The 72,089-nt window shown below is 35.0% G+C and overlaps 1 protein-coding gene across 4 annotated transcripts; it reads left to right on the top strand.

The window, feature by feature from the left end:
* The first annotated feature begins 21,977 nt into the window (after positions 1 to 21,977).
* drm (odd-skipped family member drumstick) lies at positions 21,978 to 61,361 on the top strand. Of its 4 annotated transcripts, XM_089088803.1 has the most exons (4): positions 21,978 to 22,444; positions 45,745 to 45,981; positions 53,085 to 53,140; positions 60,896 to 61,361. In XM_089088803.1, the coding sequence occupies exons 1-3, from the start codon at positions 22,431 to 22,433 to the stop codon at positions 53,092 to 53,094; spliced, it is 261 nt and encodes an 86-aa protein (XP_088944929.1). In that variant the 5' UTR covers positions 21,978 to 22,430; the 3' UTR covers positions 53,095 to 53,140; positions 60,896 to 61,361. The 4 variants fall into 4 exon arrangements, with proteins under 4 accessions (XP_088944929.1, XP_088944925.1, XP_088944926.1 ...); XM_089088799.1 differs by lacking the exon at positions 53,085 to 53,140; XM_089088800.1 differs by lacking the exon at positions 53,085 to 53,140 and having other exon boundaries at positions 21,979 to 22,348.
* The last annotated feature ends 10,728 nt before the right edge of the window (positions 61,362 to 72,089 follow it).

Here is a 72,089-nt window from a genome sequence, read left to right as displayed (position 1 = left end):
GTTGAAGTGCAAGAGTTGGAATATTTCAGTGGTGTTTGGTTATGGTTTAGCTTGTCAAAGTTACATTTTCCTGATTTTTCAAAGTTCATTTTGAATTTCATTCGTTGAAATGCAAGATTTGGAATATTTCAGAAGTGTTTGGTTGTGGTTTACCATGTCACAGTTACATTTTCTTGATTTTTCAAAGTTCATTTTGAATTTCATTGATTGAAATGCAAGAGTTGGAATATTTCAGTAGTGTTTGGTTGAGATATAGCTTGTCACACTTAAATTTTCTTGATATTTCAAAGTTCATAGTTAATTTCTGTCGTCTAAAGTCAAGATTTTTTATAATACATTATTGTATTTTAGAGTATTCAGTTTAAACTGTTTATTTTTCGTTATAATAATTTGTTCTTATATTATTTAAAACGTTGTAATGAAAGATTTGGACTATTTCAGAAGTGTTTGGTTGTGGTTTACCTTGTCACACTTCAATTTTCTTTATTTTTCAAAGTTCATTTTGAATTTCCTTTGTTGAAATGCAAGAGTTGGACTATTTCAGTAGTGTTTGGTTGTGGTTTACCTTGTCAAAGTTACATTTTCATTATTTTTAAAAGTTCATTTTAATTTCTTTCGTTGAAAAGCAAGAGTTGGAATATTTCAGATGTGTTTGGTCGTTGTTTGCAGTGTCAAAGTTACATTTTCAAGATTTTTCAAATTTCATTTTGAATTTCTTTTGTTGAAATGCACTAGTTGGACTATTTAAGTAGTGTTTGGATATGTTTTACATTGTCACAGTTACATTTTCCTGATTTTTCACAGATCTTTTCGAATTTCTTTCGTTGAAATGCAAGAGTTGGACTATTTCAGTAGTGTTTGCTTATGGTTTACCTTGTCACAGTTACATTTTCATGATTTTTCAAAGCTCATTTTGAATTTCTTTCGTTGAAATGCAAGAGTTGGAATATTTCAGGAGTGTTTGGTTGTGGTTTACCTTGTCACAGTTATATTTTGATGATTATTCAAAGTTCATTTTGAATTTCTTTCGTTGAAATGCAAGAGTTGGAATATTTCAGTAGTGTTTGGTTGTGGTTTACCTTGTCACAGTTACATTTTCATGATTATTCAAAGCTCAATTTGAATTTCTTTCGTTGAAATGCATGAGTTGGAATATTTCAGTAGTGTTTGCTTATGGTTCACCTTGTCACAGTTACTTTTTCATGATTTTTCAAAGCCCATTTCGAATTTCTTTCATTGAAAAGCATGAGTTAGACTATTTAACTAGCGTTTGCCTCTGATGCAAATTGTCACATTTACAGTTTCTTGATTTTTCAAAGTTCATTTCGAATTTCTTTCGTTGAAATGCAAGAGTTGGACTATTTCAGTTGTGGTTGGTTATGGTTTAGCTTGTCAAAGTTACATTTTCCTGATTTTTCAAAGTTCATTTTGAATTTCTATCATTGAAGTTCAATATTTAGACTATTTCATTAGTGTATGTCCAAGGATTAAAGTTTCATTTTTACATTCTCTTGATTTATTAAAGTTCATTTTGAACTTTTTTTGTTTAAATGCAAGAGTTATAATATTTCAGTAGTGTTTGGTTGTGGTTTACCTTGTCACACTTACATTTTCATGATTTTTCAAAGTTCATTTGAATGTCATTCGATGAAATGCATGAGTTGGACTATTTAAATAGTGTTTGGTTATGGATTACCTTTTCACAGTTAAATTTTCCTGATTTTTCAAAGCTCATTTTGAATTTCTTTCGTTGAAATGCAAGAGTTGGAATATTTCAGTAGTGTTTGTTTGTGGTTTACCTTGTCACAGGTACATTTTCTTGATTTTTCAAAGTTCATTTTGGATTTCTTTCATTGAAATGCATTAGTTGGAATATTACAGCAGTGTTTGGTTGTGGTTTACCGTGTCACAATTACTTTCTCTTGCTTTTTCAATGTTCATTTTGAATTTCCTTTGTTGAAATGCAAGAGTTGGAATATTTCAGTAGCGTTCGGTTGTGGTTTAACTTGTCACAGTTACATTTTCTTGATTTTTCAAAGTTCATTTTGAATTTCTTTGTTGAAATGCAAGAGTTGGAATATTTCAGTAGTGTTTGGTTGTGGTTTACCTTGTCACAGTTACATTTTCTTGATTTTTCAAAGTTCATTTGAATTTCTTTCGTTGAAAAGAAAGAGTTGGAATATTTCAGTAGTGTTTGGATGTGGTTTACCTTGTCACAGTTACATTTTCTTGATTTTTCAAAGTTCATTTGAATTTCTTTCATTGAAATGCAAGAGTTGGAATATTTCAGAAGTGTTTGGTTGTGGTTTACCTTGTCACAGCTAAATTTTCTTGATTTTTCAAAGTTCATTTTGAATTTCTTTCGTTGAAATGCAATAGTTGGAATATTTCAGTAGTGTTTGGTCTTGGTTTACCTTGTCACAGTTACATTTTCATGATTTCTCAAAGTTCATTTTGAATTTCTTTCCTTTAAAAGCAAGAGTTGGACTAATTCAGTAGGGTTTGGCTTTGGTTTAAATTGTCACAGTTACATTTTCTTGATTTTTCAAAGCTCATTTTGAATTTCTTTCGTTGAAAAGCAAGAGTTAGAATATTTCAGCGGCGTTTGCTTGTGGTTTACCTTGTCAAAGTTACATTTTCTTGATTTTTAAAAGTTCAATTGAATTTCTTTCAATGTAAATAAAGATTTGGAATATTTCAGTAGCGTTTTGTTATGGTTTACGTTGTAAAAGTTACATTTTAATGATTTTTAAAACTTAATTTCTAATTTCTTTCGTTGAAATGAAATAGTTGGAATATTTCAGTAGTGTTTGGTTATGGTTTAACTTGTCACAGTTACATTTTCCTGATTTTTCAAAGTTCATTTTGAATTTCTTTCTTTGAAAAGCAAGAGTTGGACTATTTCAGAAGTGTTTGGTTTTGGTTTACCTTGTCACAGTTACATTTCTTGATTTTACAAAGTTCATTTTGAATTTCTTTCTTTGAAAAGCAAGAGATGGAATATTTCAGTAGTGTTTGGTTATGTTTTACCTTGTCACAGTTACATTTTCTTGATTTTTCAAAGTTCATTTTGAATTTCTTTCGTTGAAATGCAAGAGTTGGAATATTTCAGTAGTGTTTGGTCGTGGTTTACCTTGTCACAGTTACATTTTCTTCATATTTCAAAGTTCATTTTTAATTTCTTTCATTGAAATGCAAGAGCTGGAATATTTCAGTAGCGTTTGGTTGTGGTTTACCTTGTCACAGTTACATTTTCTTGATTTTTCAAAGTTCATTTTGAATTTCTTTCGTTGAAATGCAAGAGTTGGAATATGTCAGTAGTGTTTGGATGTGGTTTACCTTGTCACAGTTACATTTTCTTGATTTTTCAAAGTTCATTTTGAATTTCTTTCGGTGAATTGCGCGAGTTGGAATATTTCACTAGTGTTTGGTTGTGGTTTACCTTGACACATTTACATTTTCTTGATTTTTCAAAGTTCATTTTTGAATTTCTTTCGTTGAAAAGCAAGAGTTGGAATATTTCAGTAATGTTTGCTTTTGGATTACCTTGTCACAGTTACATTTTCTTGATTTTTCAAAGTTCATTTGAATTTCTTTAGTTGAAATGCAAGAGTTGGAATATTTCAGTAGTGTTTGGTTGTTGTTTACCTTGTCAAAGTTAAATTTTATTTATTTTTCAAATTTAATTTTTAATTTATTTCGTTGAAATGCAAGAGTTGGAATATTTCAGTAGTGTTTGCTTGTGGTTTACCTTGTCACAGTTACATTTTCTTGATTTTTCAAAGTTCATTTGAATTTATTTCGTTTAAATGAAAGAGTTGGAATATTTCAGTAGAGTTATGTTGTGGTTTACCTTGTCACAGTTACATTTTCTGGATTTTTCAAAGTTCATTTTGAATTTATATCGTTGAAATGCAAGAGTTGGAATATTTCAGTAGTGTTTGGTTGTGGTTTACCTTGTCACAGTTACATTTTCTTGATTTTTCAAAGTTCATTTTGAATTTCTTTCGTTGAAATGCAAGAGTTGTAATATTTCAGTAGTGTTTGGTCGTGTTTTACCTTGCCACAGTTACATTTTCATGATTTTTCAAAGTTCATTTGAATTTCTTTCATTGAAATGCAAGAGTTGGACTATTTCAGAAGTGTTTGGTTGTGGTTTACCTTGCCACAGTTAAATTTTCTTGATTTTTCAAAGTTCATTTTGAATTTCTTTCATTGAAATGCAATAGTTTGTATATTTCAGTAATGTTTTGTAGTGGTTTACCTTGTCAAAGTTACATTTTCGTGTTTTTTCAAAGTTCATTTTGAATTTATTTCATTGAAATGAAAGAGTTGGAATATTTCAGTCGTGTTTAGTTGTTGTGTACCTCGTCACAGTTACATTTTCTTGATTATTCAAATCTCATTTTGTTTTTCTATCGTTGTATAGCAAGAGTTGGAATATTTCAGTAGTGTTTGCTTATGGTTTACCTTGTCACAGTTACATTTTCTTGATTTTTCAAAGTTCATTTTGAATTTCTTTCGTTGAAATGCAAGAGTTGGAATATTTCAGTAGTGTTTGGTTATGGTTTACCTTGTCACAGTTACATTTTCTTGATTTTTCAAAGTTCATTTCGAATGTCTTTCGTTGAAATGCAAGAGTTGGACTATTTCAGTGGTGTTTGGTTATGGATTACATTATCACAGTTACATTTTCTTGATTTTTCAAAGCTCATTTTGAATTTCTTTCGTTGAAAAGCAAGAGTTGGAATATTTCAGTAGTGTTTGGTTATGGTTTACCTTGTCACAGTTGCATTATTTTGATTTTTAAATGCTAATTTGAATTTCTTTAGTTGAAATGCAAGAGTTGGAATATTTCAGTAGTGTTTGCTTATGGTTTACCTTGTCACAGTTGCATTTTCTTGATTTTTCAAAGTTCATTTGAATTTCTTTAGTTGAAATGCAAGAGTTGGAATATTTCAGTAGTGTTTGGTTATGGTTTACCTTGTCACAGTTACATTTTTCTTGATTTTTCAAAGTTCATTTCGAATTTCTTTCGTTGAAATGCAAGAGTTGGAATATTTCAGTGGTGTTTGGTTATGGTTTACCTTATCACAGTTACATTCTCTTGATTTTCAAATTCATTTTGAATTTCTTTCATTGAAATGCAAGAGTTGGAATATTTCACTAGTGTTTGGTTCTGGTTTACCTTGCCACATTTACACACATGTATACACATGTACTCACATGTGCTTATCATGAGTGCTCATGATAAGTTAACCTAACCTTTTCCGGTGAGTATGGTTAGGTTAGACTAGATTAAGTTAGGTTAGATTAGGTTAGGTTAGCCTACGTACGCTTCACTTAGGTTAGCTTAGGTTAGGTGAGAGACATGCCCTAAGTTAGGTGTATGATTAGGTTAGGTTAGATTAAGTTAGGTTAGGTTAAGTTAGGTTAGGCTAGGTTAGCCTACGTACGCGTGCGTACGTAGGCTAACCTAGCCTAACCTAACTTAACCTAACCTAACTTAATCTAACCTAACCTAACCTAATCATACACCTAATTTAGGGCATGTCTCTCACCTAACCTAAGCTAACCTAAGTGAAGCGTACGTAGGCTAACCTAACCTAACCTAATGTAACCTAACTTAATCTAGTCTAACCTAACCATACTCACCGGAAAAGGTTAGGTTAACTTATCATGAGCACTCATGATAAGCACATGTGTGTACATGTTTATACATGTGTGTAAATGTGGCAAGGTAAACCAGAACCAAACACTAGTGAAATATTCAAACTCATGCATTTCAATGAAAGAAATTCAAAATGAATTTGAAAATCAAGAAAATGTAACTGTGATAAGGTGAACCATAACCAAACACTACTGAAATAGTCCAACTCTTGAATTTCAACAAAGAAATTAAAAATTAACATTACAAAATAAAGAAAATGTAACAGTGACAATGTAAATAATAACTAAACACTACTGAAATAGTCAACATGTAGTAGTTAAAAACTGGACAGTAACAATAAACTGTGAATAATCAAGAAAATGTAACGATGACAGTGTAAACCACAACCAAACACTACTGAAATATTCCAACTCTTGCATTTCAACGAAAGAAATTCAAATGAACTTTGAAAAATCAAGAAAATGTACCTGTGACAAGGTAAACCACTAACAAACACTGCTGAAATATTCCAACTCTTGAATTTCAACGAAAGAAATTCAAAATCAACTTTGAAAAATCAAGAAAATGTAAATGTGAAAAGGTAAACCACAACCAAACACTACTGAAATATTCTAACTCTTTCAATTCAACGAAAGAAATTCAAAATGAACTTTGAAAAATCAGGAAAATGTAACTGTGACAAGGTAAACCATAACCAAACACTACTGAAATAGTCCAACTCTTGCACTTCAACGAAAGAAATTCTAAATGAACTTTGAAAAATCAGGAAAATGTAACTGTGACAAGGTAAACCATAACCAAACACTACTGAAATATTCCAACTCTTGCATTTCAACGAAAGAAATTCGAAATGAACTTTGAAAAATCAAGAAAAAGTAACTGAGACAAGGTAAACCATACCCAAACACTACTCAAATATTCCAACTCTTTCATTTCAAAGAAAGAAATTCTAAATCAAATTTGAATAATCATCAAAATGTAACTGTGACAATTTATACCACAAACAAACAATTATGAACTATTCAAAATATTTATTTTCAAATAAATAAATTATAAATTGTCTTTGAAAAATAAGGAAAATGTAACTGTGACAAGGTAAACCATAAGCATACACTAGTGAAATAGTCCAACTCTTGCATTTCAACGAAAGAAATTCAAAATGAGCTTTGAAAAATCATGAAAATGTAACTGTGACAAGGTAAACCATATGCAAACACTACTGAAATAGTCCAACTCTTGCATTTCAACGAAAGAAATTCAAAATGACCTTTGAAAAATCAGGAAAATGTAACTGTGACAAGGTAAACCATAAGCAAACACTACTGAAATAGTCCAACTCTTTCATTTCAACGAAAGAAATTCAAAATGAACTTTGAAAAATCATGAAAATTTAACTGTGACAAGGTAAACCAAACCCAAACACTATTGAAATATTCCAATTCTTGCATTTCAAAGAAAGAAATTCAGATGAACTTTGAAAAATCAAGAAAATGTAACTGTGACGAGGTAAACCACAACCAAACACTACTGAAATATTCCAACTCTTGCATTTCAACGAAAGAAATTCAAATGAACTTTGAAAAATCAAGAAAATTTAAATTTGACAAGGTAAACCACAACCAAACGCTACTGAAATAGTCCAACTCTTGCATTTCAAAAAAATAAATTCAAATGAACTTTGAAAAATCAAGAAAATTTAAGTGTGACAAGTTAAATCACAACCAAACACTACTGAAATATTCCAACTCTTGCATTTCAACGAAATAAATTCAAAATGAACTTTGAAAAATCAAGAAAATTTAAGTGTGACAAGGTAAACCACAACCAAACACTACTTAAATATTCCAACTATTTCATTTCAAAAAAGTAAATTCAAAATGATCTTTGAAAAATCAAGAAAATGTAACTGTGACAAGGTAAACCACAACCAAACACTACTGAAATATTCCAACTCTTGCATTTCAACAAAGGAAATTCAAAATGAGCTTTGAAAAATCAAGAAAATGTAACTTTGACAAGGTAAACCACAACCGAACGCTACTGAAATATTCCAACTCTTGCATTTCAACAAAAGAAATTCAAAATGAACTTTGAAAAATCAAGAAAATGTAACTGTGACAAGGTAAACCACGACCAAACACTACTGAAATATTCCAACTCTTGCATTTCAACGAAAGAAATTCAAAATGAACTTTGAAAAATCAAGAAAATGTAACTGTGACAAGGTAAACCACAACCAAACACTACTGAAATATTCCAACTCTTGCATTTCAATGAAAGAAATTCATAATGAACTTTGAAAAATCAAGAAAATGTAACTGTGATAAGGTAAACCACAACCGAACTCTACTGAAATATTCCAACTCTTGCATTTCAACGAAAGAAATTCAGAATGAACTTTGAAAAATCAAGAAAATGTAACTGTGACAAGGTAAACCACACCCAAACACTACTGGGATGGGCTTTGGGTTCCGGAGATGACATTTGGGGGTCGGGGTGGGCCTTGGGGGCGCCGGGAGGGCCTTTGGGGGCCGGGGGGACTTTGGGGGACGGGGGGAGGGCCTTGGGGGCACAGGGAGGACCTTGGGGGGGCTGGGGGGCACTTGAGGACCGATTGGTCCTTTGGGAGCCCGGTGGACCTTTGGGGGCCGGGGGAGGGCCTTTGGGGGTCCGGGGGCCAGTTGGGAGCCTGGGGGACATTTGGGGACGGGTGGAGGGCCTTTGGGACCCTGTTGGTCTTTTGGGAACTCGATGGGCCTTTGGGGGTCGGGGTTTGGCATTGGGGGGTCGGGGGGGGCCTTGGGGGCACCGGGTGGGCCTGTGGGGGCCGGGGGGACATTTGGGGACCGGTGGCGGGCCTGGGGGGCACTGGGAGGGCCTTGGGGGGTCTGGGGGGCACTTGAGGACCGATTGGTCCTTTGGGAGCCCGGTGGACCTTTGGGGGCCGGGGGAGGGCCTTTGGGGGTCCGGGGGCCAGTTGTGAGCCTGGGGGACATTTGGGGACCGGTGGAGGGCCTTTTGGACCCTGTTGGTCTTTTGGGAACTCGATGGGCCTTTGGGGGGCCGGGTATGGCATTTGGGGGTCTGGGTGGGCCTTTGGGGCGCCATGAGGGCCTTTGGGTGCCGGGGGGACCTTTGGGGACCGGGGGTGGGCCTTTGGGGCACATGGAGGGCATTTGGGGGTGTGGGGGGCACTTGAGGACCGATTGGTCCTTTGGGAGCCCGGTGGACCTTTGGGGGCCGGGGGCGGGCCTTTGGGGGTCCGGGGGGCCAGTGGGGAGGCGGGGGGCCATTTGGGGACCGGTGGAGGGCCTTTGGGACCCTGTTGGTCTTTTGGGAACTCGATGGGCCTTTGGGGGGCCCGGGGATGGCCGTTGAGGGTCTGGGGTGGGCCTTTGGGGGCGCCGGTGGCCCTGAGGGAGCTTGGGGGACCTTTGAGTGTCCGGGGGGGCCGGTGGGGGCCGGGGGGGAAATTTGGGGCCTGGGGATGGCCTTTGGGGGTCTGGGTGGGCCTTTGGGGGACCGGTGGAGGGCCTTTGGGAGTTTGGGGGGCTTTGAGGACCGGGGGCTTCCTTCGGGGTTGGGGTAGGAGGATTGGAACCCTTTGGGGTTGGGTTAGAGGACCTCACAACACTGTTCAAATGAAACTTGTGTATTATAACGACCACACTCAAAACCTCTTCCAAAATCTCTTCAAAATCTTCTTTTAAAATGTCTCTATCTGTTTCGCCGAAATAGTTCCATAACCTGTCTAAAACGGTTTCGCCCAAATTATCCCTAAACGTAAATTCAGCGTGTTCCATTGTTATTGGCATCTCTGTGCTAACGCATTTCAAATTAATAGGAAACCTGATTCCAGCGCTAAAACAATTCATCGCTAAGATGTTTCTTGTCTAATTGTTTCCGTGGCCTTTGGTTATTAATATCCTTTGGAGTTCGACCATAAGAGTTGTTCCCGAGGCAAAGACATTAATGACTTGGATCTATTCCTGGAGAATCGTTTCTAGGCGAAAATTTTTAAAGTCTGACAGATGATGTCATTGATTGATTGATCTGTCAAGAAAGGGAAATTAATTTGTTGTTTCTAAGGGGAATTATTGATTCACGATAGGTGAATTGAGGTCGACAGCACAGGTGTTCCAAGGTCGATGTTGTTGTTGTTGTAAGTGCACGCTCTCAGCGAATGTCAAGGTCGTTGTTGTTGTTGTGAAATTTAGGTCATTGACCCCATTACGTAATCTTTCTCCCTAGAGAGGCTATGCCCTTATTTGGGGTGCAAAAAAAGTTGTAGGTGGCAGCAGGGGTGCCACATGGGAGTCAATAAGGCCCTTCTACTAACATATAGTATTGGTTACTTGGAAGTATACAGACTTTTTCAGAGGAGATTTTTTCTGGTAGGTGGGGGAAGGAGAGGGTCGGGGGCTATATGGAAGGATCTTTCCATGAAGGAAGTTTTCATGAGGGAAGGGACATGGCTATGACGGGGGCGCCGGATTTCACAGCATTATTAAAGAAAAAGATCAGGAATTAAATTAAAAAAAAAAGTTTTTCAACTGATCAACTGATTGTGATTAAGAGGTCATTTTTAAAGAACTGGAAAAAAATTCGAACTATAGTTTAAAGAGCAGGGTATTGACTAGGGGGCGAACCCCCTAATATACGTGTTAAAAATTTATGAATATAGAAGTTCGTTACGTAAGTTAATTCTAAGTTACGTATATTTATTACTAATAAAAACGTTCGTAAATAAAATTAAACAAGTTTCAAGAAAGCCATTTAACCAAATATAATATGCAAATTTTGTTTTAATTATTCATGTACGGTGAGCCAAAATCAAAACCTGCATTAATTCAAAAACGTTCAAAAATTAAATAAAAAAAACAAGTTTTTTAACTGAAAGTAAGGAACGACGTTAAAACTTAAAACGAACAGAAATTATTCCGTATATGAAGGGGGCTGTCCCCTCCTCAACGCCTCGCTCTTTACGCTAAAGTTTGACTTTCTCACATCTCTATTTTTTTAAACAATAAAAAAACTTTAGCGTAAAGAGCGAGACGTTGAGGAGGGGACAGCCCCCTTCATATACGGAATAATTTCTGTTCGTTTTAAGTTTTAACGTCGTTCCTTACTTTCAGTTAAAAAAACTAGTTTTTTTTATTTAATTCTCTAAAAGACGTGCTGCTCATTACAAGCGTATGCTGATGATATCTGCGTATCAATATCTTCTAATGATGTGAAAATCCTAGATCGTACAGCTAAAAAGGTATTTACACTATTGGAAAAAGAGGCACATGAAAATAAATTAAATTTCGATGTTAATAAAAGTAAAGCTATCATCTTTACGAAGAAAAGAGCAATTCCCCAGATCAATATTCGGTTTTTAAGTCATTGATTACAGATAAGTGATAAAGTACGATACTTGGGCTTCATTTTGGATACAAAATTGCTTTGGAGTGACCATGTTGAAAGTAAATTAAAAGTCACCAGACGATAATCGACAAAATTGTTATGTGCCGCCAGAACCACTTGGGGTCTTAGACCATTGCCCAAAGAAAGTTATTTAAAGCTGTTATTGAATCCACCATTTTATATGCAATACCTGCATGGTTGGCATCGCTGAATAAAAATAAAATTGTAAAACAGTTAGTTTCTGTCCAAAGAATTTCTATGGTTTTAATTTCCAAAACTATTCTATCCGCTAAAAAGGAGAGAATAACGGTTTTAACAGGATGCCTTCCTATCCACTTTAGAGCCAAAGAGATAGCTCTCACCAGATATGTGAAGAGAAGAAGGCCTGATTATTTGGCCATCCCTAAATAATTAAATAGCCATAAATTAAATGAGCATACATATTATACTGACTCGCAAGTAAATTATGCATTAAGTAATTCCTTTTCTATGCCAAATACTTTAAATGATTAGGAAAATATTACACAACAACCTATATATGAAGTGATATGAGTTATTTTGCCAAGCTGTTAAGACCTGGACCCTTCAGTTTTTTACTGATCCCATTGACCCTCTTCAAGTTTTAAACACTTTTCCTAATTATAAACTGGCAATTCGTTACCGGTCACTGTAAATTGGATTAATTTTTATTTAGAATTGATAAAATTAATTAACTGTTTCACTTGTGATTGTGGTCATGAAGAGACTTTATATCATAATCTTTTTGAGTGTAAACTTTTTGAAAATGAACGAACCAAAATGCAATATAAACTACAAGAGTTATCTTCTTCTGATATTTTTAATATTAATGTTATTTGGTTTATTAAATTGGCTCGGTTTGCAGTTTTCAAACAGTTCGTTGTAACGAACTGTAAGTTCGTTACACTGCACATTCATTTGTATTTTTTCAGTAAAGTGCAAATTATGTTCTGGCCTTGGGAAGGCATAGGGGTTCTGAGCCCAACTCACGTTAGTTTCTGCCCGTTTTGAGTTTGACTCGGTTATTTACTGTAATTTCTGTTCGTTTTGGGTTTCATTTATTTATCGATACTGATTTGTGGTAGTTTGACGCTTGGTGAAACTACCAAGAAATTTCCGCCCTTTTGCAAATTTCTACAACAACATCGCTTTCTATAAAAAGCTTATATGCCCCCAAGGGCATAACTTTGCCCTGATGGCTTGGGGGAGGGGTTGTCATCCTTAAAGACCTAATTTCCAAAACTTTCAACTACGTTGAATAAAATGGCTATCTAAAAATTTTGATTGGATGTGTTTGGGGAAAAGGTGGGCATGAGAGGGGGGTTAGTTGCCCTCAAATCACTTTCGACTATTAAAAAGGGCACAAGCCCTTTGAATTTTCAATCGAATGAGCCCTTTTTCAAATTTCTACGACAACGTTTTCTATAAAAACCATATATGCCACCAGGGTATAACTTACAACCCTTGCCCTGAGAGCTGTGGGAGGAGGTGGGATTTTCACCCTCACATACCTGATTTCTAGAAAGTTCAACTAGTCTGAACAAAATGGCTATCTCAAACTTTTGATTGGAGTTGTTTGGGAAAAAGGTGGGCGTGAGAGGGGGGTTAGTTGCCCTCCAATCGCTTTCGACTATTCAAAAGGGCACTAGCCCTTTGAACTTCCAATCGAATTAGCCATTTTTGAAGTTTCTACGATACCGCTTCCTATAAAAACCTTATATGCCCCCAGGACATAACTTACAACCCTTGCCCTGAGGGTTGTGGGGGATTGTCCTCCTCAAAAACATAATTTCTATCTGGAAATCAACTACTCTGAACAAGATGGCTATCTCAAAGTTTTGATTGGACGTGTTTCGTGAAATGGCGGGCGTGGAAGGGGTGTTAGTTGCCTTCCAATCACTCTGGACCAACAAAAACGGTACAAGTCTCTCCAGTTTCTAATTGAATGAGCTCTTTTTGAAGTTTTTACGATAAATTCTTTGATAACAATTGCCCTGCTCTAAAAGAAAACAATAATAAATAATACATATTGCCAACATCGTTCTTATACGCCCCCAGGGCATAACTTAAAACCTTTGAGGGCTGTGGGGGAGTGTCCTCCTCAAAAACATAATTTCTATCTGGAAATCAACTACGCTGAACAAAATGGCTCTCTCAAAATTTTCATTGGACGTGTTTCGTGAAATGGCGGGCGTGGAAGGGGTGTTAGTTGCCTTCCTATCACTTTCGACTATTAAAAAGGGCACAAGCCACTCCAATTTCGAATTGAATGAGCCCTTTTCGAAGTCTCTATGACAACTCCTTCGATACGAAGTGCTCTGGCATAAAGAAAAAAATAATAATACATTGTGCCAACATCGTTCTTTACTTAGGCAGCTCGATTGCCCTGCCTATGATATGTTATTTGCTTATTGTTCTCTTTTTTTGGTTGTTGTTTATATTGTGTTTTTTGCATCCCCCTTGTATCCCTAGCCATGGAGCTTTTCGAGGGGAATAAGAGTATTGTATTTCCATTCTGTATTTACTGGTGAATAAAACTCAGAAACTCTGAGTGTTAAACATTAATCTGAAGAAATGATAAACTATTTCCATGTGATGTGCTCTGCATTCACGTTGCGTAACCGTCGTTTTTTGTTTTTTTTAATTGTTCTGTTATTTCTCGGGAAATTGGGCCGTTTTTTTTTTAATCGTATGATTGATATGGCTCACATTTGAGCTGTTGCGTAAATCACGAACGACAACATAGACGGCTAGTAAAAGGTCTAGTACATTCATTGTAGTCATGGTTGGCCATTTACCAAAAGCAGGTAAAATCACTGCACTTACACTCAGATTTCTTGTGGCGGAAAAGGCAACAATTGGCGCATCGTATAAGGTTAATATAACCTTCGCAATGTAGGTGTAAAAAAACAAAATTGAGGCCTCCTCTACATAAAATTTGTCCTCTGATTTTTTGGCTCATCTCCAAAATTACACTGATACTTTTTCTCGCATACTTGTGAGCGCCGTTCAAAACACAGAGAGCATTATTCAAGTCTTGTTTCGAGCTAAGTTCAACAATAATTTTAACTTCTCGGCCTTGTTTGATTTTTATAGCAGAACATTTCCTGATACATTTCTGATTATTTTGCTAATGTTTTGTACAATTTTTACCGGGGGTTTCCTTTTCTTAAGTGATTGATTGCCTCATTACGACTAGACTCAAGAATGATGCTAAAGATTTCAGGACCTTTCACAACACTAGAGTACGGTCTACGATTTTCAAAGGAGGATGGAGCCATTGTGTCTTTATTTTCTAATTTTTCCTTTAATTCAATTATATTTCAAAAATTATTGTTCTCGTTGCGCAGGAGTTTTGCACTTTCTTCTAAAAAACTGGTGAACATACTGGTGAAAACTGGTGAACTAGTTCATAAATTGAACTCACTCATAAATATAAAATACATAGTCCCTACCTCCTGGAATTGTCTTTATCTTGGTAAGAATTCCTCTTAGGGCGTTAATTAGAGTAATTGTTGTATCTGCTGCACTCAACACCAGAAGGCATCAGCAATTTGAACATCTAATAAATCTTCCCTTATTAAAAACAAATAAAAAAACTAACAAAATGTTTTCATGGACATGTATATAGTTATTTACACTATTTCTTACTTCCATTACTACTAGATAATCATTAAGCTACATCGCAATAAGAATGTACTATAGTGGTAAAAAAAAAAAAAATTGAAAAATTAAAATATATATCTAAAGGCAAGTAAAGCAGATTATTTTTTTCCAAGATCTTTGAATTATGCTCCTGATATCATTCTGCTTTTATAAATTGGTTGTGATGGTTCAGACAGCCCAGGAAGCAAAGAACCTGCGTTTGAATAGTTACATGAAAATTTAGCATAGTTTGCAATAAATTGTGCTTGGTTCTGTTTATGTTCTTAATACATTTGCACAATATATAGAGGGCAAAAAACCGGTGTTATAAACACGTACACAGGGTATTTATTTCGTGGGGAAGTTGGCATTTTAGGAAAGGAGAAGATTAAAAAAAAGTGCAGAACAGGTGCAATATAAAAAATGTGTAGAACAGGAACAAAAGTGTAAGATGTAGATAATTTGATGACGGTCACTGTATATGTGACCGAAATATCTGGTATTTTTGTGAATTTCTATCATCACTGTCTATTAAAAGGATTTTATCCCTATTTGAACTTTTATTTAAAGTGTAAGATAAAAAATGTCTAGAAAGTATTGGAAAATATAAAAACCTGACAGTTTTCAGGCGGTATGAGGTACAGGCCCGAAGGTTACTCTCTCGTTTCTGTGCCTAATTCTATTAGTCATAGTCTAGGTAAATGTGATGGGTGACAACTATCTGGCCTCTACAGGCTGTTTGTTTTTAACTTTGGGAAAATCAAAATAAGGGATGAATGCAATAAAAACTGATGGGAGAGAGGATTTAAATTATTTATTGGACATTGCCTAGGCAGCCTGGTTATCAGAGTGTGTAAAAGTTCTTGTTGTAAAGGATTTTGGAATAATCAGTCTCATTCATCGTTGCTAAAGCTTGCTTATGTAGCTATGTTTTACCTTTGTTCTTGGCATATAAGCCTTATTTCTCTATTAAATTAGTAAAGCGTAATTGAGGCCTTTAGTATTTGCATTATTAAAATGACCGCACTAGTCTAGTTCGGTGTTCAGAGGCTTTACTGTGAGATATGGACCTTAGCATATAAATTTAAAGTTGTGAAAAGAGCCAAATATTTTGTTTAGACAAGAATAGACGAAAATAGATCCTGATTTTCCCTGAAAATGGGAGGCTTTCCTTATTCAGACTGAATAGATTAAGTAGAGTTGAAGAGCAAATCCCTTAATAAAGATTAAATTTAAGATGACGTTTTCCAGGACTCCTCATCGAACTTCTTTCAATCTGTTCCATATAATATGGTCAGATAACAACGTATATAGTACATGAAAGACACATTACTCTTTACTAAGTTTATACTAGCACGCAGTCTGGCTAACGCATAAAAAAACACATGGAGCTTTGTGAGAAAGCAAACACAATTAATGAGATGTTTATTTTCTATGTATTTCTTTAAATTTCGGTACTTTCCCATTATATGGACCTCTAGGGTTAACTGCTGTAGAGAAGGCAATGATAAAACCCGTTTTTGACATGTTAACCGCTGTAGACTAGGCAATGATAGCGTGGTTTGCATTGCGTATACGATATTAAACTGTTTTGGGGGGTTTAGGGGGGGGGGGGATACCTAGGTTAGGTTAGCTTAAGCATTTAATATATGCTATGCTTTACCCCCATCCCCCCTAGTGTGCAAATATATAGCCCAAATTTGCTTCTAAACTATTATATATTCATCCTATTTTATCTTTCTTCATTAGCATTAACCAAACTTGGCTTTTAAGAGAGGCCCATATAATGGGAAAGTACCTAAATTTCTATATTATAATATTACTTCAGGTTTGTAATGTTTAATACAATCCTTCTAATAAGCAATAAGCAATAATAAGCAATCCTTCATTGCAAACTCCACAGTGCAAACAAGACAATGGAAATAGAACGGCATTTATGAAAACTGTACTTTACAGAGAATGGTGTTTTGTTCAGGATATGTATATCGCAATCGTCACTATATATTTGCAATTAGTGACTTCCAAATTCCTTAAATACCAACTTCAAAACAAAATTGAGCACCAGATGTGAAATATGTGCTTACCATATTTCGGCACTGGACTTCCTTATTGCAATAATGTGCAGCAACACTAGTGTGCTCTCTTTTAAGACGCTGAAAGTGCGAATACAGCCTCATATTTCAACGAACCGGCTTAAATAAACACTTAAATACCAACTTTAGGGAAATGAAATACCTTTTGTGAAAATATGTGCTAACCATATTTTTGAGTTTAGACTTAGATATTGCAATTTTCGCATTGTAGTCAGCAAGTTCAGAAATCAGTGGATACAAACTGTGATGGAAATGGGAAGTAATTTTGAAAAATTAAGGTTACATAGTATATTCTATTTTAGGACATTCATATTGCAGCTTTGGCGTCAAATTTGTGATTAGCTACCACAAAACCAGACCATCAATCCAAAATTTTGTAGAAATCCAACAGTTCGTTAAATATGTAGACCTACCTGTCGTGTTTCGGCTTTGGATTTCCTATATTGCAATTTTAGCATCAATTTTCTAATCTGGAAGCTGAAAAATCTTTTAAATAATTTATTATGAGAGTTGGACCATCACTGAAATTTCTAGAACCAGTGGATTAGCTACCACAAAACCAGACCATCAATCCAAAATTTTGTAGAAATCCAACAGTTCGTTAAATATGTAGACCTACCTGTCGTGTTTCGGCTTTGGATTTCCTATATTGCAATTTTAGCATCAATTTTCTAATCTGGAAGCTGAAAAATCTTTTAAATAATTTATTATGAGAGTTGGACCATCACTGAAATTTCTAGAACCCTCACTGTATTTTCTTTTAGGACACTCAAATTTTCAATTTTAGCATCTTATTTGAAATTATTGACCTTCAAAACTCATTGAAAATCAACTTCAGTGAATATAAACGCCGTTTTTGAAACGTATACTGATTATGTTTTGATTTAGCGCAGTCACACTACTATCTTAAAATTTTTTAATTAATAATATTTAATATGATTGGATTATTCCCTGAAGGATTCCTGAATGAACATTACTCGAAAAAAAAATAAAGTGCTTATACTAATGATGCTGGGGTTTAGGTATGATAGGAGCTTAGAGCCAAAGGCTTCATTTTGAGTCTCTCAATTACAAACTAAAAATCCGGGCATTTTCGGATTTCCAAGATATACGAATCCTTTGTTTTGAAATGGGCTATTTGAATAATTTTTTACCTTTGTTCCCGCATGATTTTCATGGATTATGTTGCCTCCCTAGAGACAAGCGGGACTTACCATGCGTTTTGGTTAACATTGGGATCTTGATAATCTTATCTGATGTGGGGCTTCTGGATCAACTAAGACACCAATAATATTAAAAGGGCAATATAGCTGATAAATTATTATAGATTGCCCCCTCTAAAATTTTTGCGATTTGATTTATAATATAGGGGAGGGATAAAATAAAACTTAATCCAAAAATTAAGTTTTTTATTAAATTCCCTTTAAAAAATAAACGCACGCACGCACAAAAAAAAAAAAAAAAAAAAAAAAACAAGGCACATATGAGCCAACAGGGAGATATTATTAGCATAGTTTATAGGAGATATGGATAAAGCAGGCTACAACAGCGTGGCAAAACATCTGTGTTGTAATAGACTTTGCAGGAGAAATCTTGGAGCAGCTTTTGGTTAGTTTCCCTGACTGAAGTATTGGGGAAGCGACGCTTTGGTTTTATTCACAGCATAAATATTATATTATATATATTCTATAATATTTATACTGTGGTTTTATTTTTTTGCCATTGATTAAACACTCTAGATAGTGACCCTTCATAATTTTGAATTTGCATTTTCCAAGAAGAAATTATCTTAAAGCAAAAACGATAATTCGTTCCTTACAGACAGTCTCAGAAACTGTCATTCTACTTAAAAGTAACTTTATTTCTTGTTCCCTGAAGCTGAATCAGTGTGACCACATATAAAATGCACCGTCTATATAAGCTAATTCTACATTTTTTTGCCCCAAAATATAAAAACCAATCCTAATTTTTGCTGTTATTCCTAATAATGCAGCATGTTCAAGCTAAGGTTGTGCGTCGCCTCTAAAGATAGTTGCCATTGTTTGTTTCTGATGTATTTCATGGTTGAAGAATTTAATTCTATCTATCATCAAAGATACATCAACACTTCACTAACAATGGCGAAACTATGTCGCTGCGTTGGCTTATTGTTTATGGTCTTTATGTAGCCACTTGCATGAAGATAAATTCTCCACCCTGAAACACATAAGGAATGAATAAACCTGAGACAGATTAGCATATTTATGTAACTCTTAACCCCTGAAGATGAATACGATGCTTGCCTACAAATCGCCTGCCTATAAAATTTTAGGTGAATCCAAACACTATAATACGGAGGGTAGGAAAGAACTCCCTTGGTCCCCTTAACCCTTTAAGTTTCAAATAGAACTAAGCACTTTTGTGCAAAGTCAGAGAAGGAGAGTATGTCTTTAAGAGTAATCATCATAATGTCCCATTTGCTTTTTGCAAAAATTTGTAAGGCCAAAGTTAAACTTGGATGATTAATCCAATCAAACTGAATCTTCGTCTGTACTTTAGATGAAATACACACACACATATATATATATATATATATATATATATATATATATATATATATATATATATATATATATATATATATATATATATATATATATATATATATATATATATATATATATATATATATATATATATATATATATATATATATCAAAGATAAAAAAGCCTGCGACCCTGTAGACGTACAACGCTAAAAGTATGCATGTAACAGATTTGTCCGTCCTTGTGTAAAGTATTTAACATCAATTCGAGAAGCATTTCCGGGTATCTCCTTTCTTAGTTAGTTGGGCATTTATGCGTCAACGATAGCGGTCCAGGGGGGGAGCTCTTGGGACTAAAAGCTAGTCGTGGGAAGGGGGTCGTTCCCAGGGCTGGAACTTCCGTTCCAGGAAAGTTACATTCTTCGCTCATTTCTAAAGGCAGTCCATCTCTCGCCTCCGTCTTAGCTAGTTGTTTTTGTGCTACCTTATTTTCTCTATGTGTATTCTCACGTTATTTAATAAAGACCATGTACCAACGTTTATCGTCTATCTTTGGAATTTACGTAAACCATCACATCTGCCAGGATAAAAAGGCATATAGAAAGAACTTAAAAAGAGGTTTACACTTGATTGACATCCTTAAGTTAAAAACAAGGCGATAAATAAATTATGTTTGAAAAAGGTCTTAATCAAAGTGTAAACAGAAATAATAAACAGCTGAAATGTGCATCTGATAAATGTGCATGATATTTCGAATAAGAATTATGTGTAATGAGAATAAGGATAAAAATAAATCCTTTAATGCTTAAAAAGTTCGTGGTAACGAACTGTAAGTAAAGAGCGACGCGGCTCATTAGTGACCGAAACTCTAAAATCCGGAATTTTGATATCAATAGACATATCAAAAGAATCGGCTTATTATGCTGATTCCAAATATATAAGATTCGGTAAGTTTAGTTTTTCCTATCGAAAGCTACGAGCCTGGGAAAATTTGTCTGATTATCGATAAAAGGTTGAAACACACCCTAAAAGTCAACAATCATACCATTAAATTCATCATATCAGAAAACTTTACTGTAGAGGTTTCAATCCCTCATCTTCAAAAATGTGGAATTTTGAATTTTTTGCCAAAAGAAAGATTAGGCCTACTTGTTTGTTGTTGTTATTTTTTTTTTTTTTTGTTCCCCGGGAATGATCGTATCGAACCAGTAATCCTAGAATATCGGGAAATGGCTCAATAGAACGGAAATTAAAAGTTCTATTGCCGTTTTCAGGTGACCAAAAACATTGGAAGACATCTAGCGCCTCTACCACGCCCTTTTTTTGACTAATTAGTTTGATCAAAGTTTTGAAATAGCCATTTTGTTCCGCATAGTTGAAACGTCCAAAAACTATGTCGTTGGAGATAGCATGACCCCTCCCCCCCCCCGGGGAAAGATCTTTAAGCTATGAAACTTGCAGATTGTTTACTGATAGTATTTGTTATTGGGAAGTGTGCATACACTTTTTGAGTGGAGGAAGGGTGAATTTGCTGGGGGGATTCTGCCGAAGGATTTTCCATAGGGACAATTTTCCATGGGGAGCAAAGTTTCCGGGGGGAGGGTAAACTTTACAGGTGAAATTTTGCACTCGGGAATTTTCCAGAATTTTCTTATGAAATTGTTTTTATTTGTCTTACTTTCTCTTATCCGGCTCAATTTTACACGTAGAGATGTTAATGGTTAATTGTTCGGGATAAATTTTCACCGGTATTAAATTGTCTAGAGGATCGCACCGTACAGAGGGAGCCAGATTCCCCTGCATTATTCAAAAAAGGATCAGAATATAAATAATTTTTTCAACTGAATGTAAGGAGCAAACTTAAAATGACAGAAATTATTACGTATGTGAAGGGGGTTGACCCTTCATTAATACCTTACTCTTTACGCTAAACTTTGACTTTTTGTTCCAGTTCATCAATAACGACTCCAGAAAAACAAGGGTCGTTTAATTAGAACAATAAGAAACTTTAGCGTGAAGAGCGATGTCTTGAGGAGGGGGCAACCTTCTCATTTACGTAATAATTTCTGTTCGTTTTAAGTTTTAATGTTGCTCCTTACTTTCAGTTGAAAAAACTTGTTTTTTTATTTAATATTAGCTAAAAATAATCCTAGGTATAGCCAGTGATCTTGATCTTAACTGAAGGTTACCACAAATTGCCAAATCAATTCATAATGTGAAAAGTAAGGATAGTGAACATAGGGCACGTACAATCAGGCTTATCCTTTGAAGAGAGGGGTATGCTTTTTGACGAGACAAACTAATTAGAAAAATAGGCGAAAGACATGAAAAGCATTGGAGACCATTACTAAATTTGCTAAAGTTTTGAAATCTTAGGGGTGTAAAAGCTTGCGCTTTGTAGTTATATCTTGAACTTCTGAGCAGCTACAACTTTTCTGGTGAATTATTGACATTACTTTACTTAATTACTTTTTATTTTACTGCATATAATCTGTTTAGCACTGAAGTTTTCTTCGGTTTAAAAGTTCTAATGTCTAACCATGATCTAACCCGTGCATTCTTAATCGTTCTCTCGTCGGAGCAAATCCTGTAGCATTTTCGTATTAGTGTTTCAGAGCTGGTCTCGGATCTAGTTCTATTGAAGTTTGTCGATTAGACTAAATTAGTATAAGCTTTCTAGTCCTTTCCAAAATTGTGATTCCAAACTTGCAATACTGCTTATGTTTATTGACATGGATAAAAACTGATGATCAGTTCTGGCCAAAAGTACCATAGCCCATGGCAACAATGACCTCAACCAGTGGGCGGTCCTGAAGTAACTATTATCACTGAGCTTCCTCCAGTTTGGATATACTGCCTGAGACACTGCTTAGGTACTCACCCACGCAGATTCCGTGACGTTGAAGAGGCTACTGAGGATTCTGTTAGAAATCCCCGCGGCAGAAAGCCATTGGACAAAGATTTGAGCAGTGTGATTATATCAAAAGGTCAGTTACAATTGAGTATTACAAGTTCATATCCTTATAGCATGAGTTTTGAATTCATCTAAATAGACTGACTGTGTTTTAAATGTACAAGGAAAGGTAAGTGTTTATAAACAATTTTAGCGTAGTTTTATTAGTTGTTTTTGTTCCTGAAATTCTTTCCGGTATGTCATTTAAGCCCTTTTGTTTGACGCATATTAATTACCCGAACAACTTTAATTTGCTACTGGATACTACTTATTTAATATATTACTTCCCATTATTCAAGCAAACGCGCCCGAGAGCTGAAAGCTAGAGAGGGAAATAAGAGCCTCTCGTCTCCAAAGGGATGGAACCCCTCATTTGTAACCCTTTACTATCCAAAAATTTTCTGTGTGTGATCTGTCTATCGAGATGTGTTTTATCCCTTCCTAGGAGGGCATAAACTACGCCTGGTTGTGGCAATACAATTGAGTTCTAATTGATCTTCCCATAAATACAGGGGCGTAATACCGTCGAAATCCTGGGGGGGGGGCGGGGCAAAGGTGGACCAAACTTTCCAGGTCAACTGAAAATGATCGTGAAAAATCAAAAATGAGCCATTTAATACCATAGATGCAAAGAAATACTGAAGAAACTGACCCGCTTCTCTGAATTACGCAGGCTTATTTTAAAAATTTTTGAAGAAACTAAATTTAGCTGGGGGGTGAAACTGGGGTATGGAAGGTGCAGTTACCCCCCTACCCCATAGAAAATTACGTCCCTGTAGAAATGGTGATGTATCTTTGATCCTATTACATTCTACCCATGTCTAACGTAGCCTGAGTAGACTGAGTCAGTCCTAATCTGGAGTAATAAGCTAACTTTGCTTTTTGGAATTCAAAAGTAGATCAAAATTCTTGGTTAAACTTCCTTTATTTTTACTTGTGGGTAAGGTCTTAGATGTTCAAGTTACCAGACGATTTTCTGATTTCCTGATGGTTAGTTAAAAATAATTTAAGTACAAGTAAACACTTTTAGTGAATTAAAATATTTTATTGAATTGAATAATCTTTTTTGGGGATGGAGTTGAATCTATTTCTATTTGGACTTTCCTTTGTAAACATTTCCAGGAGGGGGCTCTCGGGACAGACCTTTAAGGTATAGTCATACCCTATAGATGTGCCATTTATGTATCTACTTACTTACTTAATTACTTACTGCTGAAACTGTTGCAAATATTATCTAAACAAGAAGGCAAGAAGGGCTATTACTTCCACAACGCAGAAAGATCAGTGGCAAAACAAGGGGCATTCGCGGAGTGTACACTGTATAGAGGGGTTGGTTTTATAAACGTAATTTTATTGTATGAGCTTGGGGTATCCTAGTGTTTTCCTATTAGGGCATATTTGCACCGCAACGTTCTCGTTGCTCTGTTGTTTCCATTTTTTCTCACATATTTTTTGTTTTAATAAGCTGCAACTTCATATTGTTTTAGGTCTCTATTGGTTAAAAGCGACTTTTTTCGTAGCTCATCATTCAATATGATAATAAACAAAATATAAGTCTATCATATAGGTAATAACTTATGGGTCAGTTAAATTTTGCTACATTTAAAAAAGGGGGCAGTCAATTCCGGTACGCACACAGAAGTTTACTTTGAAAGTATATATTTCGCAACTAGATGCGTCAAAACCACAAAAATATATGCCAAGTATACGGAAACTGTGGATATCCTAGAACAACTAGATGCCCGTGATAGAATGGCTTAGACTGACACCCTCTCCCCACTCATATACGCACCCAGCTCAGTGCGGCAGGCATACAGTGCGATTACTAAAACCTTTATTACGCTATTACGGGTAGGGGAATGGGTGGGAGCATTTTTTTTCACATTTTGTACTCCTTTTTTATAACGAGATATTTCAATTATAAATATCTCGCTAAAATTTTCTGGTAGTTCATTAGCTCTTAAAAGCCTAATGTCATTTAAGCAAGAAAAGTAAAAAGGAATATATTTCATATTAAAAATTACAAGTTATATACAACAAAGTAGAAATCAATATTAAGAACAAAATTTTATTTAAAAACTCTCAGGGAAAAACCCTATTCAAAAATATCTTTCCGGCTCTCTACTCTTTACCTTATTGGATTGGAACAGGAGGTTACGTATAATGCTAAAGCTGGGTTCATAAAATTGCATTTCATGCAATAAGTAGAATTTCTTTGGTGTTTTGGTCAGATTTCATTTGTTTTCCCTTGCAATTACATATATCCTGACTATTCAAGGGTTGTTTTTAAATACTTCGACTGAGCCGTTTAAAAATATGTTCATTATAGAAATAAATGGAATCTACTGAATCCGATACACCCAGTTTTACAGTTTTTAGCTTTACTTTTTTGTGTTTTAGCTTCACGTTTTAGCAGAAAGATAAACGCAGTTGCGTGAATCGAAGGTTACACTACGGCTTTTTTTCTTAACATTTGGGTACTACTGCCCCCATGATAAATAAAAAATTAAGAATAATAATTTTATAATTATTAAATAATTTAAAATTATTATTAATTAAAATTATTAAATAATTTTAATTATTTTATAAAATAATTTAAGCATTATCATTTCTTTTGTCAATAGAGCGTGCTTACCTCTGCTGTTCATTTTTGCAATTGGATGTACAGTTTAAAATGTATGAAAACTTTAGTGAAACGCTAGTACACTAAGTAATAAGCTTCAAATATTTGAAAATCAATTAATATTCTGTCTGTCTAGGAAACTCACAGTTTCTTTAGAAACATGAGGGTGACCAATGAGGGCAAGAAGACAGCACCCTTCACCTTTAAAACATTTGTGAACTAAAAATTTCTTTGAATGAGATAAAGCTTTTATCAAAAATGAGTGGCATTTTCTTGGAACATTAAAAAGGACATGTATACAGTGACTCCTGAAAAATATTTCCGTAAGGGGAATTGAATAAAAGGTCTATATAATAAAAAGTACTTTTTTCAAACGTTACTAACTTTTGGGCTTTTGACGTAATTCCCCCCCCCCCCCTTATATCCCATCCTCCTTGGGCATCCTTGCGCTAAATTGTTGTATTATTGGGCATCTGAAGAGGTCATTTGAGATACTTCTTCCTCAATTGCTACCTCAAAGAACACAAAAAAATTAGATAAATAGAGAAATTCTGCAGTTTCCGATGGGTAAATTTATTTGATTTGAATATACATGGACAGCCATATTAATCTCTCGATAGGGGGTAATTTAGAAAAATTGTTTGGGGAGCGGTCGAAAAAAGAGTTTTCTAAAAATTATTAGGCTTTTCAGAATGTCGCAAAATTTAATACTTTTATTACATATTTTATCTTCAGCAGGGGACACTTAGCATGAATCTTACATCTAGTGCCTGTGCAGATTTCTAATTAAATTTATGAAAATATTGAGGTTTGGAAGTTCTAATTGGATAGTGACAAAAGTGAAAAAAACATGTTTTGGGGGAGTAAAGCTATTTATTGTCGTCCTAACTCCTCAAAGTACTTCAGCGGTATCATAAGCATATGTAGTGAGGACTCCAGAAAGAATTAAAATGTTGAGTCATATTTCAGACTTGAAAACATATGCAAATACCACCAATAGGCCTAGATAACTACAGCCATTAATTTAATATTCATTGTTGTTGCATAGCTAAGACTTGTGAACTATGTAGCTATGGATTATAAATAGGCTTTTGCATCTTTCTTACATTTCGTTTTTGATCATATCCTTTTTCGACAAGTCCATCAGAATAAGGACATTTTTATGTTTTTAATTTGATTTTTATGGGATTGGAACCCAATCACTTTGAATTCATTGAGGATGATCTTCATGATGGACATTACTCAGAAATTCTTGCATATTATCTTCATGATTAAAATTTGACATTTGGTACTCTATAATAGCTTTCTGATCTAAACTGACAATTCTTTTAGGAACAGCTCACCAAATGCAGGATTTGAGGGGGCTATTAAAGAACATTAGATATATTAGGGCACATATAAATCCTTTTCTAGATATCGCTGCCATTCTATTAAAAAAGAAGGGAAAAAAAGGAAAAAGTATTTGAAGTTATACAAAAATGGGTAAAATTTTTAATAAAGAAAGTTAACATTTATATAATTGCAGTTCAAATATTTGATTTTACATCGAGGAATATTTTCAACGTGAAGCCAAAAAACAAAAAGTAAAAGTAATGAAAACCAAAGAAAAAAGAAAAATAATAAAACAAAATTATCTAAGCAAAGGTTCACCCAACAAGAATTTTTATTAAAGCGTAAGTCGAATAAACTTCTTGCAATAGATCATTTGTTAAGGTATGTTTGTTTTGTCCTTTTTTCTAATTTATTCGTTTTTACCGAATTTATTTTTACAAAAAAAAAAAAAAAAAAAAAAAAAAATTTTCTCCTTGCAATTTGATTTTTTGGTGAGAAAGAATTTCGAATATGAAGTCGAAAATTTTGGGTGATAGTTGTTTTTATTGAAGCTTTATTGAAAGTTCTACCCATTTAAACTTTTCTCACTGAGGGTACGGGAGCTTTTTATGTCCCGTCAATAGCCAAAAAAGAAGATTATGTAAGGATTGAAAATGATGAAATTTTTTGTGGGGAATTGAAATGTTTAGTGCACAAAACCGGGATAAAACGGGAAAATAACTACTAACGCACTAATAATAGGTTGCTACAGGTTTTTTGCAATATCCTGAACCTGATGCACTGGTGAACGTTCCTCCGCCATCCCAATCTTTCTGTTGCTTTGGCTTTGGTTAAATCCGAAGAAATCTAAAGCTTTGGATTATTTTGTATCCTATTTTCGCCTAATCTGAGGATGAATTCCACTCTGTCTGTTGCTTTGGCTTTGGTTAAATCCGAAGAAAGCTTTGGATTATTTTGTATCCTATTTTCGCCTAATCTGAGGATGAAAGCCTTTTCCCCAACTGCTGTCAATGGGCACATCAAAAATATTCTACGGACATAATCTTTGTCTATCTTAACCATCTACCCAAATCACCTAATCTGCTCTTTTATGATACGCGTTAAATGGGATCGATCCACTTTGCTTTAGGAAGAGCTGCGCTGGACACATCAATTGTGACCTCTACTCCTAAAATAAACCTTAAGCAATTTCTCGGAAAAATGCAAGGATTCCATTTCTTTCCTTAATGATCAAGTTTGTGCACCGTATTCTTTGCTTCACTTATTCCTACCGCATTAAGTACCCTCAGTATTTATATCTTAGTATTGTCTCACCTTTAGTACTACCTTACAATGTTCGCCTGATGAACATATACATCCCATGAGTTTTCCATTCCGGGTCTTAGTTTCTACGCCAAGCCCCAGCTTAACTCTAAGGGACCAGGTGGAGACACTGCACCAGACTTGTGAGCAGGTATTTTGTGTTGTGCGTAGTCGGGAGTAATTGGAGAAATTATAAGATTGACATGGTTTAGAGGGGCATTCGAAAATACTTCACCCTTCAAACGTGCCTTTACTTCATTGAGCATGCGGAAAGGGTAATTTTCTTAAATCCAAGCTGCCGCAAGATGAAACACTGCCAATATACTGTGTCAACGGGCAAGACAGATGTAGCGGCACTTTAGAAGAAATCAAAACTTTTCAAGAGAAAGTCTACACAATGATGATCAGAGGTAAACAAGAAAATGTTCTGAATTTTTCTAAAGCGCTACGTCTGTCTTGGCCTTAAGTGCAGTAGAACAGTGATGTAGTTTTGGGGTGATAGTTTCAATAGTTTCGATAGTTGTGATAGCTGCGATAATTGTTAACAACCTTGAATTTTGGATCCAACCACTTTTGTTAAAGTAGGGATTTTAATAATCATTTCCATCTTTTGTCATCAATTTCATCATTCCATCCAATTCCATCATTTCCACCTGGTCATGACTTTCGTCGTTTAAAATATTAGTATTTACAAGTCTAATAGGTTTAGGACTTCTTACAAAAATATTTGCAAACCTAGTTGCAAAAATTCATGCAAACTTGCAAACGTCGGCTCAATAATTCTTAGAGGTATAAGCGATTAAATAACACCCCTCTTACATATAGGAAAAAGTCATTGCCATATCCACACTACATTTAATTATATAATAGCTAAATTTGTCTATTGGACCAACACAATTTCTTCGAACTGAAAGTATTTAGGGTATTTTAACCTGTAATTACGGAATGGTCAAACTATTGAGGCCCATGGAATCTTAAACGAGGGAGAACCCAGCATGTTTATAGTGTTTTATGATCCCGAGTATTTTCGGATTCATCTTGGTTTCCCACGGTTTCACCATACAGATCATCACTAAATTAATGCCAGTATATTCGACAAATCACTCTCTTATTTAGATTCATATGAATAACCCCTTGGTTAACCTTTAAATAGTTCTGACTAATGGTTAATCCTATAATTATAGTTTTGATGATACTAAACGAGTATAAATGTTTTAATTTTGTATATTCGTTTGCAGAATGTGAACATGCAGCCCTCATGAATGGGGAGGGGATATAGGAAATGGGCACTTTTCAGTTAGCTGGTACCCACGCTAGAAGTCAAGTTTGGTTAATGTTAATGAAATAAAACAAAATATGATGAAAATATAATACTTTAGAAACAAATTTGGGCTATATATTTGAACATTAAGGGGGTGGGGGGGGGTAAAGTATAGCATGCATTAAATACGTAACCTAACATAACCTAGGTACCTTTTTTCCTCCTAAACCCCAAAAAAACAATAGTTTAAATATTGTAAACGCAATGACAAACCACGGTTTGCGATCCAATTCTCTATTGGCAGATCCCGCTTGACTAATTTCCTTTAGCATCTTCCCTATACAATATATCGCGTGGGTACCAGCTAATTGAAAAGTACCAGGAACCGCACAAGAATGCGATTTAAAATGTAATTTGAAGATATTATGAGAGCTAAGTGGTGGTGAACTGACTAAAACGAGTGCACTGTTTAGAGCAGTAAAACGGGGCGAAGGATGATTTAACACAGTTTTTGCTGTGTCAAATTTAAGTTTTGTCTATATAAATGTTTTTCTAAAATATTGATTGCAGGCAGAGACGCAGCAATTTCTTTCGGGGGGGGGGGTTGAAAGTGCATCACCCCTTCCGAAGACTGGTAAACTATGGTGAAAAAGAAGCATTGAGAAAACTCGGGGCACCGGAAGTACCTTCTTCCGCTAATGTTTGAAATTTGCCTGTTTGAGTGTTCCTTGAATATTTGGATATTTGGGCCGTATTCCGGGGGGAGGGGGATTACCCGGTTTGAACCCCTCCCCCCCCCCAAAAAAAAAATTGTCTGACTCGTAGAAACGTAACAAAAATGGATATAAAAATATTTTTTGTGTAAACCCCCCCCCCCCCCAGAAATTCCTTTTTAGTAAAACCCCTCAAAAAAATACAGGGTACGGCCTTGTTGGATATAATCAAACCTAAAGGATAATAATAATAAAATGTTAATTGGACAAGTATTTAGAAGGAACACTAATGGCCACTAATTTGGAAACACTAATAGAAACTCTAATTTTCATCTGAATAAAAATCTGCGTTTTCTTGCGCAAATAATATTTTTTACGGTCAGTCTACACCAATGTTTATCCTTAACTAGAGTCTAACTTGGTATTTAATTCGACTAATTGTTTTTTCTTTTTCTTACGTGATCGCTGAAAGAAAATTGCCTTCTACAGCAATAATTAAATAAAAATAAAACCAAGTTTTTTTAAACTGAAAGTAAGGAGCGACGTTAAAGCTTAAAATGAACAGAAAATATTCCGTATATGAAAGGGGCTGTCCCCTCCTCAACACATCGCTCTTTACGCTAAAGTTTTTTTATTGTTTTAAAAATAGAGTTGTGAGAAAGAGTCAAACTTTAGCGTAAAGCGCGAGGCGTTGATGAGGGGACAGTCTCTTTCATATACGGAACAATTTCTGTTCGTTTTAAGTTTTAATGTCGCTCCTTACTTTCAGTTAAAAAAAAACTTCATTTTTTTACTATTTAATTTCTGAACGTTTTTAAATTCATGCAGGTTTTTATTTTGGCTCTCCGTACATGAATATTTGAAACGAAATTTGCATATTAACTTTACTTTTGCTAAATGGCTTTCTCGAAAGTTGTTTAATTTTGTTTATGAACGTTTTTATTAGTAATAAATACACGTAACTTACGAATTAACTTACGTAACGAACTTCTATATTCGTACATTATATTACGTATGTTAGGCGGTCCCCCCCCCCCTCTAGTCAACAGAACGCTCTTTACGCAAAAGTTCGAATTTTGTTCCAATTCTTTAAAAATAAACCCCTTAATCACAAAGGCCGTTAATTAGGATAAATAGCTCTTATGAAAGTACTATAAAAAGTTTAGCGTAAAGAGCTAGGTATTGACTAGGGGCAAACCCAATCATATACGTAATAGGTTTTGTTTGTTTTAAGTTTTGATGTTGAAAAGTTTTCAGTTGAAAAGTTTTTCAGTTGAAAACTTTCTGATCGTTTTTTAAATAATGCTGGGAAATCAGGCGCCCCCTTCATAGCAATGTCTCTTTCCCCATGAAAACTTCCTCCATGGAAAGATCCTCCAATGTAGCCCCCGATCCACCCCCCCCTACTACCAGAAAAAATCCCCCCTGAAAACGTCTGTATATTTCCCAATAAGCAATAGGCCTACTATATGTAAACATTGGGCCAAGTTCATAACTTACAGCCCTTCCCCCGGGGACTGTGGGGGATTGTGTCATCCTCATAGACATAGTTATTATATTGTTCGACCATGCTGAACAAAATCGCTATCTTAAAGGTTTGATTGGGTGACATTGGGAAAAGAATGAGCGTGGGAGGGGGCCTAGTTAACCTCCATTTTTTTCGTTACTTAAAAAGGGCACTAGAACTTTTAATTTTCGTTCGAATGAAGCCTCCCGCGATATTCTAGGACCTCTGGGTTTTTACGATCCCCCCTGGGAAAACAGGAGACAGGAGCTTGTAACCTCTACAGTAGGGTTCGCTGATATGTTGAATCTGATAATGTGATTTTCATAAAGATTATATGACTTTTAGAGTGTGATTCCCCCTTTTTTTGAAAATCAGGCAAATTTTCTCAGGCGCGTAACTTTTTTTGGGTTTGACTGAAATCAAACTTATATATTTGAAATCAGCATAATAATTTGATTCTTTTGATATATCTATTGGTATCAAAATTCCGTTTTTTAGAGATTCGGTTACTATTGAGCCAGGTTGCTCCTTACTTACAGTTCGTTACCACGAACTGTTTGATTTATATACAGTAGGATTCTCTGATATGCTGAATCTGATGGTCTGATTTTCATTAATATTCTATTACTCTTAGGGGGTGTTTACCCCTTTTTTTGAAAATAAGGTAAATTTTCTCAGATTTGTAACTTCACCATCAGGTTTGATGTCTAAGACTAAAGTTGATGAAATTTATATATTTGAAATCAGCATAAAAATCTGATTCTTTTGATGTATCTATTGGTATCAAAATTCCTTTTTTAGAGTTTCGGTTACTATTGAGCCGGGTCGCTCTCTACTTATAGTTCGTTACTACGAACTGTTTGATACGATGAAGCAAAGAGTATTAAAGAACGCTTAGAGCAGCGATGAAAGAGGTGCAAGGAATATATTTGCAGTTGGTGCTGCGAGCCTGTGAAAATTACAGTAAGCAAACGCCCAGGAAGAAGAACATAAAAAAAATTATAACTCCCTGTGTTTTGGTCTGAGGAGTAAAAAACAATAAATTGTACTTATTCTCTTTGAAATGTCGACTGAACAAAGATTAGTGGGAGCAGTGGTGGATCCAGGGGGCGAGTCCTCCCCCCCCCCCACAACGTTGTCTAAAGTGGTGTAGTTTACTTAATTAACGCAAGTTTGCGTTAATTAAACTTGCTCCTAACGCAAGTTTATCGGATCAACCTATCTTGCCCCCCCCCAAAAAAAAAAATCCTGGATCCACTCCTGAGTGGGAGTAGAGTGATCTCCGGATTCAAACGCAAACTTAAAGTAAATACCCAATAAACAATTATTTATCAAGTTTTAAATAATAGTGCCTCCCAGCAAAACCCTCAAGAACCGGACTTTCCATGAATATTTCTATATGGGAATGTACGTGTTGTATTTTTATTACAAATTTATCCCCCTTAAAAAAGCTCTCCACCTTACCCCACCTTTGTCCTGAACAAAAGAAGTTGACTAATTACATGAATTAAAAGAAAGAGTCCTAAGACATACCGAACTGAAAAAAGTGAGCTATGAGAAAATTGGTGGGTATCACTGAAAGAATATACTATAAATCACGAGGCTCCAGAGGAGAGTCGAAATACCCTGCGCCCCCCCCCCCTTTGTATGTACATGCCTGAACCGTATATCAAGACAAACAAATACGACATGTTTACTTTTGAATCAAGAGCCTTACATAACAAAAAGATAAGGGCAGACAAATATCAATTTATGAGGATGTAGATAAGAAAAGAAAGAATCTGGAATTCTGCTTTTCCAAACGATGGATATGAGGGTTTCAAAAGTATCTATGATGAATAATGCATAGCATTTGAGCTTAGGTAATATAACAGACCCAAAAAATAGATGATGAAAAAAGAAAAAATACCTTCGATTCTGTAATGTCATATCAGACCTTGCCCAACCAAAATTTCCCAGTTTTATTAATTGACTTCCTTTACTTCACTTCGCTTTTCACTTAACTTCTCGTGCCTTACCTCAATTGAGTTGCCTTAAGGATCTGCCGCTGCGTATAGATAAACGGCATTGTTTATAATGCCATGTGAGTTTTTGTGAGCCCCCTAAGTAGTGCTACAGCTTTTACTTTCTATAAAGTTCCAGAACTTGCCAAAAATACATTTTCACCTTAAACACGCACTATGTATAATTAATTTCACTAATTATTCAAACCATATGTAATGCTTTTGAGAACCAAAAATATAGTTTAAGTATTAGGGGGATTTGATTTTTTTTGGGGGGGGGGCTCAAAATACCGATATCCCGAACATACAGTGCATTAGTTAAGTCAGCTCCAATTCATGGATTGGCTAAGATACTTTGCCAAGCAATTTACGCAGAAATATGGTTGGAGCAGAGGACAGCATTTCAAGTGTTCAGCAAATTAGATAAAACAGTAACAAAAACAGAAAAAAAAATGCAGATTGTACGAGAAATATAACAAATTGTAGGATACATCATATAAATCTCACTGGGATCAGGAGGGAGAGTTTTTTATATACTACATTTTAGAAGTTATTTAAGGGCTCTAAATTTTTCTGGTTCCATTTCGTATAAAAAATAACAAGCAAATCAATTTTTTTTTAGAAAAAGTTTCATGGAAAAGTTATTGTGCTGTGCATCGTAAATTTGACTTACAAAGTTTGGATTTGTTTCAAACGAAATTTTAGACATTTTTTCAAATATTAATAAGCCTGTTTGGAAAAATCTATCATTTTTTGGTGTGCTTCACGATTTATAATTAATTTAGGTTTAATACTTTTTTTTTGCATCGACAGATATGGGCACCTGGTCCAAACATTATTTTTTGCTACTCCTTTATTCTAACAATCAGATATTTTTCGTTCGAACTTAGTTGGGATATGTGAAGAATCATTTGACGCTCTTCATTTGTTTTACACTTTCAGCTTTCTTTTTTGAAAACAGTAGGCCGTAATAGACTGTGGGCACAGTGTAAAGCATCGTAGATAGTATGCGTATAGGGTGATCCAAATTCTAAGACTACTGTGTGAACCATAGACTGATTACAAGATGTGGAATTTGGTAAATTCTGCACCAAGAACTGATTTTACAATCTAGAGTTTTTTTAGTTGTACAACTTTTAAGATTCCTGTATAAAAAATAGTTTTGCTCAAGACAAAATCCTTCTCTCATATTAGCTTTTGTTTTCATTTGAGAAAGTTCCACATACAAGCTTATTATTAACGTCAACAGAAGTTCTCTGCTCTGTTCAAGACTTCTTTGGATAGAAAAGTATCTGTTGAGAACAGTGGGTTGTTTTCTGAGTGTTTCAAGTCTATAATGATAAGTCAGTAAATCACAACGAGGGTCTTCAATAAGTAATAATTTCCAGAATATAGGTAGCACTGCTCCATTTTCCATATTTATTAATCCTAGTGGGCGCAAGATGTTGTCAAGTCCTGCTTTAGTTTTAGATTTGTGACATGAGGTATATTTTAAATTCTGTTTATGTATCGTATCAAAATCAAACTGCCAAGAAAAACTAAAACTCTAAAAACAGAATTTTTGTAGCGTTCTATAACACTTCAAAATAATCTGCTTTTCATACTGATTTCATGTACGTAAAATATGTTGGATTGAAATTACCGACTAGAAGCTATATCACCAAGAACATTTGGGTAATTTTAGAAAAAAAAAGGCAAAAACACACTTAAAACGGTTGCGGTTATTTAAACTATCAAGTACAAAATGTTTAAGAAGTCTGGAGCGGAGGTTTCAAGCCTCTCCGTCAAACTGACCGTATTTCAAACAGTAATCTGTAGGAAGACCGTGGTTCTATACCGTTTTATAAAGCTATTGAGAGAAAGGTTGAGATGACTCGGACAGTTTCTGCGGAAGGAGGTTTACACATTGCAGAAGGTCGTCCTTATTGGCCAACCATTTAGGGCCAAACAAAAAGTAGGTCGTCCCAGAATGGGGTGGGATGGATTTTTTTCGGGGCACTCTTTATGTATTAAATATTTAAATAAAGTATACCTGGCCAGCAGTTTCCGCACGAAAAGTAGTTGGCGTACGTCGTGCAAAATCTCTCTAGCATAGGACTATCCCAACTAAATATAATAAATTTGACATGAACTTTTACGGTTATCAGTTTTCCATATTATAAGTACATTTTAAGTAACATTAAACACATTAATAAATCTCCTTCATTAATGCCAACTTAAAATAGGTATATTTTCAATTATTTGAATAATTCATAATTTATCTCTTATCATCAAAAACAATTTGCTTTAAGTTTTGTTTTTTTGTTCATTTTGATGATAACACGGAGTTCTTTCCCGCGCGGGGCCTTATTGGGCCCAAACACTCCAATCGCCCTTTATCCGGCCCTGAGAATATGAACATATATCAAAGTTTACTGCTTAAAAAAACCCTCAAATAACATTTCCCAGATTTGAGGATGGAAAATCAGCTGCCTGGAACAGAAAAAGTTCTTTTATAGCATTAAGAACTACAAGATTAAGTATTAACTCCCCTCCCCCAGTGAGGGTATTGTATACGTTAGAAGCGAACTAACATAATTCAAAATCCCGATTTAATGCTCCGCAAGAGACAATCATGGCTAGAGCCTGAAGCCACGCCGAAAAGTCGGCGGCGCGCCGCCAAAAAAAAAAGGCAGCGCGCCGCCGTGCTTGCATCAGCACGCTGACGCCACCGCTGATTCTATCGGCGGCGGCGTCACTAATACGCCGCCATTTTTTTTTTTGTTTTTTTTCTCTCTTTTTTGGTTATCGATATCGACCTCCGGGCTTCAACCGTCATCCCGGCTAATCTGTTTCTTAAGAATAAATACTGTCATCTTGGGCTCGCCATGTATATCGGTTCGTAGGAAGGAGAAGAAGAAATTTTTCTTGAAACAAAAATTCTACCTTCCACTTTAAAATTCTGTTCATTTTTCTTTTTGATTTTTCGGATGAAAAGAGGTAGGTAAAAGAGCATTAGGCAATTCAGGATGTTATCATAGGCAGCGCAATCGATCTGTCTAAGTAAAGAACAATGTTGGCACTATGTATTATTTTTTTTTTTTTTTCCATACCAGGGCAATTCGTATCGAAGGAGTTGTCGTAGAAACTTCAAAAAGGGCTCATTCGATTGGAAATTGGAATAGCTACTGCCCTTTTTAATAGTCGAAAGTGATTGGAAGGCAACTAACACCCCTTCCAAGCCCACCGTTTCCCCAAACACATCCAATAAAAATTTTAAGATAGCCATTTTGTTCAGAGTAACTGATTTCCAGAGAGAAAATATGTTTTTTGAGGAGGTTACTCCTCCACAACCCTTTGGGCAAGGGTTTTGTAGTTATGCCCTGGGGGTATATAAGAACGATGTTGGCACAATGTATTATTTATTATTTTTTCCTATAGACCAGGGCACTTCGTATCGAAGAAGTTGTCGTAGAAACTTCGAAAAGGGCTCATTCAATTAGAGATTGGAGTGGCTTGTGCCCTTTTTAATAGTCAAAAATTATTGGAAGGCAACTAACACCCCTTCCACGCCCAGCATTTCCCGAAACACATACAATAAAAATTTTGAGATGGCCATTTTGTTTAAAGTAGTTGAAAGTTCTGGAAATTAGATCTCAGAGGATGACAACCACCCTCACAGCCCTTAAGGTCAGGGTTGTAATTTCTGCCCTGGGGGCATATACGGTGTTTATAGACAGCGGTGTCGTAGAAACTCAAAAAGTTATCAGTCGTTTGGACATTGAAAAGACTCGTGAACTTTTTAATAATCGAAAGTGATTGGAAGGCTTGACATTTCTATAGTAAAGATCGATGTGGGTAGCCTATAATGTATCATTTTTTTGTTAATGTTGTTTAGACCAGGGAACTTCATATCGAAGGAGTTGTCGTAGGAACTTCAAAAAGGTCTCATTCGATTGAAAATAGAAAGGGCTGATGTCCTTTTTAATAGTCGAAAGTGATTGGAGGGAAACTAATCCCCCTCCCAACCCCACCCTCCCAATTGCCTTTTTTTTTAAAAGGTAAATTTTGCCTTAAGATTAAATCAAAATTCACTGTGTTAATGCTAATTTCCAATAAGGCATCTCAGCAGTATCCCAAGAACGACTGAGGGTATTATGTTCAAACTGTCGGGGCTACTTCTGCTCTTAAAATTTGACCAAATCAAAATAGCGTAAGTGTATCCAAGCTATCAAAGAAAGTAAACAATTTTTTTTTGCGAATGTTATCAAGTTTTCCATTTCAGGTCAACTAAAGAAGGTATGAAACTAAATTAAACACTACTATATGTGTTCAGATTTTTAAAAGGGTCTATGTTGTTAAATTTTGCTGAAAATAGTTTTCCAGCATACAAATAGCAGGCTAAACTATAAATTCTTAAAAAAACGAAAAGATTTAAAGTATCATTTTCTTTTTCCATGAAAAGACTATGTCAATATAAAACGAACAGAAATTAATAAAAAAAACTTTTTCCAAAAATAAGTTTTTTCAAAGTAAAGTATAGAACTCCATTAAACAAAAATGAGTAAAATTAAAATCAAATAATCTTCCAAGCGTGAAACTACCACAAATCAGCATCGATAAATAAATGAAACCCAAAACGAACAGACATTACAATAAATAACCGAGTCAAACTCAAAACGAGCAGAAATTAACATAAGTTGGGCTCAAAATCTCTATGCCTTCCCAAGGCCAGAAAATAATTTGTACTTTACTGAAAAAATAAAAATGAATGTGCATTGTCAGTTTAATATACATATACTGATATTTAGTAATCAAAATGTTAATATTATTTGATTTATTAAAGTTATAAAAGTAAAAACATTTATATTTTTTAAGTAAAGTGAAAATTTTGTTCTGGCCTTGGGAAGGCATAGGGTTTTGAGCCCAACTTATGTTAATTTCTGCTCGTTTTGAGATTGACTCAGTTATTTATTGTTATTTTTTTCGTTTTGGGTTTCATTTATTTATCGATGCTGATTTGCGGTAGTGTCCCGCTTGGTGGATTATCTAGAGATATTATAGAAATATATCTATATAAATGAATTACTTTTTTTTGCAAAGTTAGCAGAGACCACTGACGTTGAAGCAGCCTTAAACTTTGAATTGAAACATCGCAAATGGGCCACTCCTTTCCGAAAATAATTTTCGACGGTTTCTCCGTGTCGATAAGAAAGGAGGGCCAAGGCGCAGTTCAGTTTTTTCTGTAATGTTGTGTACGAAAATCTTATGGTGAAGATGCAGGTTTGTCATCCCTTATAAAACAACTTATTTCAGCAGATACAAAGAAGAAGCCCATTTGCGGCATTCTGTGGGACCCCAAGGTCCAATACTAGTATCAGATCCCGCGAGTGGCAGTTTACGCTCTTCAAGTTCTGGCTGTACCGGCCACAAGTGCCCCAGCTAAACGGCTTTTTAGCACGACAGGACTGATAGTGACTGCAAAAAGATCAATGGCTCCGGGCAGAGTGAACAAACCCACTTTTGTTACATCAATTGTAACTGAAGTGATGTAACCGCTGATTTAAAATTGTTAGTGTTGTTAAGCCATGGTATCTGATTTGTTTACAGTGTTTTTTTGATGTTGTTATTTTTTTTCACTTCCTTTTCGTATGTATTTGATGAACAGGAGATGTTTGAACTTCAAACTTTGAAAGTTATACACACATTAGCCGAAATCATTAACTAGAAGGAAATGACTAAACACGGGATTTTATAGGAACAATGCGATGTTAAACATAAACACAACATAGGTTTCCCTGGGTCTAGTGGCTAAAAATGAGAATTCTATTTGGTCTGATCGACGGTGAACATAAACACTTTCCGCACAGCCCAACAAATTCCTGTTTTGTCATATTGCTTTTGTATGTTTTTAGCCAACCATTTAAAAATCTTTACTAAAATCGTGGTTGACCGTGCTTGTTGATGTGGAATTTTTATTATTATTTTCAATTATTAAAATCGGCGCGCCGTGGCGCGCCGCCGCCGATACTGAATCACACATTCGCCGCCGTCATTTCGCTGTGGCGCGGCTTCGGGACTAATCATGGCACTATAAATGAATAATAAATATGTACAGCTATTTTTTTTCTTTAAACTAAATTTCAAAATGGACTAAAAAGTAGAAAATCGTCCTTTTCTCAAGAATCTATGAGTATAAGTGAAAACGAGGAGCGCACAACGGATTCGACTTTACATAACATGGATATCAAATCGTCGGTCGTATTTATAAATGCATAAAGGAAAAAAGTCAGTAAGTTGAAGAAAAGTAGTTAAAAAGATCGAGTTATGTAAAGCCCCGTCCGTTTTGCCCCCTCACCTCGTTTTTATGTATATTCATAGAATCTCGAGAAAAACAATTTCTACATTTTAGACTATTTTGAAAACGAGTTTAAAAATTTATTCATTATTTGCGATTTTTCAGTCTTTTTTCCGACTAAAGAGTCTTTAATATTCTCTTTGACAAAAGCTTGTCTTATTTAAGATTAATTAAAAAAACAAGTTTTGTCAACTGAAAGTAAGGAGCAGCATTAAAACTTAGAACGAGCAGAAAATATTATGTATACGAGGGGGGTTACCCCCTCGTCAATACCTTGCTCTTTACGCTTATGTTTGGATTTTGTTTCAATTTTTTAAGAATGACTCCTGAATCACAAATGCTGTTTAATTAGAATAAATAGTTCTTTTAAAAGTACTGAAAAGAAAACTTCAGCATAAAGAGCAAGGTATTGACGAGGGCCTCCTAATATATGCAATACTTTCTGTTCGTTTTTGAGCTTCAACGTTGCTCTTTACTTTCAGTTGGAAAAAACTTATTTTTAAAAATTTAATTTCTGATCGCTTTTTAAATAGTGCTGGTAAATCCTTCTCCCCCTTCATGGAAAATTCCCTTCCCCCATGAAAAATTCTTCCGTGGAAAGATCCTCCCACGTACCCCACCCCACCTGAAAAATCCTCCCTGAAAACGTCTGTATACTTCCTAACAACCAATACTATATGTAAACACTGGGCAAAATTCATAACTTTCAGCCCTTTCCCCGGAGACTGTGGGGGGTTAAGTAGCCTAATCCTCAAAGACATAGTTATAAGATTTTTCTACTATGCTGAACAAAATGGCTTTCTCGAAATTTTGATCAGGTGACTTTGCGGTGAAAACGAGCGTGGAAGGGGGGGCTAGCCCCCCCCCAAAAAAAAAAAATTGGGTTACTTAAGAAGGTCACTAGAACTATTGAATACTGATAAAATAAGCCCTCTCCTGATCTCTTACGATCACTGGTCCGATATGATCACCCATTAAAAAAACTAAAAAAAAAAAAAAATAAACGCGTGATCTGTCTTCTGGCAAAAAACAAAAAATTCCACATTTTTGTACATAGAAGCTTGAAATTTCTACAGTGGGTTTCTTTGGTATGCTGAACCTGATCGAGTGATTTCTTTAAGATTTCTTAATGTTTTGGGGGTGTTTCCCCCTTTTTCAGAAATTGGACAAACTTTCTCAGGCTCCTAACTTTAGATAGGTACCATTAAATTTGATGAATTTTACATGTTTTGAATAAACATCAAAATTTTATTCTTTTGATGCATCTATTATTATCAAGACCCTGTTTCTTAGAACTTCGGTAACTATTGAGCCACGTCGCTCCTTACTTACAGTTTGTTACCACGAACTGGTTGATTCAAACCAGAGTTGACACGGCCACAGGCAAGTGTTCTTACGGTTGCGATATCAAGTCTCGCATAATAGGGTACTTTTTGCTGTGGCCAATCAACCGTTTATATTGTTTCATTTATACAAAGGGAATAAGGGGGGGGGGATGATATTGTATTAGTGCAATGTCATCGGAGGTACGTATACTGATAGAGTTTGAAATTAATTGAATTTCCAGAAGTGGTAAAAAATGGATCGTAAATTTAACAAATTTACGTCACAAAAATACAAAAAGTTGTGTGAAAAAATACAAATGGGTGAGTTCAGAAAAAGGAGTTGATAATATAAAAAATAGCTGATAGTGAAGGCCCCCTTCCTTTTTTGTTTCCTTGTGGGAACATGCTTAGCCTATAAACTTAGCATACGTTCTTTACCTACTTGACTAAAAGGTAATTGTCAATAAATGCTAATTCCCATGAAGTTGCTCTGCTTAAAATATTTATCAAATTCAGAAGGCTTGAGCTACAGTTATTTTCAATGTGGGAAAGGTAATGCAATAAAAATAAGCACCTCATTCATTCAAATGAAGCTGACCAAAAGTCAAGCTTTGAGTTCAATAAAGAGACACCCCAAGTAGCAAAAATTGACCGACGCAGGCATAGCCATGACGAATAGTTATATAGTCGACAAGAATTTTTCCCACACTGGATAGTGTATTGCTTCTTATGCGGCTAACTTGTCAAAGTTCTTGATGCAACAGTTTAATAGGCAATATTTACTTTTATGAGCCCTTATGTTTTATTGGGGGTAAAATGTATCACCAATCCATAAACCGGATGGTTTTGCGTAGGGACAAACATTTAACTTGTAGTTTCCTTCTGGTTAACCTCAATCGCTTTGCAAACCTCAGTGTGATTACTTCGGTTAAACAATTTACTACGAACAGGATTTTTGGATATTTTGCATTTATTTAAGGTGAGAAACCGAAATGTTTTCGGTTCTAGACTAATGGGATTTCGCTCGCAAATCAAACAGCTCGTGGTAACGAACTGTAAGTAAGGAGCCACCTTGCTGAATAACCGAAACTCTAACAAACGGAATTTTGATACCAATAGATACATCAAAAGAATCAGATTTTTATGCTAATTACAAATATATAAGCTTCATCAAGTCTTACCCATCAAAAGTTATTTGCCTTATTTTCGAAAAGGGGGGAAACCCCCTAAAAGTCATAGAACTTTAATGAAGGTCACACCATAAGATTCAGCGTATCAGAGAACCTTGGTGTAGGAGTTTCAAGCTCCTATCTGCAAAAATGTGGAATTTTGTGTTTTTTGCCAGAAGAAAGATCACAGATGCGTGTTTATTCTTTTTTTTTCCTAGGGGTGATCGTATCGAAACATTGGTCCTAGAATATCGCGGAAGGGCTCATTCGAACGGAAATTAAAAGTTATAGTGCCCTTTTAAAGTGACCAAAAAAAAATGGAGGGCAACTAGGCCCCGTCCTATGCTCATTTTTTCCCCAAAGTCATCCGATCAAAAGTTTGAGATAGCCATTTTGTTGCAGTATGGTCGAAAAAAACAATACTATGTCTTTGAGGATGACTTAATCCCCCGCACTCCCCGGGGAAAGGTCTGCAATTTATGAACTTTGCCCAACGTTTACATGTAGTATTGGTTATTGAGAAGTATACAAAAGTTTTCAGGGGAGATTTTTTCTGGTAGTGGGGGGGTGTCGGGCGCTACGTAGGAGGATCTTTCCATGGAGGAAGTTTTCATGGGGGAAGGGGCATTGCTATGATGGGGGCGCCGGATTTCCCAGCATAATTTTAAAAACGGTCAGAAATTAAATAATAAAAAAAAATAATTCTTTCAACTGAAAATAAGGAGCAACATTAAAATTTAAAACAGAAATAAGAACAGAAATTATTATGTGTATGATTGAGTTTGCCTCCTAGTCATTATCTCTCTCTTTACGCTAAAGTTTTTTTTGTGCTTTCATCAGAGCTATTTATTCTAATTAATGGCCTTTGTGCTTAAGGGGCCATTCTTAAAGAAGTGGACCAAAATTTGAATTTTAGATAAAAGAGTAAGGTATTGACTAGGATGCGAACACCCTAATTTATGTAATAAAGATAGACAAATATAGTAGTTCGTTACGTAAGCTAATTCGAAAGGTAGCTTACGTCATAACAAAATTTCGAGAAAGCTATGTAGCCAAAAAAAGTAAAATTAATATGCAAATTTCGTTTTAATTATTCATATACGGTGAGCCAAAATCAAAGCAAAATTAATTTTTAAAAAGTTCAGAAATTGAATTAAAAACTAGTGTTTTTAAACTGAAAGTAAGGAGCGACATTAAAACTTAAAAACGAAAAGAAATTATTCCGTATATGAAAGGGGCTTTCCCCTCCTCAACGCCTCGCTCTTTACGCTAAAGTTTGACTCTGTCTGACAACTTTATTTTTTAAAACAATAAAAAAAACTTTAGCGTAAAGAGCGAGCCCCTTTCATATACGGAATAATTTCTGTTCGTTTTAAGTTTTAATGTTGTTCCTTACTTTCAGTTAAAAAAACGAGCGTAAAACTTTAGCGTAACCTATTAAATATTAAACAATATTCTTTTCTTTTAAGCTGTGAAATAAAAAAGAGATTAAAAGAAATAACAATTCGTCATCTTCTTATTCAGGAATAAGCACATAGATAAAAGTAGACACTTTTGTAACACGTCTGGTGATAACACATTTTGATCACTTTTTTGAATCGCAGAATCACACAAGTGTTCACAGAAAGTGTTGCTACTGTTTTCTAGTTTACCCATCTTGGTTCTACATTTTGCATATTTTTTTTTATTATTATTCTGCCTGTTGGTATTTGCTACGAAACAACTAGTGATTCGTTTTCAGTTATTCTTAAACACTATCTTTAGGAAACCACTATTGGAATAAACTGAATATTTTCGGATCCTTCTATGTGTTTTTTTTTTTTTTTTTCTGACGTTGACTCAATCATGACTTTCTCTTCTTGGACTTGGTCCTTTTTCCGACTCTTAGTATGTAAAGTCACTGCTCTATCGTGATTTTTGTGCATTTTTATTCTTCTCGGTCTTTTCACACCAAAGATTCAAAATAAAATAGATACAAGAGTTAATCTAATGTCAAACAACCAACTATTATAATCATTATTATTATAGGCCTATTTCTAATAGTTAGTAATTATTAAACGTTAAGATGGCTGATAAAATTTAACTGTGTCCCATTGTTTATTTTCTTATCACTGTTTCCTTTATAAACGAACGTTATATAATTAATCACCTGGCCAAGCTAATTTAATGAGCCATATATTGTAGCTCAAAATTTGTATAACCAGTGGCGTAATTTTGTCAAAATCCATTGGGGGAGGGGCAAAGTTAGAACCAATTTTCCCAAATCAAGTGGAAATGACAGTGAAAAATGAGCCATATAGTGCCATAAAGGTAAAGATATAATAAAGAAAACTTGCACGTTTTTGTGGATGCTTGAATTATGCAGGCTTATCTTAGTTTTGACAAGGTTTTTGAAGAAACTAAATTTTAGCTGGAGGGGCAAACTTGGGTAGGTGGGGACGAGGAGGGCAAACAGAGGTCTGGGAGGGGCAGCTGCCCGCAGTAAATGCCGTTCCTGCGTATAACTTGTTTTTATTACTAGAAAGTTCTGTGTTTTTTAACTCTTTCTTGCCCATTCAATCGGCCAAACATGCCTTGTAGGGCTGTTAATTGCTGCGCTTTTAATGGCCAGAACTCATATTTAGTTTTAGGTTTTGTTTTCTGTGATTTTTGCATTCTTTTCTGTTTCTCTGGCTTATCTTCTATTTTCTTCTTTTTCTGCTTTCTCTCTAGTTTTTCCCAGTCGCTAAAATTTTAGAATTCAAACTTTGCTTTAGTATTCAAAAATTAAAAAGGAATTAATTTAAACGCTCGAATTTATCGAAGCTCTTGTTAAGAAAAACGTACGGCCCTACGCCTAAAATCTCTTCAGTCATAAATACTTAAGTGCTCATTTCTTTATTTTAAAATATTTAAATAGACTCTGCCATAAAATTGCCCCACTAACACGGTATTGCAACGCGGTTTTCCAGTTAAACAACTAATATGTTTATAAATTAATGAAAAAACCTGGTACTTATTTAGTAGTCGGGCAACACACGAGAAGTGAAGTTTGGTTAATGCTAATGAAATAAAACAAAGTATGATGAAAATATAATAGTTCAGAAACAAATTTGGGCAATATATTGGCACATTAGAGGGGGGGTGGAGGTAGGGCATAGCATATATTAAATGCGTAACCTTTAACCTAGGTACCTTTTTTTGCCCCTTTAACCCCAAAAAACTAAAGTTTAAATATTTTTCACAGAGTGAGCAATACCTCACTAGACAGCAGAAACCTGTTTTTCAATAGGATCTTTGAGATTGTATAGGCGGTTCTTCTCACGTGTTGCCCGGCTACTAAATAAGTTCCAAAAACCTAAACTGACATAAACATTTCTTTTCGGAACATAGAGCTCTTATGTACAGCCCTCTCAAAATTTGGACATCCACCATATAGCTAATGTTGGAGTAAAGTTCATTTGTGATGCAAATAGATGTTATATTTAGATTGAGGATCCAGTTCTAGGTACATATTTGCACATTAGGGAAATGGGGGTATATATTCTATGAATATATAGGTTCTAAGAAATTCATGAATTTCTTAGAAAAACTGGAAAAACAAGTAAAGGAGTGAAGATAAAGGCTCCCCCTGCAAAATGAGTTAACTAGGATTACTCTGCATATTATAGAGTAAGAATTGTTTTCTTAATATTCTTCCTTATGTCCAGCTGGACTCCTAGGCTTAAAGTACTGGTTGGCCGGTTGGCTAATTGAAAGATTTGTATATATATATACACTGTCAAATTAGCCATCTGGTGGTATCCTCAAAATTTACCTTTTTGGTTCAAGCTTAGATTCGAACCTAAACAGACTTGTAATAAAAGCTGTTCTTTTTAGACAAACAAAGATGTTCGCTGTTATGCCATGGGACACTGAAGATAGAACCTCCGCCTACCGACGAAGGGTGGCTGGAGTGACTCCAAGAGCAGACTATGTCTGTAAGTACTGCCAGCGAAGGTTTACCAAGTCCTATAACTTAATGATTCATGAAAGGAGTCACAGAGAGGAGGTTAATTATTCGTGTGATGTCTGTGGGAAAACTTTTAAAAGGCAGGAGAACCTCCGACAACACAGGTGAGACACTATTTTGCATAGAAAAAAGGTGAAACTGTCTTATACAAAAAGGATGGGAGAATGATGAGCGTAGAAAGAAAGCTGATTACAAAACATTGAACGAAATAACGGTTGTATATCATTTACTTATGTCTTCTTTAATTTTGATTTGTATTGGACCGAAGATAAAATACTCAGTTTTGCCCAATGGAAAAAAAAGAACATGTTTACCCTTTTTACGTTTGCTTTATTGTTAAATATAATTTTATTTTTTGCTTTTATTTTTAAATTATTACAATCCTAAATTTAATAAGTTATATTCTATTTAAGGACTATTTGAATTTTTCTAGCCCTGCTGGGCAGTACTGTTCTGTCAGCGGCGCTAGTTTTTTTTAACTTCATATTAAGCCCGTGTTAAAAGCCCACTGTTCCTTTTCTATTCAGTTTCTTTTTTGATATTGTATTTAAATTTGTATATATTAGACATAGCTGCTATTAAATAACATGAAAATACATTAACTTTGCCTTCGCATGCTGGTGATTGCACTTTATTTTTCTGTATCTTAGTGATAGCTTGTTATTTATGAAAGCTATGCGGCTATTTTACTAACGGTTAAAAATAAATTAAATTGAGCATAGAGAAAAATCCTAAAAAATGTCAAAATTATTGTTTGGACTGAAAACTTATAATTAAGAGCTAATAAGAGCTCTGAAGTTTATTTCCTGATTTTGCTCTGATTTTGCAGATGTTGCCCGTTAGAAAGCTTCCAAATGTTTCAGAGCGTTAAGTTTTTTGTTTCTTGTGAAACATGGGATTTGTGACATGCCTACAACTATAACTTAAACCCAAAAATACTTATATTAAAGGATTTCTGAGTTTCAGATCCATTCATTCACCACACCAAAACGATGCTCCCTCTAATTTTTCTTATAGAATTGTCTAAACTTGCTTAAAAACAGACTGTGAAATCCGGCATCATTTCTGATCTGTTTGTACTTAAACATAATTGAATATAATTGAACACAGGTGGGGGAGTTTAGAATTTCGTTGAGCCCAGCTAATGATGCCAGAAATCGAAGCCACTTGATTAATTTTTTGTCGATAGCTTGGTATGATATAGGTCGATCATAGTCCATTGTAAGTGCGGCCAGACAAACGTATACTCGGCTTATCAAAAGCTAATCAATAGGTTGGTCATATTTGCAAAACAGGCTAGGCTTGCAAACAAGACCTTCAGAATCTACGTTCCAACCAAAGTATAATCGCCTACGGAACAAGTACTGACAAAACTCTCCAAAAGTGACTCCGCGTACCTCAGCGCCTCTAGACACAAAATGTTGTACTACTTAATCGCTCCGAGCAAAAGGACTTTGACTCCGGCCAATAATTAAGCTAGAGCGTGATTCAGGCGACGAGTGACCGGGATGAATTGTGTAACTACGGTTTTTAGTTGCCAGGTTCGCATAGGTATACAAAGGGTTACTTTTTTTGTGTGGAGAGGATAGGTTTTGTCAGTACTTGTTCCGTAGGTGATTATACTTTGGTTCCAACATAGGGTCCATGAATCATAAGTTGGCACCGAATTTAAAATGGAAAAGGTGAATACAGTCCAATCTGTTCTTCGTTTGTCAATGATTTGAATATGTAAGACAGATTATAATACCAAACTATTTAACTGAGACTCTAAGTCATCATTTCTTAACCTGTGGGTTGCGGCCATCATGTGGCTTGTCATTCCATAAATGAAGGCATGTAGTCGGTGAGAAAATGTAGAATGTTTGTGAACGGAAGAATTTTTTATTCATTTGCTTATTTATTTCAGTCAAATTAAAACACAAATGAATAAAAATATAAGATATGAAAGTTGGATAAGCATGCGTCAATCAATTACTAGACTCCCGGCACTGTGGCACCGAGAAATTTTGCTGAAAATGCTATTCATGATGGGTCAAAGTTCCGAAGTATCCCAGGCTGCTTGACGACTGACCTTTGCAGTGAATTTAGTAAACTAAAGCAGAAGGTTACGTGAAAAACGATCGAAGGAATGCAATGAAGACTATTTTTGACAGATCTCTGTATCCAAGCAGTTTCTGTTTGTTTTGCCTACAGGGCCACCCTATAGGAGGATGCCTTACGACTAAGGACGGCCCGCAAAACGGTTGATTAGTAGACGCGAAGACGTACCCTAACCAAAAAGCAAAATAACGCCTAAAAGGTTATGTGGTGCTTGTTTCCAGCAAAAAACGTGGCTGCTAAGCCCTACCATTAGGAATTGAAATCCAATAAGCAGTTGTCATGGATGCGGATGGCAAGAACACTTCGTTTCCTTACAAAGGTTGAGCTAAGCGCGGAGAACGGGAATCATAACTGTAGGTATTTGCCAGGTTTAGTTACATTCCACTTACCTGGCTAGTACTTAGGCTGACGAGAGAAAAAATTCTAAATTTCTGTTTCCCTACAGATGTAGGATCAGGTGCAGATCTTGTTCGATACGATTACCCTTGGTAAAAAAGAGAACCAGAAAAAAATAACAATGACACGCTATTCCTCAACTGCATTTTCAGGAAAAATACAAAATTTCGTATTTTCGTGGATAGGTTGTTGAAACCTTCACTCTACAATTTAGGACGTTTTTAAGTTGATGGTATAATCCTCATCATGATCCCTCCCCAAATACCCTCCCCCTAATAGAGAGTGCTTCCTCTCTTATTCTTCTAAATTTACACGAATGTCCTTGAGTTAATCAAAGAGTTCGTTGTAACGAACTTTAAGTAAGGAGCGACCCGTCTCAATGGTAACCGAAACTCTAGAAAACGGGTTTTTGATACCAATAGATACATCAAAAGAATCAGATTTCAATGATGATTTCAAATATATAATTTTTATCAAGTTTAGTATCACCCATCAAAAGTTACTCACCTGAGAAAATTTGGCTGATTTTCAAAAAAAGGGGGAAAGATCCCTTAAAAGTTATAGAACCTTAATGAAAATCACACCATTATGTTCAGCGTATCAGAGAACCCTACTGTAGAGGTTTCAAGCTCCTATCTAAAAAAATGTGGAATTTTGCATTTTTTGCCAGAAGAAAGATCACGGATGCGTGTTTATTTGTTTTTTCTTGTTTTTTTTTTACCCAGGGGTGATCGTATCGACCCAGTGGTCCTAAAATAGTGTGGGAGGGCTCATTGGAACGGAAATTAAAAGTTCTAGCGCCCTTTTTAAGTGACCTAAAATACTGGAGGGCAATTAGGCCCCCTCCCCTGCTTACTTTTTTCCCAAAGTCACCCGATCAAAATTTTGAGATATACATTTTGTTCAACATGGTCGAAAATATGATAAATATGTCTTTTAGGATGACTTAATCCCCCGAAGTTCCCAGGGAGAGGGCTGAAAGTTATGAGCTTTACCCAATGTTAACATATAGTATTTTTTCTGGTAGTGGGGGGGTCGGGGGTTATGTTGGAGGATCTGTCCATGAAGGAAGTTTTCATGGGGGAAGGGAAATTGCCATGAAGGGGGCGCCAGACTTGCCAGCATTATTTATTGGTTATTGGGAAGTATACAGACATTTTCAGGAAGGATTTTTTTCTGGAGGGGGGGGGGCTAAAGGAGGGGGTTACTCTGGAAAATATTTCCGTGGAGGATGTTTTTTGGGGGTAAGGGACGTTTCTATGAAGGGGGCGCCGGATCTCCAAGCATTATTTAAAAAACGATCAGAAATTAAATAAAAAAAAAACAAGTTTTTTCAACTGAAAGTAAGAAGCAACATTAGAACTTAAAATGAACAAAAATTATAACGTATGTGAGGGGGTTCTCCCCCAAGTCAATACCTCGCTCTTTACGCTACAGTTTTTTTAGTGCTTTAAAAAGAGCTATATATTCTAATTAAACGGCCTTTGTGATTCAGAGGTTTGTGAATCAAATTTTTTTTTTACTTTTAATGTAAAGAGCGTGGTATTGACTAAGGGGAGAACCCCCTCATATACGTAATAACATATACGTAATAACATATACGTAATAAAAAAACAATAAAAAAAAACAAGCAATACGGCTCAATGGTAATTGAAACTTTTAAAAACGGAATTTTGATGTCAATAAATGTATCAAAAGAATGTGTTTATAATGCTGATTCTAAATATATAAATTTTATTAAGTTTAGTATTACTCATCAAAGGCTACGAATCTGAGAAAATTTACCCGATTTTTTAAAGAGGGGGGAAACATCCCCTACAAGTGAAAGAATTTTAATGAAAATCACACCGTCAGATTCAGCATATCAGAAAACCCTATTACATAGGTTTCAAGCTCATATCTGCAAAAATCTGCAACTTTTTATTTTTTGCCAGAAGAAAAATATACGAATATAGAAGTTAGTTACGTAAGTTAATTTGTAAATTACGTCATAACCAAATTTAGAGACATCCATTTAGCAAAAGTAAAGTGAAATTTTTATGTAAATTTTTTTTACTTATTCAATGACGGTGAGCCAAAATAAAAGCTGCATTAACTAAAAAACGATCAGAAATTAAATAAAAAAAACAAGTTTTTTAAACTGAAAGTAAGGAGCGACATTAAAACTTAAAACGAACAGAAATTATTCCGTATATGAAAGGGGCTGTCCCCTCCTCAACGCCTCGCTCTTTACGCTAAAGTTCGACTCTGTCTCACAACTTTATTTTTTAAAAGAATAAAAAACTTTAGCGTAAAGAGCGAAGCGTTGAGCGAAGCGAACCCTTTCATATACGGAATAATTTCTGTTCGTTTTAAGTTTTAATGTCGCTCCTTACTTTCAGTTTAAAAAACTTGTTTTTTTTATTTAATCACTTTTGGAGGTGACTATAAACTCAAGAATTTTATGTATATAGAATCAGCATCAAAACGAAATTTTATGAATATATTGTTTTCTAACTTCTGTTTTTAGAGGTTGGATTTCTATTGACAAAGGTGGTTAGCCTACCCTTGCTACTCATGAACATGCGCCTTTTGATAATCCGTGGTTAAATGAGTCGAATTGAATTACAGAAATCACAAAACCTCAAAAATGTAAAAAGTAGACTTAGGCAGATTGGCCTCTGGAAGGCTTATTGTTTTTTTTCTTCTGGATATTAAAGAAGCTAGATGGAAGCATTAGCTTTCAAAGGAGCCATTAACCATTTCTTTACAATTTTCCGTTGCCTGCTAGCCCTGGCAGAAAATAAAAAAAAAGTAATCCTTGTATTCCAATGCTGCCCAGGGCGAAATGTGATTCTCTTGAGTTTTAAAGATAGCATCCTGAAAAACCCTAATGAAAGGTTTTCAGACATGGGAATTCTAATGGTATACTTTTTATTTCGGCTCATCACCATTTGCGATGTTTTTCAAGTTCCTTTTTGAATTTTCCCTAAATCTGTTTCCATCATTACTTTTAGTTTTAAGTTGATATAAGTTATCCTTCCTTAATCCGTGTCAAATGGCAAATCCTTGGATTTGAAAACTCATTCAAAAGGGCATTTCTTTAGTTTTTGATAGTGGAGTGAGCTTCGCTCTTTAATAAGTGAGCACTGCCGTGAACACAATAATAAAATTGTATTTTTATTCTCTAAAGAACAAGCATTCATCAACTAAATTTATTTCCACCAAACGCAGGATAATATTTTTAGAAGACAATCCCACTAAGTACATTTTGAAATGTACTTTTGATATGTGTTCCATATACATGGCAACAGCCTTACATAAAAAAAATGAATTATTTTGCACCCGACGTTTCGGGAGCAGATAAATAGAAGGTTACATTTAAAAAAATTTTGCATAAAAGAATTTTTACTTTTTTACTTGCTTAAAATTTCATACAAAAGAACCAATCCGGTTTTACATTCTTTTTACGGACTCAAAAATTTCACTTGGCAGCAACAGATAAATACAACAATTGTTAAAAAGAGGAGAGGTTATTTGGCTGATTTTTCTGATACACATATAAGAAATAATCCGATTGGCAAAATGAAAACGTGACGATTAACGTCAAAAGATAATCCAATGGAATTAAACAGTACTTTTGGCGCGCTCTCTTTGGCTCGGACATAAAAATTCAAATAGCAAGGATTTTTTCCCCATACTCTTTGCTTCTCTGACTTGATTAGATTGCCACCCGAGCAGTTCCAATTTCATCTAGCTCAGCCTACAAAAAGTTCGTTTTATTAAGGATTAGTTTTATTTTGTCATATTACTTTAAAAAAGTCTACAATACGCCATATATCTGTAATAGTACTTCTTAGGTTGACCCAGTTTAGCTATGCAGTAGTAATTCCGCCTGCAAAGCTTCAGTGTGCCAGGGGCTGAAAGCCCTAGACAGTGGCATATCCAGGGGGCGAGGGGCGCCCCCCTAAAGTCGTCTAAAGTAGTGTAGCTTACTTCTTTAACGCAAGTTTGCGTTAATTAAACTTGTTCCCAACGCAAGTTTATCTGATTAACCTATTTTGCGCCCCCCTCCAAAAAAAAGTCCTGGATCCGCCCCTGGCCCTAGATCTGTTTCTATTTTAGGGTTAATCCCAACTTTGCTGAAGGTATGCATAATATTATCAGCCTCTCCTTACTCTATAAAGCAGCTTTGTCAAATGAACATTTTTGTCTGTTGTGCAGTCTAACTATCTGCACAGTTGGTAATTATTTAATATATAAAAGGTTAGCTGCACATGACTAAGCAATGAATTATTAAAATCCATGACGTTACACTTAAAAATCTACCGTAAAAAGAAACGTTTATAATTAAACTTATATCATCTGGATATTAGCCAATGATACATTTTAAACACTAATGGGAACTACTGATGAAAACATATATGTTCAGAGTGATAAAGCCAACGGAGAATTGTTGTACTATACATTGTTAAGAACAGTTTAATAGCCTGTTAACTTCTTAAGACAAGTTGTATTACAATTATAGCCTTCTGAAAACCGTCGAATTTTCTCTAATATATTACTTTCTTCTTTTCCTTTTTTTTTGTCGAAGAATCTTCCAACTTCATTGACTATCGCTTCCATTTTTGGTCGTACAATTACTTGCGTCAAAATTGACGATTTCGCTTTTTCATCTCTCTTTTAAACAATACTAATTTGGCAAAACATTTGAAAAGTTTTTCTGTTTCAGACATTACTAACCTATGGTGGTCTCGTTTCTTGGCTGTCTTTCCAACATTTTACGTGGTATGTTTCAATCTTTTCTTATATTCGGTTTTCTTTTAATCTAATCAGTTTCAAATATGACAAGGCACCTGACAAAATTAAAGTTATATTTTATCATTTTATTTGTCATTTAAACAGTTTCGCCTTGCATATTCGATAATATTTACATATATAAAAAGATAGATTGTATTCTTTGAGATTTATAACACTTTATAAATTCCGGTTTTTGTTCCCATTGAGGAAAAAAGCCTAAGAATTTGAGTTATTTTTCTTTGCTATGTTTTATAATGTTATAACAAGGAATAGTAGAATTATTATGTAATGGTCTATGCTTTTTACCTATAGCATGGTATATTGTAAGATATGTTTCAATAGTCGGGTATTAACTTGATACCGCTAAAATGTATGTTAGCAAAGCTGAGCTTTTTAACATTCTATTTTATATTTGAGCACTAACAGGGACATTGATAGATATTACAGTTGGACAGTGAGAACCCTGTGTCTGCATTTATGAAAAAAAGTATCTTTCATGCATTTCCGTATAGCTGGCTTTGCTGTTCATTCCATCGCTGTCATTATGAAATGATCATACTTCAGAGATAATTGCCAAAAACCGTTCACTAAACTGTTCTCAAAGGGTCATCAGAGCAGCGTCGATAAGAAAGATCAAAGGTCGATGAAACATACATTGCCCATCTGATCCTCCCTTTGAGAGCAGCTTAGCAGATTATTTTTGGCAATTATCTCATAGGTTTGGAAATAACAACAACGAGTTATAGGTCCAAACTTGTTGGTGCTTGAGCACCTGGCGCCCTGAATGTTCACATTTAACTTTCGGAGTTTTGCTGATTTTTTGAACAAGTTGTCAGTGTCGAGAAGTAAGACGATCGGTTTAAGTATTGGCCATAAGAAATTTAAATTTTCAATTAAGTAATGAAACCTCGTAGGTTTTGGTGATATTATATAAAAAAAAAACAAGTTTTTTTAACTGAAAGTAAGGAGTGACATTAAAACTTAAAATAAACAGAAATTATTCCGTATATGAAAGAGGCTGTCCCCTCCTCAACGCCTCGCTCTTTACGCTAAAGTTTTTCATTGTTTAAAAAAAAATAGAGTTGTAAAAAAGTCAAACTTTAGCATAAAGAGCGAGGCGTTCAGCAGGGGACAGTCTCTTTCATATACGGAATAATTTCTGTTCGTTTTAAGTTTTAATGTCGCTCCTTACTTTCAGTTAAAAAAACTTTTTTTTTTTAAATTTAGTTTTTGAACGTTTTTGAATAAATTCAGGTTTTGATATTGGCTCATCGTACATGAATAATTAAAAAAAAATTTGCATATTAATTTACTTTTATTTGGTTAAATGGCTTTCTCGAAACTTGTTTAATTTTATTTACGAACGTTTTTATTAGTAATAAATATACATAACTTACGAATTAACTTACGTCACGAACCTCTATATTCATATATTTTTAATACGTATATTAGGGGGTTCGCCCCTAGTTAATACCTTGCTCTTTAAGTCAAAGTTCGAATTTTGTTCCAATTCTTTAAAAATGACCACTTAATCACAAAGGCCGTTAATTAGAATAAATAGCTCTTATGAAAGTACTAAAATATCTTTGGCTTAAAGAGCGAGGTATTCACTAGGGGGTAAAACAAATCATATATATAATATTTTCTGTTCGTTTAAGGTTTTGATGTTGCTGCTGTTGCAGTTAAAAAACTGGTTTTTTATATTTAATTTCTGATCTTTTTTTAAATAATGCAGGGAAGTCCGGCGTCCTCTTCATAGCAATGTCCCTTCCCCCATGCAAACTTCCTTCATGGAAAGATCCTCCCACATAACCCCCGACCCACCCACCCCTCACTACCAGGAAAAATCTCCCCTGAAAACGTCTGTATACTTCCCAATAACCAATACTATATGTTAACATTGGGTAAAGTTCATAACTTCTGCCCTCCCTCCGGGAACTTCGGGTTATTAAGTCATCCTAAAAGACATACTTATAATATTTTCGAACATGCTGAACAAAATGGCTATCTCAAAATTTTGATCGTGTGACTTTGGGAAAAAAATGAGCGTGGGAGGGGGCCTAGTTGCCCTCCATTTTTCGGTCACTTAAAAAGGGCACTAGAACTTTTAATTTCCATTCCAATAAGCCCTCCCACGATATTCTAGGACCACTGGATTGATACGATCACCCCTTGGGAAAAAAAAAAAAAAAAAAAAAAAAAAAAAAAAAAAAAACGCATCGTTGATCTTTCTTCTGGCAAAAACTGCAAAATTCCACATTTTTGCAGATAGGAGCTTGAAACATCTACAGTAGGGTTCTCTGATACGCGGAATATGATGGTGGGATTTTCATTAAGGTTCTATAACTTTTAGGGGGTCTTTTCCCCTTTTTTCGAAAATCAGCCAAATTTTCTCAGGCGCGTAACTTTTGATGGGTAAGACTAAACTTGATGAAAATTATATAGGGGAGGAAGGTGTAAAAGCATGGGTTTTTTCGCTCCTAAACCTCTATAGGTGACTTATCCGGCCATAAAGTAACTGTTATATTTTGCTCCCTTACTAAAAACAATTGACACGCTAGACGATCACCAACTGATTTGAAACGGTGTTTTTGTAGTGGAAAAATGGGTGGAAAGGAAAGCGTAGTTTTCTACAGGGAATTTATTAAGACGTAAAAGAGACTTAACCATCTTAAACTCATAGTTCCCAAAGCGAATGGTATCATACCCACAGAATGTCTATCAATCCTACACAGACAACGAATACTTCCAGCCGTTTATGAACCGTTAAATGCCAGTTTGATCAATTCGATTAACAAACGGAAGAAAACTAAAAAAGTTTCAATGATGGTGCGTATTTTAATATCCGAATTATAAGGTGGTAAAAAATCCCGTAATATGATGGTGTTTGTGTGTATGTGTGTGCATAATTGTATCTAGTATGGAGTAGTTCAAGTTGGCTGTAAAACAGCATTAAGTGGTCGATGGTAGGAAGTTCATTTTCTTGTTGATATGAAGCTTTATTTTAGTAGTGTGTTTGTTACTGAATAAAGTTTATTTATCAAACAGTTCGTGGTAACGAACTGTAAGTAAGGAGCGACCCGGCTCAATGGTAACCGAAACTCTAGAAAACGGGTTTTTGATACCAATAGATACGATAATAGAATCAGATTTCAATGCTGATTTAAAATATATATCTTTCATCAAGTTTAGTGCTACCCATCAGAAGTTACGCGCCTGAGAAAATTTGACTGATTTTCAAAAAAAGGGGAAAAGACTCCTTAAAAGTTTTAGATCCTTAATGAAAATCATACCATCATATTCAGCGTATCATAGAACCCTACTGTAGAGGTAGCAAGGTCATATCTACAAAAATGTGGAAATTTTGTATTTTTTGCCAGAAGAAAGATCACGGATGCGTGTTTATTTTTATTATTTTTTCCCCTGGGGTGATCGTATTGACCCAGTGGTCCCAGAATATCGTGGGAGGGCTCATTGGAACGGAAATTAAAAGTTCTAGTGCCCTTTTTAAGTGACCAAAAAAAATGGAGGGCAACTAGGCCCCCTCCCACGCTTATTGTTTTCCCAAAGCCACCCGATCAAAATTTCGAGATAGCCATTTTGTTCAACATGGTCCAAAATATAAGAAATATGTCTTTTAGGATGACTTAATCTCCCGAACTCCCCGGGGGGAGGGCTAAAAGTTATGAACTTTACCCAATGCTAAGATATAGTATTGGTTATTGGGAAGTATACAGAAGTTTTCAGGAGAGTTTTTTTCTGGTAGTGGGAGGGAAGGGTGGGCCTGGGGTTATGTTGGAGGATCTGTGCATGAAGGAAGTTTTCATGGGGAAAGGTAAATTGCCATGAAGGGGGCGCCGGACTTGCCAGCATTATTTATTTGTTATTGGTAAGTATACATAAATTTTCAGGAAGTATTTTTTTCTGGAGGGGGGGGGGCTGGAGGAGGGGGTTACTCTGGAGAATCTGTCGTTGGAGGTTGTTTAGTTGGGTGAAGGGACATTTCTATGAAGGGGCTCCAGATTTCCCAGCATCATTTAAAAAAAGATCAGAAATTAAATAAAAAAAACAAGTTTTTTCAACTGAAAATAAGAAGCAACATTAGAACTTAAAACAAACAGAAATTATAACGTATATGAGGGGGTTCTCCCCCAAGACAATACCTCGCTCTTTACGCTACAGTTTTTTTTGTGCTTTCAAAAGAGCTATCTATTCTAATTACACGGCCTTTTTGATTCTGGGTTTTGTGAATTAAATTTTTTTTTAACTTTTAACGTAACGAGCGTGTTATTGACTAAGGGGACAACCCCCTCATATACGTAATAACATATACGTAATAAAAAAACAATAAAAAAACAAGCGATACGGCTCAATAGTAATCGAAACTTTTAAAAAACTGAATTTTGATGTCAATAAATGTACCAAAAGATGTATTTATAATGCTGATTCTAAATATATAATTTTATTAAGTTTAGTATAACACGTCAAAGGCTATGAGTCTGAGAAAATTTACTTGATTTTTTTATGAGGGGAGAAACATCCCCTACAAGTGAAAGAATTTTAATGAAAATCCCACCGTCAGATTCAGCGTATCAGAAAACCTTATTACATAGGTTTCAAGATCATATCTGCAAAAATCTGCAACTTTGTATTTTTTGCTAGAAGAAAAATATACGAATATAGAAGTTAGTTACGTAAGTTAATTTGTAAAGACATCCATTTAGCAAAAGAAAAGTAAAATTCTTATGCAAATTTTATTTACTTATTCAATGACGGTTAGCCAAAATAAAAGCTGCATTAACTAAAAAACGATCAGAAATTAAAAAAAAAAGTTTTTTAAACTGAAAGTAAGGAGCGACATTAAAACTTAAACCCAACAGATATTATTCCTTATATGAACCGCAAGGGCCCCTCCTCACCGCCTCTCTGTTTGCGCTAAAGTTTAACTCTTTATCACAACTTTATTTTTTAAAACGATAAAAAAATTTAGCGTAAAGAGCGAGGCGTTGAGAAGGGGACAGCCCCGTTCATCTACGGAATAATTTCTGTTCGTTTTAAGTTTTAATGTCGCTCCTTACTTTCAGTTTAAAAAACTTGTTTTTTTTATTTAATTTATAATTAAGAAGCTAGACTTGGTAAGATAGGCTTTTGAAAGGCTCATGTGAGAGATATGGTAAACTCACTTCATAAGAGTGAAAATACATAGTATTTTCGTGTTCGTTTATGCTATTAGCAAACAAAAAAAGAAAGAAAATATATGAGTTAAATTTAAATAAGCACAAAAAATAAAAGAGAACAATAGGCGAAAAATTTTGGGTAAAAATTTCTAATCTAGCAGAAATGGAATTTCGTATCGACCGCCAGATTTCACGTGCCCGATGAAGAAAACCAATGCCAAAGAATGTTCAATTTACTTCTTGTTCAATGTTCATTTTAATATAAATTCTTGATTCTTTATTATATATTGCCGACACAGCTTTTATTATTTGCTATCATTATTTTTAGATATTGCTTCAAATATACTGAATAGTTGAAATTTTTTGTTTCAACCTTCTGCTTTGAAACCTCTATTTTGACTACCTTCCTAAGTTTTCCAAGCGTTAGATACCTTGCAAATGGTTTTACTTTATATATTTGTTGATTCTCAGAATCAAACAGTTCGTGTAAAGAACTGTAAGTAAGGAGCGACCCGGCGCAAAGGGAAACGAAACTCTAAAAAACGGAATTTTGATACCAATAGATACATCAAAAGAATCATATTTCAATTGTGATTTCAAACATACAAGTTTCATCAAGTTTAATCTTACCCATCAAAAGTTACGCGCCTGAGAAAATTTGGCTTATTTTGGAAAAAAGGGGAAAAGACCCCCAAAAAGTAATAGACCCTTAATGAAAATCACACCATCATATTCAGTGTTTCAGAGAACCCTACTGTAGGGGTTTCAAAATCCTATCTACAAAAATGTGGAATTTTCCATCTTTTTTTTTTGCCAGAAGAAAGATCACGGATGCGTGTTTATTTGTTGTTTTTTTTTTTATTTATTTTTCACAGGGGTAATCGTATTGACCCAGTGGTCCTAGAATATCGTAAGAGGGCTCATTGGAACGGAAATTAAAAGTTCTAGTGCCCTTTTTTAAGTGACCAAAAAAATGGAGGTCAACTAGGCCCCCTCCCACGCTCATTTTTTTCCCAAAGTCACCCGATCAAAATTTTGAGATAGCCCTTTTGTTTAGTATGGTCGAAAATATGATAATTATGTCTTTTAGGATGACTTAATCCCCTGAAGCCCCCGGGGGGAGGGCTGAAAGTTATGAACTTTACCCAATGTTAACATATAGCATTGGTTATTGGAAAGTATCCTACAGACGTTTTCTGGGGAATTTTTTTCTGGTAGTGGGGGGTGGGAGAGGGTCGGGGGTTATGTGGGAGGATCTTTACATGAAGGAAGTTTTCATGGGGGAAGGGATATTGCTATGAAGGGGGCTCCGGACTCCCCAGCATTGTTTAAAAAATCAGAAATTAAATATAAAAAAAACAAGCTTTTCAACTGAAAGTAAGGAGCAACATCAAAACTTAAAACAAACAGAAATTACTAGGTATATGATTCGGTTCATCCCCTAGTCAAGACCTCGCTCTTTAAGCCAAACATTTTTTAGTACTTTCATAAGAGTTATTTATTCTAATTAGCGCCTTTGTGATTAAGGGGTCATTTTTAAAGAATTGGAACAAAATTCGAACTTTAGCTTAAAGAGCAAGGTATTGAATAGGGGGCAAACCCCCTAATATACGTATTAAAAATATATGAATATAGAAGTTAGTTACGTAAGTTCATTCGTAAGTTACGTATATTTATTACTAATAAAAACGTTCGTAAATAAAATTCAACAAGTTTGGAGAAAGCCATTTAACCAAATAAAAGTAAAATTAATATACAATTTTTGTTTTAATTATTCATGTACGGTGAGCCAAAATCAAAACCTCCATTACTTCAAAAACGTTCAGAAATTAAATAAAAAAAACAAGTTTTTTAAACTGAAAGTAAGGAGCGACATTAAAACTTAAAACGAACAGAAATTATTCCGTATATGAGCCTCGCTCTTTACGCTGAAGTTTGACTTTCTCACAACTCTATTTTTGTTAAACAATAAAAAACTTTAGCGTAAGAGCGAGGCGTTGAGGAGGGGACAGCCCCTTTCATATACGGAATAATTTCTGTTCGTTTTAAGTTTTAATGTCGCTCCTTACTTTCAGTTAAAAAAACTTGTTTTTTTTTATTTATAACGTTAAATGAGTATTTGGAGACGTAACGTCAATTCAGGATAAATTAAAGTAATCCAAAATAATGACACAGTTGAAAGGTGTATAATTAAAAACAGACAATGAACCTGTAAAATTAATTTAAACTTTCAAAGTTCGATCTTCGATTTATTCCGAAATATACCCAAGAACGTAGTTCATGGTTTTCCGAAATTTTCTAGTTCAGAAGTTAAGTAGTTCACCAATTAAAAACCAAGTTTGCTTAAATATTTGCTTAAATCTAAAAACGAACCCTGTGGGTAGTTTATTTTTTTCTACAGTTGAAATTGGCATGGCAAATTATTTTGCAAGATTATTATTACACAATTACTAGCCAAAAACACAGTTGTTTGATTTCAGAAAAGTTTAGGCGGCTGCCTAAAGGAAAAACAACACATAGGTTTACTAGAGATTTACTTATTAATTAGATTTTTCTTTACTTTCAGACTAGTTCATGGAACTGCCTATAAGACTGCCAGCTACTCGATTCCAGCTATGTAAATACTTTTGTACAGTGTTTCGCCTTGCGTTATTTCGACTGTGTCTATTGTAAGTCGCCTGGATGCGATTCACCGTTAGACGGGAATTCTAGTGCCTGAAACTTTCTCTTTTATCGTATTTATCTATATATAAAAAACTTACTTCTTACCTGCTTATGATGCTTTATATTAGTTTTTATATATTTTGTTGCGTTATTTTTATTTCTTAATGAGTCCGTCCGTTCGCTCTAACTTTGTGCTTTGTGCTATTTTTTTTTTTTTTTTGATTCTTTAATTCATTTCCGCCAATAAATTTTAATAGACAAGAAAACCAGTGATTTTATTTGATATGTTTTGAATAATGTGATTTTTTTTTCTGCGGATTTGTGATTGTTAATAGCTTGAAAATATTAAAATTGTTTATATCGCTTTACCTCTTAGTCTTCCTTGTATATTAGTTTTTACGACATCTTTATTACTATTCAGTAGGCTATGTTTATGTTATGACATCTCTTTTATTTAATCCAACCGTATTACGTTTCTATATCTTTGCCGTATAATGATACTACTACTAATAACTTACTGCAGCACTGAGCTGCCTGAGGCCAACACAGCTGCGCACTCTCCTCCTTAATCCTTATCTATTCAAACTTCATTCTTTATACCCTCCCCAAGAAATTCAAATTTCCCTTAAATCTTTCTTTACGAAATCCTCCCACCAAATTCGGGGGCGACCTGCTTTTCGTTTGGCCCTAGACGGTTGTCTGACAAGGATGATCTTTGACAATCTGTTATCCTTCATCTGCAGAACGTATTCTAGCCATCTTCATGCTTCTCTCTTTATAGGCCAAGAAGTGGGATTGAGCTACATTTTTCGTACAGCTTACTGTTTGAGATACGGTCAGTCATTCGGGTGCCCAAAACAATCCGTAGGCAATTCCTCTGGAAAACATCTAGCAAATCCTGATAGCTGTATGTATACCAGCAAGGGTAGATGACCCGGGGTAGATGATGAGTTTTGTAATCTGGCATACTTGGAAAGCGTATCCTACTAATAACCATGAAAACTAATATTTTGCGTGTGTGCTGCCAAGGGGGTAGAGGGCAAGGGGCACACATGACACTTAATTTTCTGTTTTTAAATAATTTCCAATAGTTTTCAGACCATTTGCATGTCTTTAGCTGTGTCAACGGATATAGCCCCCCTCTCTCCCCTACAGTTAAATTGCCACATTTGTCCTACATTCTATCATTATTGATTTTTTTTTTTTTTACTGGATCTTAGATTGTAGCCCCAGGAATACTTTTTGAAGTGTTTACCTAAGCCCCTTTTCCCCTCCAAAGGCTAATAACTTTTGATAATGCTGAACAAACTTTGTGTCATAAAATCGATTTTTTTTTTTTTAAACGGATCTTTAGCACAAATGCCCAAGCAAACAGTTTTTAGCCCTCATATGTTTGCCAAATCCTAATTTATAAACTTTTAAAGATTTGTTTTAAGATGTGTTAAATTTGAAAGAATATTAATATGGCTTTAAATTCTATTCAAATCATTATAATTATCCTTTTTTTAACCCAAAGTCAAAGAATATTCAAGCCATAATTAAGAAATAAATTCAGTTTTTTAAATGTTCAGACAGAGGAGGGGGCCTCTCTTTTGCGCGGTCCTCGAAGCTTTAAGAATTTGTTAGGATTAGAAATAGGAACTTAAAAATACCTTTTAATAGTATAATGTGGCCTTTAGATCCATTCCAGAAAGCTTGACCAGCCAAACTTAAGAACTCAATAAAAAACATAGACCCTATCATCAGGAATTTTACCACTTCACATGCTATTAGCCTATAACTGTCATTCCGCGGGATTCTTGAATAGAAAAAGAATTACCACTCGCATAACATTGATCCTATAATACTAAGACAGTAAGACGTAGACAGTTGTCGTAGACGGTGAGTATCATCAAAATTCTCACCAGCAAAAGGTGCGCAATATGATTTGTAAGCCTTGAGTGGTCTCAAGGACTCAGTTGACTCCTTTGACTCAACTGACCTTAGTCTTTTACGCAAAAATAATGCGGTATTTAGCAATAATTTACGATTTTTAACAAAGTCTATCACAATAGATTGCAGTTACTGAAAAAAACTGATAGCTAAGAACCGGGTATACTGTTTCAGTATTTTTTTTTTTTTCGAAAAACGGAAAATAGGTAAATCCGTTCTTATGTATTTCTAGAATAAATCTTGAAATAAAATTATAGGAATTTCCGTCAAGTTTTTTCCAAGATTGATATTAGATTATGTTTGTTCTGAAAATTGTTTGACGCATATGTGATTCTACAATCTGCCACTGGGGCTCAATTTCCCTTAATTCTCATGAAAATATGAGAAATGCCAGTTCTATAAAAAAAATGCCTATATTACATTTGATAAAACAGAAGCTTTATCACGGCACAAAGTAATGGCCGCATTACGAATTATCATAGTTTAATCGCTTTGTAAACAAACTTCATCTTTTTACAGCAAGACTCAAAAAGTAGCATGATAACTAATCCTCAGTCAAATATTTACACTTTTTTTTTATTGACGGCAAATGGCTTGGTTTTAACGCACTAGAATTTTTTTTTTATTTTATTGTAAATAAAGCAAAGAAAATGGTAATTTTTATGTAGTGACTTGGTTACATAACTACAAATTAGTAAACCAATTGGTGTTTGGTGCATGGAAAGTGTGCAGAAGAGTGAAAAATAGACAAATGTTTCGAATATGTTCAAATGTTTTCAAGCCCAAAAATACTTCGGTTGTGTTAATTAGAAAGACTAACATAAAGTTTACAGTGTAGTGAAAAAAGTTTTATTTTTTTTCTTTTTTTTGGGGGGGGGGGTCCATTTCTATTATTGAGCAGTTGTTTGTAAAATTTTGAATTAAAATCAAGTAGTTGTGGACGTTAAGCCATACGCTAATTGTAGAAAAGCCGAGACAGATAGTCCGAGTCAGTGAAATGGCAAATCCGGCATTAGCCCTTTTTAGGATTGTATAAAAAAGATGTAATTTCATTCGTTGACAGATAAGTGTATCTATAAAGAGTTTTTCTTCGAAGCTGAAGATAATAAAGACAAAATTTTAAAATCTAAAGCTCCAAGTTCCAAGTTCCAACTATTCCTACATTTTAGAAAGAGAGGCACAACAAATGCAGAGACTTGAAATATGATAAGTCACAATAAATTGTGGAAAAAGTAAAATCCTCTAATTTAATCGAAAAGGAAATGAGACATGGTTAAACGGTTTGAATCAATAGAATCAAAACATTATGTTCATTAGGTGAGTTATAAGTATCACTTTGAAAAAGTGCAACACACCTCCTTCTGAATAACCGCAACCGACTTGAAGATTTCCGGGGGAAAAATTCACAAGTTTGAGGTCGTCAGTCCTAAGGCCCAATTTTTTTTTCTAGAAAAAATTCTCCACAATTACAAACTGCGTAGCTAAAATTGGATTTTTATTAACGTCGAGAAAAATATCCGTTGAATGGAGTGCCAGTTTTCACAACTGACATTCTATTTACACATTATATATGGTCACTGATATCGCATCAGCTCCTTGCGCAAGGCATTTTTTTCGACCTTTTTATATCAAAAACTTCAATTTCCAACTATTAATATTTGTATAGGTGAAAAAAGGACATGGAAAGTATTTAATAAAAAAGAAACTATAAAATATCTTGATAGAAAATTAAGATGAAAGACAGACAATCGAGCCTGGTGACTCAACTTAGTCAAAGTGATGAAAGACTTGAGAGCCTAATTAGATTAAAGCCAAGACACACAGTCTCTGTGAGGGGTAAAGCTGGCATAACTTTTTCAGAGTTGTATAAAAATGATAATTTTCACTTCTTGATGATAGTCTATCAGTCTAAGGCAGAACTAAGGTTGATAGTCGTACAGTAAGGATAATTTATGTCTAACCAGACGATTGAACGTCCAGAACTCTAAGAGGGTAGACTCTAAGTATCAGTTGGATATAAGATATGAAACCCCTGCTGAATTATTGTAGCCAAAATTATTGTATCCGCAAACCACCCTCAGCTTTAAGCCGCTTAAGAAAGACGTATTGACAAGTGTTTTACCACATCGGTTTAGCTCCAGCTCTAACCGGAACTAAATTCTTTTACTTTCTAGTTCTTGACGGAAGTGTTTTATTAGGAAGAAAATTACGGTGCTGATTTTAGACAATAAACTTTCCAAAGTTCATTATTAGACTTTCTTACCGGTGTTGAAGAAACGGCAACCCTAGCATTCCCAACACCTTTTAGTTGGATATCTCGGTAGACCAAAACAGTCGACAAAACTCACTTCTATAGGCTACCGACTCAACCTCCTGGAAGAGATGTTCTGTTCTTATTGCCGAAGGCCCCCAAGTTTTTGGCACCAACTGCTGCTGTTTTTTCTAATTGGTTTATTCAGCAAGAATTAAACAGAAAAACGAATGGATATTGAAATAAAAACAAATATTCCGGAATAGTAAGTTGAAATTAACAATAAAAACTCGAATGAAGTTAGTAATTAAAACAAACAAAATTCCGGTATTAGGAGGGGCCACCACCTTTGTAACAGAAGCGAATTGAGGGGTGGTGGTGACCTCCTTGTCTTGTTGATGGCTTTCAAGTACGTTTCTTCCCGGCCTTTCTGTTCCAGAAAGAGCACCCAAAGTTCACTTTTTTGGTGCCGCCTGACACGTTATGATCGTGTTTTCAAGTCAATCCTATAAAAAGGGATTAGGTATAGAAAATATTTTTCAAATGAAGACAAAAATATTTCTATTGGATATTCCAATGCTGCGCTAGCGGCGAAGGAAAAAAAGAGGACACAAACAGTGCCACAAATGCACAAAAGTGATTTTGCTCGTTGTTCAAGGTTGGAGGCTGTAAAGTCTATGTGCAGGGTTTTCGACAATGGTGATTTCAAAATACCAGTGGTGTACTCTTCATTTCCATGAATAATTAAAGCGAAATTTGCATATTAATTTTACTTTTTTTGGTTAAATCGCTTTCTCGAAAGTTGTTTAATTTTATTTACGAACACTTTTATAAGTAATAAATATACGTATAAAAGCCAAAACAGAGAAAGTCCAAGTAAGATCCGACATCATTTTAGAGGGGTTTCAGGCTCTTTTAATATTCCTGAAAATTTTCTTTCAAAATAACATGTTACTATTAAGATTAACCAAAACAATAATTACTGTTCCTGAATCAGCTAAAAATAACTTTTTTTGTTACTAGGCATTTTCTTTTAAACGTATTTTCAAAGGTACAGTCACTATTGGCTGTTATTCGCTCTTTACTAACTTGCAGCTATTGCTGCAACTATGATTAGTTTCTCCTTGTTATTAGTTTATTATTGCTCTTTATCTTTTTGTTGAATTTCTGTTTGTATTTTGATGGACCTAGTCTATGTAGGCATTATTCAATAGAAATTAGGGTTTATATTTGTACCAGTAGCAATAGTTAGTGTTGATTAATAGTGATAGCATAATAGCCATTGTCTTGGAAGAAATTGCTGTTTTTGAAGTAGTCATGGGACCAGTAATAATGGTAGGAGGGTTTGCGCTCAGGTGTAGTTGGCATTGATTATTTGTGGTAGAATTTGTTGTCATACGAGTAGCGTTACAAGGCATAGTTTTGGCAGGACCAGAGGTCGCGGGGGTAGTCTTATGGTAGAACTATTAATAGCAGTAGTAGTTACGAGAGGAGCAGTCATGGTGGTTTTAGTCGTTGTCGTAGTAGCGGCTGTAGGGTATTTGCAGTAGGAAGAGGGCTTGATATTTTCTGCAAAGCTAAACGTAGTAAGACACTCTATCCAGAGAGAGGGTACTGTAAAACTACCCCTAGGAATTAAATCTGGACGGCAGAGCATGTAGCGAACATTTAAGGAGTAGATAGATTTTATTCGTTCATGAGACAAAGTCATGTATCACCTTATCTGTAAAATGCTCCTGAAATAAAATATTCAAGTTACGAATCTCTTGGTTGAGTTACTTTTCACATATAGATTCACTGCGAAAAATATTTTTGAAAACTGAACAAATCAGCCTTTTTTGGCAAAAAATTACTCATATAATAAATATATCAAATAATTAATACAACTTGTAACTTAATTAGACAGGATATGGGGCATCTTTAAAACGCTGATTACCAAAAATTTAATTTTTGTGTATGTGCTAGTCCTAAATATAGTGTTATACTTAATTAGTGCAACTAATTATAGTAGCAAGTAGGCTATTCTGATATGAACCGCTACGAAGAGACAAATCAATCGTTTAGTTGTAATTGTTTCCGCTGACGCATTGTAGCCTTTTCAGAAGCCATCAACTCGAAGATTTTGAATTTGATTACACATCAAAGAACGAATACCCTCCCACCAATTGGATTGACATGCTCAACCACATCGGTATGCACAGTGCGTGACTCTATCCTGATACGGCACGACTTTTTTTTAGTCCCATTCAACATTCTTTAAAAGACATGCAAAAGGTTTATGATGCCGACGATGATATGAACAGATTTTTAAATTCTTTGCATAATGTCACCAAGTCTTCTAAAACTAATGATTGGGCCGAAATTATTAATGTCTCTTCACAGTTCGGTTAATATCTGCAATCCTAAAATTCTTGATAATTTTAACGATGAATCTGGCTAAGGTAATTTAGAAACTGCTATCTAAAAGTTAAATCAATATTTACTTAAAGTCAACCCTATGAACCCACCTATATAAAACCGACCCCCCCCCCCATTTAACTCAGCAAAGTTAATGGATTGGTTCAATCTGTTTTCTCTTTTTTTATCTGTTAATGACTTGTGTCTCCTTTTCTTACTTACAGGAATAGTTCGAAACAGGGGCTTTGGATATAAGTTAGGTTTTTTCTTATATCTTTGATGCATATAAGCAACATTCCTTGTACAAATGGCTAGTTGCTAATAACAGTAAAAAAACAGAAACGCATATATCACGTTTTTCGCTCTTGTCAAATATCTGTCATGTAGCACATTTTGGATTACCGCGTTAAAATTTTTATTGTAATAAACCACTAAGGTCGTATTTTCTAGATAGGTGTATCTTGATGGCGGGTTGTCTGAGTCTACACGCTTCTTCCGAAATCTGGAACGAAATCTTGTGAACGAACAGTTCACTTCTTTGTTTTTCATTCTTATTTTATTTTATTTTTGTAAATAGAACCTTTATGTTTTAAACATTAGTTAATTTTGAAGTTGTATGTCCATCTATTTAATAAAATATGAAACAATCATTTAATACAGTTCTTGACAGAACGAAGTCTCTGGCCTGCCCTGTTTGGCACATGTGTCAGTTTCTGAAAACTGACACAGTCCTCTTTGTTTCTGAAAATGGTGCACTTTATATAAACTTATAAAATACAGTTAAAAATTTATATACAGTGAAATGGTGTTATCATAATTTTAGTGTTCAAAACAAAAGAAGATAATCAGAAACTTTCTGACGATACTGAATAAAATATAATATACAGCCTCAGCGGTTATTTTATGTTCAGTGTTTCAACTATTCAGTCAATAATCTTGTAGGGTAGGGCTGACATTAACATAATGATTTAATATCAGTGTACCGTGGCAATAAAAAAAGAGTCAACTGAGTATCGTTGACAAAATAAAGAGTGACTACGTCCCATGGTATTGTTTGTAACCATTTCGCATGTAACGGATAGTCTGAGACTTTTGGAAGGGTTTCTTCGATCCGAAATTAAAAGTAATAGTGACCTTTTGAAGAGTCAAAAATGGCCAGAAGGAGACCTCCTTCTGCATCCCACTTTACCCTTAGGAGACCCTATCCCCATAATAGCAGATCAAAGTTTTAGGATGGTCATTGTACCCAGGATGGCCAAAGGGTCCGGAAAATTGTCCCGGGGAAATATATAACATAAGTAGAACCATGGGGGAAGGTCTAAACAGATGTAAGTGGTCCATTCTTCATATAAATATTTTAGAAAAAAAAATCCGGGTACCTGGTTAAAACATTAATTATGACAGGATTTTGGATTCTATGGGTAAAACCTATAGAAAGACTCAATTCAAAAACGAACGTTGTCCTAGCCATTAAAGTTTCGGTTGCCACCTGCAATCTCGTACTGAGTACAAAGTTCTGAATCGGTTTGAAAATGAGCTAGGTCATAATTCAGTGCAAAAAGGATCTAAGTCCTGATTTAGTGGAAAATGAGCTAAGGTCTCATTCAGTGTAAAAGCGAAAGAAAACTAAGGTGGACTAAATCCTCCCCAAGGTACAGTCAGTAGAAACTTGTCAGTAGAAAGGTAGGCAGGTAGTATGTTTTTTAGGATAAGAACTCACAGCAATCAGGCTTGAACACTCCAGCGACCCCCTCCCTCAACCATCCATACCACCGCCAACATTTTAACTGTAAGCTAGGCCTTGTTTTACCTTATTTGAGGCGGAATCAAAAGAGGATTTTTTTTGTCTGTTATTGCTCGAGTTGGAAAGTTGGAGTAGGCTAACAACCCCTCTCTCCTCTGCCTCCCAATTTATTGCCATTTTTTTCAATAGAAGGCATGCATGTTGCACCTATTTGAACAAGAAACGCGAGAATTATAAATATTGTTGACTGGAAGACCTCTTATTGCGAATTTTCTGAAACCATTAGTAAACTAAATAAAGCATGTAATTGTTTGTAATTTAGATGTAATCTCATAGGCTTTACTGGAGGGGGAAATGTTCCTACTAGTCTATTATTCCTCTTAATACTAAAAAAGAATAAACTTTGAACAATTATATAACTGTATTCACTGTTTAATTTTACAACCCCTACTGAGTTTCAAATCGGAATGTAAAATATAAAACAACTTATTGAGAAAAAAACCTTAAAATAAATTTCTTGAAACTACTTTTTTTTTCTTGGAGGAAGATTCTGTAACAAAATAATTGTGTCTGAAATATCCAACAAAAGAGATTTTCTTTGTTAATATACAAAATGGGGTTATTACTGAGCTACCCATAAGCCAAATAAGATACTCGTAGATACCGAAGATCAGCCGTCGAAACATCACAAAACTGTGACCACTGTTGTACATTTCCCTTTAAATAAATTCAATGTCGTTGTCAATAATAAAAAATAGATGTCAATTTATTTATGAATAAAAAAATTTTATGCGCTGGCAGAAAATTATCCAGGGGGGGCAGACGCCAAAATAGCAGTAGCGGTCGGGTGACAGGGCATATATTTCAGGATATTTTTGTAGGAATAAGTTTTTTTTTAAATACTTTTAGGAGAAGAACTCTCAAATCAAAAGAGCAATTAAATTGCATGCAAAATAAAACAAAATACAGTAAATTTTAAACGACAACTATTCCTGGAAAATGGATTAACTTATTGAATCAATAATAAATCAATTATTATGTGTTTGATCTTAAAAGAAAATCAAACTCAAACCAAAATTACAGAAATATTTATTGCTTCCCTAGATTATGACAGATGTAGACTTGTCTTTATGCAATATAGCCTACTTGTGTACATCAAGGGCACTCGCAGAAAATTATCCGGGGGGGGGGGCAGAAGCCAAAATAGCAGTAACAGTCGGGTGGCAGGGCATATATTTCAGGATACTTTTTGTAGGAATAAGTTTTTTTAAATACTTTTAGGAGAAAAACTCTCAAATCAAAAGAGCAATTAAATTGCATGCAAAATGAAACAGAATACAGTAAATTTTAAACGACAACTATTCCTGGAAAAGGGATTAACTTATTTAATCAATAATATATCAATTTATATATTTGATATTAAAAGAAAATCAAAATCAAACCAAAAATCAGAAAGATTTATTGCTTCCCTAGATATGACAGATATAGACTTGTGTTTATGCAATATCCTGTGCCTTAGAATAGTTTAAAGAAGGAGTAGAGATACTCAAAAATCATCCTGCCTGCGTAGATACCACGTTTTGATTTCATAACGGCCATGTAAAATTTACCTGTTTCATAACAGGACAATTCTCCCCCTCGAAGTTAAATCCCTTATATATTCAGACATTAAAAGAATATAGAACAGCGAAAGAAAAACAACATTTAAACTTACTATTCAGCTGTCAGATTGACCCTATTTCTTTTTATTGTCCTATTCAACTGAATAAAATGAACCGGTTCAAAATAATTTTCATCACAAGAGAATCTTACCAAATAGTTTGTGCTAAAAAACTGGAAGTAAAAAATGGCTTCGGCCAATTATTCAGCAGAACTAAAAAAGGGATTCCTATGAAAATTGCTACACTCGCAGTATTGTATTTTTATGCTGGTTCTGAATATATAAAATTCTTTCAGTTTATTGTTACCCACCCAAAACCAAAAAGCTAAGAAAATTTCCCGGATTTTTGAAAAAGGGAGGAACGCCGCCAAAAAAAGCAAGCGATCTTATTGAAAATCCCTTTATTAGATACACCATATCAGAGAACCCTATAAACCGTAGAGCTTTTCAAGCTCCCATCTTCAAATGTGGAATTTCGCATTTTGTTTTCAGAAGAAACATCGTCGATGGATGTTTGTTTGTTTTGTTTTTTCCCCCATAGGTAATTGTATGAAATTGAAGGTCCTAGATAATTGGGAGGGAGCTCATTCAAACTTAAATTTAAAGCTTTTTTAAGTGACCACACAGATTGGGCTTGGGGAAGTCTTGTTTTCTGCCATTTTAGGGTGCCAAACTACGACTTCACCCCAAAGAGGAAAAATTTGCAATGAGTTTAGAATTCTGAGAAGCTAATTGATTCAGAAGCACCAATAACTGTATTTTATACTTCCCAGTTGCAAAAGAAGTAATGCCACACGGTGGCAGTACTGGATTCAGCCAAGTTGATTCATATTATTTGTAAAGAAATTACGTTTGGTGATCTGTAAATACGTATCAGATATAATGAGGGGGTGAGTCATTGCTTAGGTGGGGGTGGCATAGATGCATAAAAGAATACATTTTCATGGCCAAACTGCTTACTCTTCATGAGCCTTCAGATAAATATTGAAAAAGGTAGGGGGAGTAGGAATTAATTAAATGTTTCTCTATACCGCTAAAATGTTAGATTTCTACCAGCACAGAGGTGGAAAAGGCAAGGCAGGCCATCATCAGCCCCACCAGGAAATTTCTTT

Source organism: Artemia sp. Qi Xiang Cuo, chromosome 5 (genome assembly GCF_049724085.1).
Source record: "Artemia sp. Qi Xiang Cuo chromosome 5, ASM4972408v1, whole genome shotgun sequence".
Lineage (NCBI taxonomy): Eukaryota > Metazoa > Arthropoda > Branchiopoda > Anostraca > Artemiidae > Artemia > Artemia sp. Qi Xiang Cuo.
The sequence above is the reverse complement of the archived record's forward strand: the minus strand, read 5'-3'. Positions and strand labels throughout refer to the sequence as shown.

Bases quoted from the DNA above. Each gene is read 5' to 3' on its own strand.
- drm (XM_089088799.1), top strand. The intron at 45,982-60,895 runs GTGAGACACTAT...CTTTACTTTCAG, and splicing joins GAGAACCTCCGACAACACAG to ACTAGTTCATGGAACTGCCT.